At 40.7% G+C, this 72089-nt stretch overlaps 1 protein-coding gene across 1 annotated transcript; it reads left to right on the top strand.

The window, feature by feature from the left end:
- Positions 1–44804: 44804 nt before the first annotated feature.
- LPAR4 (lysophosphatidic acid receptor 4) lies at positions 44805–59017 on the top strand. Its single transcript, XM_063313564.1, has 2 exons — positions 44805–45164; positions 57620–59017. The coding sequence occupies exon 2, from the start codon at positions 57754–57756 to the stop codon at positions 58798–58800; it is 1047 nt and encodes a 348-aa protein (XP_063169634.1). The 5' UTR covers positions 44805–45164; positions 57620–57753; the 3' UTR covers positions 58801–59017.
- Positions 59018–72089: the final 13072 nt, after the last annotated feature.

Genomic DNA, 72089 nt, shown 5'->3' with positions numbered 1-72089 from the left:
CATCCAAAATGAATGATGGTCTGGTTTCTGCTCATTTGGGGGTGGGGGAGAGAGAGAGACCTGGAACATGAGCCTTAAAGTAGGCTTTATACATTCTAAAACCAAAGGGGAAAAAAAATCCAGAAAATAAATGCAAGAACAAGTCAAACAAATTGCCCACCCCAGTCCTTTCCCCATTCAGGGTAAGTGGGGGACTCTGGACAGCGTAAGAATGTATCCTGCTGCTTTGGGGAAATATCAGCAGACTTGACTCTAGGCCTCTTGCAGAATGAGGCCTTGCTTGTGATGCTGCCCAATGGAAACCCCTCAGGAGCTTGTCATGACCACCTACTTATGGAAATTGCCACTTTTGGATTTTGTTTCATTCAACTGTTTAAGATGCACACTCTCACCTATACTTTGGCAACCATCCAATGTGTCAGCTGTTGCAGCTTGCAAATGCGGAGTGATTCTAAATGGTTTTAAAGGCATGGAAGTAGTACCTTTTGAATTCTGAGTCATTGGGAACTACTCTGGGATCTTCAGAGAAACAGTCGCTATAAATTAAATAAATAAAATAATAACGGATAGTCTTCCCCACCCAATACACCCAGGTTTTTCTACTGATGGTGTGATGTTCCTCCAGCATACATATTCTATCCAACAGTGATGATGTTAAATGTGGATGAGCAAACCCACCAAGTTAATTTCAATCTAGGGTTCTCAGCCTGAAGTACCTCCCTTCCTGTTTTGTCCTGGTCTCCAAATATCTTTTGAAAAGTCTACATGAAAATTTGCACTCGGTTTTCTATGCCTTTTCTGCCAGCGCACACATATTTGTATTGCTTTGGTTAATGAATATATTTTTGCATTTTTTTTTACCATTTTCGTATATACTGTCTCCCAACATATGCATCTTTTAATACATTCTATGCAGCTGCAAACAGAAAATGGGGATTTTGGCCTATAATTACACCCAGCTTTGCATTTTGGTTTGGACAGTTTGAATTACATACATTTTCATTAAAATCCAAATTAACCTCTTTCTAATTCCTACGCTAACAATTGCTTCATGAAATTCCTAGCCACCGTGTCTAATGGGGAGAGATACTAGAGGATGTAATTTAGGAACAGCTGGAAATTCAAAAGCTGGCTATTCCTATACTGTACTAATCTAGCTTTCTGTATTGTTTAAGCATTTTTACGTGCAGTACAGTAGGATTTAAAGATGACCTATCCCCTATACTCCCATCCACACACAAGTAAATTAGGGCATCATTTAATAATTTGAAGGCACCAACAGAGGAGGTTATTTGAAAATCAGCTGGACAAAACTTGAAAGCCCCCTTAGAAAAAGAAGAGAGAAGAAGGAGGCTGAAGCATGGCGAGAGTAATATTTGTGATACCTCTGGGTGGATACAGTAATGGGATGAGATGAAAAACAGATGCTGGATGCAGCTGTGAAAAGCAAACATTAGTTGAGTGAAAGGGGGGATGATAAAAAAATGCCACATGCTTTCCATTTTCACAGGGCTGTTTAAGGTGTTCCCTTAATGTCAAAATTATGGGCAAGGCAACGCATGCTCTTGCACGTTAAGGAACGCCAAATAAAAATAACGAGTCAAGAATTCAAGAATGCTGCACGTAGGTAGCCGAGATCATACCGATTATGCACAGATGAAACAGATTTACTGTTGCTGGATTGCTGAGGATGTGCTTGTCTTGGAAAAGGAAGGAAAGAAGAGAAATGGCAGCCTTACACTTTGCTATTTTCCTAATGATACTTGGACTAGGAAGACGGGGAAAAAGAACAGCCAGGTTTCTTTCCTTAAGTGCATGGATTTTGGCTATACCTTTGTGAACATTTTACAGCAGGAGCAATGACTTGGAGAAGGATAAAGGCTGCTGGACATAGCTCAAATGGTTATGGGAAGCTCACAGAACCCAGGAATGAACAAGTTGCTCCTGCTTCCAGGAAAAGCCAATTGTGAAGTTCCTTCTGCTGATTAGTTAGGCCTTGTTATGATAGAAGAGCTATGATTTCCTCACTTGCTCACCCAGCAATGCAGAGATTTGGCCTTCCTTGCAAGAACAAGGACACCCTTAGCTTTGCTCAGATCAAAGGCTAGGTCACATGTTGATTTTATACAGGTAGTCCTCGCTTAATAACCACAATTGGGATCAGAATTTTGATTGCTAAGCAAAGCGGTCATTAAATGAATCTGACCCAATTTTATGACCTTTTTTGCAGTAGTCATTAAGCAAACTACATGCTTATTAAGTTAATCATTCAGTTCCCCATTGATTTTGCTTGCCAGAAGCCAGGTGGGAAGGTCGAAAATTTATTTATTTATTTATTATTTAAATTTACATCACCGCCCATCTCCACCAAAATGGCGATCATGTGACTGTGTGATGCTGCAATAGTCATAAATGTGAAATGGTTGCCAAGTCCCCAAATTGTGATCATGTGACCATGGGGAGGCTCAACAGTCAGAAATGTGAGGACGGGTCGCAAGTCAGTTTTTTCAGCACCATCTTAAGTCCAAACCATCACTAAATGAATGGTTTTCAACCAAGGACTACCTGTAAAAAGAAGATTCCAAATGAACATTTGTTTGGGAAGGGGTGACAAATTGGACCATGGCTAAGGAGAGCAACCCATTTTGATAGGGAAGACTCTAAAAGCCAAATTATCAAAATCATATTTGCCTGGCTAAGACCAAGCCCCCATGGGGACTGCTACCATTCATTTTAAGGAACAAAGTGGAGATTGAATATTACAAACAGATAAATTATGCTCATGTAGTCAGTCACCTCCATTTCTGTAACTTTTTAGGGCTGGACTAAATTAAGGATGCCATCAGAAAACAGATAGAGGATATCAGGTTTAAGAATGAGTTGAGCCAAACTCTAATTCATCCAGAAGTCACAGAGCCTCTCCCTTGGAAAATATTTATTCTCATTTACATATTCAAAGAATTGGTAGGCTGCCCATTTTAATGTCTTACCCTCAGCAAGTTTAGAGGGCAGATTTCATACAGAAACCAATATTACAAAGATTATGCCCATGTGGGGTAGGTGAAATTGAGTCTACTGAACATTTTTTCATTGATTATCTGCCATCAAATCATCGCTGACTCTTAGCAACCACACAGATAGGTATTCTCCATGACGATCTGTCCCTAGCCTGGCCTCCATTGAACTTACTCCCTTTTAACTCTGAATTTCATTCTAGTAAAGAGCAATTGCTATGGGTGTTCAAATAGAGTTTATGTAAATTATCTGCCAGCAGATAGAGATCAGAAAGTCACATACGTACCAGGTGGCAAAGTTTTGAGTGCTATCTATAAAGGGACATCACAAAATCATCACTGTGGGATGGAACTGATTAACTTTGATATACATAAGTCAAATTATACAGATGTCTATCATTTTATGTAATGAGTATTTTATCTGATTCTGGTCTTAGACCACAGTAAAAAATTGTATTGTACAAGTTGCCTGAAGAATAGTTGAAAGAAGTGAATATACTTGGCCAGAAGAAGAGATTAATGATAGCCCCATTCTAGTAACTGAAGGGCCGTAACACAGAAGATGGTAGATTTGAAGGAGCTGTAGCCACAAATGGGTGGAAATTGCATATAAGAAGACTTTTGCTGAATGTTAAAAAGGGCAAGAACTAGTTGAAAACACTACCTTGAAAAGTTTCTTCTTTTCTGTAACAGACTTGTGATTTCCAAGTTGATTCTTGGGACATTTTCAAGTTTTTTTATTCACTCATTACAAAGTGGAGGCTATTGGTGCGTGTGTGTTTTCTTACTGGTGTTACAAATTGATCCTTCACTCTACAACCTCCTTGGCTGGCCATGAGGCTGAGAAAGCCTCATGGGAATATTTATCTCTGAAACTGTTTCTCCTAAATTGTTCCTCTGGAATTTAACGTAAGCATGAAGAAGCCAGGGAGTATGTGGATTGTGGAAGATCACGCAGCGAAAAATAAATGGCACCAATAAAAACCGCAAGGGTGATTCCTTTCTGACTTCAGGAAATGCAAGAACTTTGCATCGCAGCCAAGACGTTTGCACCAGAATGTGGTTCTCATTTGAAGAAATGATTTTTAAATGATTTAACCATCTCTATCGAATTGAATTAGTGTGATTAAAACAAATATGCAAAAGCTTTTTAGTATGTCACATCTTGTGCACACAAAGAATCCAACTCCAAATTTGGTGGCAGAGCTCATTAAACTGCAGAAGTTGCCTTGACAAGGGGTACATCTGTCTTCATTCAAAATGTTCATAGCATTCTTTTTCTGACCAATGCACTCCTCTATAGGTTGGGGGATGAATCATCCAGAAGTATGACTACCAGGATGTGGTCTTGAATTGATAAACACGTTGCTGTTTTGTAATTATGGGTCCACCAGCTTCTAATATGACTCGTTATTCAATTCTGAGAAGATAAATTTAATGTTCTTTTCAGAAAGGAAAAAAAAAATCTGTTTCATGTTTTGACTGTTCTTGGTATCAGCTTCATAGATCTTCCTTGCTACTTATCCATAACTAGACAATGGCCTGGCTTGTACAACATACGCAGCTTAAACCATGATGTGGTTTGGTTGAGTCTGAAGTACTGTACGAGCCATTGGGTTGGTAAGTAAGATGTATAACATAATGTTTAATGTAAACTCCACTAATTGTTGCCAAGAAAATTACATGGATGTGTCCTGTAATCTACAGGAGTTGGGTTTGATGTGAAAGAATCTTTATCTTTAGCTATAATAAACTATTGTTAAGCAAACCATGGCTCCATGCAACATAGGACTCCAGCCACAGTTGGTTGCTGAAGATCTAGAATGTTTCTTAATGCCACCCATTTTGTTTTCAAGTGTTTTTTCAAAAGGGAGAGAGGAAAAAAACATGCAATTTGCTTGTAGGACTGTAGGAAGCCTTTTAGATCAGCCAGGTGGTTCCTATGAAAGGAAAGAAAAAGCTCACCCCAGACCAATGGTGAGATGAGAAGAGGACAGTTGAGGAAGCTCCCAGCAGCCCAGAGAGATGAGGTCTTTAACTTTCAGTCTGAAAACCACCAGCCAACCTTGCACTAGGGAATCTGTGTGCTGTGACTCTAATTATATTATTATAGACTAGGTTCCAGGGATGGGGGAAAAAAGCTTCCATTCAGAAGATCTTGGACTGGAACTGAAACATGACAGAGGCTTGCAATCAGAAATGGAATGAATAAGCCTGTGAGCACCACAGTAGTTGCTTTTACTTCTCTAAACTGAACAGCAAAAATAACCCAAAGTGACATCACTGGTTTTACTGAACTCATTCCTTCCCTGATGCCTCCATGTTCTTCAACAGAGAGGTTTTGTGATGCCAGTGGGTTCTGCTCAGCTCAATTTAGCCTTTGCAAGAGGTGCATGGAACTTTTCAGCAGCTCAGGCCCACATCTGGTGGGCTTCCTTTTAACTGTCAATCTCAAGTTTTCAAGAATACAAGAGATGAAACTCCACCCATTTCCTACGCTGGCAGATTTGGCTTTCCTGCAGGCCTAGCCTATCAATGAGCATTTTAAAATCCTATTTTTCCTCCAGGAGCTCCCTACAATTATTAGCCTAGCAATGGTTGAGAGACTGTTGATTGGCTCACCTACAGCACTGTGCCATAGCTGGATTTTCTATGCTTTATTTAATAAACCACAACTGGATAGTTTATGCAGCACACTAAGCCAGGATGCAGCACACTAAGCCATCTGCTGCTGTTGCTGCTTTTGGTGGGTGGGCCAGGCTCCATGGATCTATTCTGCATCTGTTAAAATTGCAAAGCAAGTAGAACATGGAGGTGCTAAAAACTGGAGGGTTTGTCACCCAGTTGTGGTAGCACAATCTGGAAATGCCATGGTGGCTACTAAATGGGGCTGTAGTACCTCATACATCCTGTAGAGTCTGGGCTTCCCATCCCTGAAGAGCTGTAAACTAAGTTTTACAAACACAAGGGTTCAGAAAACCCAAACACATTATGAATTATCCTGGTCCCTGGATCAGTGACCAGTCCCCAGTCATCCACTGAACCTCATGGCTGGTGGGGATAGAAATGTAGATTTCTCTTAATTCAGTTTAATTACATCTCAAGAGTTCTTCTTGTTGCCCACCATTTCTGATATGCCTTTGAAGCTACAGCTTCTGTTTGATTCATTCGGTATTCTTTTTCTCCTGAGCATTATTGTGCTAGATATGTATTTCCCCTTTTACATGTAAGGGGAACAAAAATACATTTAAAAAAATCTTCAGATTAGGAACAGGGACCCATACAACTGAAAGAGAGCAAGCAAAGTGCTTGCCAAAGAAAAAAATCTGAACATTTTCTTTCCACCCAATTAAATGATACCTGCTCATTGACATTTGATTGACATATTATGGCTTAAGGTGTAGGCCAGGTTCATTCAGCATGTTAAAGCAATGACTGGATTCCTACAGCGTGCTAAACCTCAAACTATCCAACCACCTTTTTGGGCTAACGTGTTGTATGAACCCAGCTATGGAGTGACAAGCAAATTTACCTTCTTTCAGCCTCCTTTACTGTGCAAATTCAGCCCATGTGGTTAGCTTAGACTTTGCTTTGTCATGCAGACCCAGAAAATTGGATTATTAAGTCAACCATGGGTTTGTGATCCAAATACAGCCACTGTGGTCCTAAGAACAATGTGCAGCAACACATATCACATTCCAACCAATCTTTGGTGAACAGCTACAATTAGAAATGCTTGCAGATCATTTAATCGGAAGTGGCAGCGATCTTGCAATTTGAGATAATGAAGTCTAAATGAAGAAGCTTTCCTGTGAGGGAAGGGAAGGACTATTTCTGTTAGAGCATCAAGCCATCTGAAAGCAACAACATAGCTATATATAAAGATTTGAATCTATAGCATGCAATTTCCAGCTAATTTGAGCCAGAAGTACAGAGAATAGCAGGTTCACTGTTCATGAGCAGAAGTTCCAGGGATCAGATATGGCCTCAGAATTCCTGGAATTTGTGCACCCAGACCATGCAAAAAAGCTCTTCTCAGCAACAGGAGAGATTCTGTTGATTTCACCCCAGAACAAAACAGAAATGGCATGTCAACCACTCAGTAACAGAATGAAGCGTTCTGGAGAAGGACTCAGCCAGAGGGCATCCCAAAGAGCTTTGTCTACTGCAAACTTTTCTTGCAGGTTGCACTTCCAGGGTTCCAATCAATGAAGTCAAAATGATTGATGAAGATGGCCTAATATTAGACCTTTGGGGGGGAAAAAACAATTCAAGGTATTTCCACTGTGCAATTGAAAACACTTCCTCACTCCAGGGCCAGCCCAGAAGGGTAATGCACCAAGACAATGACATTTTCCCAGCTATTGTTTTGTATCATCTTCTAGCTCAAAAACATATAAAGGACATCATATTGTGGTATGTTGTAATGCAAAAGGATTTCTTGGGCCTAGAACTGTCCAAAGAGAAGAAGTTGTATAAACAGTTCTCCCTGGTGCCTTAGGGGGAAAAATAGCCTGTATTTCTTCTGCTAAGTGACAATCTCATTCAGTGAAAGGTATTTTATTTTAGAATCCTTTCAAGAGAAGAATTTTAGAGGAACTGGCCCTGGTGGAATGTCATGTCCTTTCATGATGGAGTGTGTGAAAGTCCTTTCTCTGTCTGCCCTCTCTTCCATGAAATCCTAAAAGAAAACCTTGGGAGGAGCAACGTCTCCCCAGGGCTCTTCAAGAATGGTGCTACAAGGTGGCTCCACATGGGGGTAGTGGTGGTGGTCAAAGAAGTCAAAATGGTAGCTGCAACCACATGATAGAAGCCCAACCCTAAGGTTTTTGCAGTTGTGGCCACCTCTTGACTTTTTTTTAATGCTCCCCCATGGATGCCCCTGTCACAGGGATGATAATATCTTACCCAAGTGAAATGATTAGAGAACGAACTTCTCCTTCCTTTGCGGAAACGGAGACTTACCCATCAATTTGTCTGACTGCAAAGTAGGTGGAGAATTTCAAAAGACCATTATGGAGTCTAGCTTATAGCTCAGGAACATCTAGTGCTCCAGCCCTGCTTAGGGTTTTTTTTTAAAAACAGTCAAGTTTAGCAAAGAAAAAAATGGGTACTTTCCTCCTTACTATATGAGGGTTGAGTAATGCTTCAACAAGAACAAATTGTGATTTTTTTTATCATGAGAATTTAATTCCTTTTAAAAGGTGGGAGGGGATGTAAACCATCACACTATTGATGCAATCCTGAAATTGTCTGTGGTGTTCTTTCTCCCTAACCCAAATGATGGTCTGTATAGACTTTCAGTCAGGATTAATGGTCTAGACTTCCCTTTGACATAAATGGGGAAGTATGTTGCAATTTGCCATGGAAGCAGTTGATTAGGAATTCCCCCCAAATGTTTAGTGACACTGGACCCTATTCATGTTTTACCCTTTTCTCTGGCTGCTATTATTATTATTATTATTATTATTATTATTATTATTATTATTATTATCATCATCATCATCATCATTATTATTATTATTATTATTATTATTATTTACACATCAGTGTGAAATCCCAGCTGCCAGTTCTTTAGCTGGTGTTGGCCTTCATTCACATCGAGTTCTTCCCAGGAACCTAAGAGGTTGTAATGTATCAGCGCAGTATATGTGCAGACCCAAGCAGTGTGGCCTTTTGTAATTGACATATGGAAATTTTGTTAATATTCAGATTTCAAAGTGTCATCCAAGGCTTTTTGGTATGGCACCCACTGTGTTTATGCCATAGTCTTTCAACTTTGATGTTCAGATCTTGATACTTTGTGATCTCCAATTCTTTGTCTTCCATTCTACTATCCCCTGGTATTGCCACATCAATTATCCACACTTCCCTCTTGGCAACCACAGTTAAATCTGGTGTGTTATGCACCAAGACTTTATCTGTCTGCATCTGGAAATCCCACAATATTTTAGCCTGCTCATTTTTGACTACTTTTTCAACTATATATTCCCACCCATTTTTCATTACTGGCACATGATAATTTTAACAGATGTTTCAGTGGATCATGCCATACCTTATAATCAGCTTGTGCAATCTTCTTGCACAAGCTCAGTATATGATTTACTGTTTCTTCTGCTTCTTTGCACAATCTGCACTTCGAATCATTTGGTGATTTTTCAATTCTGGCCTTGATTGCATTAGTTCAAATAGCTTGCTCTTGAGCAGCCAAAATCAAGCCTTCTGTTTCTTTTCTTTTAATGTTCCAGTTGTACACCATTGCCAGGTTTTATCTTCATCCACTTTCCCCTCGCTCTTTTGTAGAAATTGACTATGTGGTGGTGGTGGTGGTGGTGGTGGTGATTTTTAAACTTATATGAGACCCGACTCCCAACAAGAAAGAAATTACAATAAAATCAATAAATGATAAAAGATGGCAAGCGTGCTAAACCAAATGGAATGAAGCAAGGGGTCTCACTTTCCCTCGCCAAAGGCCTGGGTGAAGAGCCAGGTCTAAACTGCTCTCCTGAATGACAGCAGAGCGGGGGCCATCCTGATCTCTGGAGAACCTCATTCCAGAGGACAGACACTGCTACAGAGAAGGCGCACTTCCAGGGTCCCAATTTTAATCAAAGGAACGGGAGCGTATCAACCCTGCAAGATTGAATCAGCCAGGCAGGTACTATGGGAGACAAGCTGTCCTTCAAGTAACCAGGCCTATGCCATGTAGGGCATTATAGGTAACCACCAATACCTTGAATTGCATCTGGAAGCAAACTGGCAATTGTAGCTTGTGAAGCAGAGATGTTACATGGACATATACAGCCACGTCCATAGATAGATAGATAGATAAATCCTGTAGATAGGTAGATAGACAGACAGACTTATAGTGTGTGGCACATCTAACCAATCTTGACTGATTCCCAGAAAGCTAAGCAGAATCATACTTTGTTAGTACTTAGACTGAAGACCACCAAAGAATGCCAAGGTTATAGATTTGATTGGGAAGTCAGTTTTAAAAAGCCCCAGAGAAAGGCAATGGCAAACCCATTTCTATATTGTTACCAAGCATATTATACAGACAGATCAATATAATCAGCAGGAGTTAAGCTCAGTTTGAGCTTCTACAAATAGAGATATGGGAGGACCTCAATCTATACGAGGAGTTTGATCCACGGAGATGAAGAGGGAACAATCCATTGCTGATCATGGCCTTCTAATTTCATTTTCTCTCCAATGCTTTTGGTTTTCATTGGAGCCAAAGTGCAAGTGGGTGAAGTGCTGTGCAGATATGGAGCAGGGTGGGGATAAAAGTTACGGTCCCCTTCTACGGGGCTATAATCCTAACCTTGCCAGAGCTGTAGGCTAGACTAGGACACCTCCAACCATGCTGGAAGAAGGCAATGGCAAGCTACTTCCTTTCCATATCTTTTCCAAGTAGATGACATAGATGTGTCTGTGAAGGAATCACATCAGACTCCTTCTCCTTCTCCTTCTCGTCATTTCAAAAATTTCTGATGGATCATGATCATGATCATGGCCCAGGAATGAACATAAAAATAAAACAAATCTTCAGTCCAAAATCAGTAACTATAATTGATGCCTCTGAACTTCCTAAAACCTCTGTTGAAATGGAGCTCAAATCAGATTGGTGGGCAAAGAAAAGATGGGAGGATAATTTTAGAGATAAGAAGAAAACCTTTTCAAATATGATTTGAAAAATATCCCTTCTTTTTCATAGGTCTTAAACTATGGAATATTGGTACCTAACATCTTGCAAGATTCTTTTGTTGTTTATTCGTTTAGTCGCTTCCGACTCTTCATGACCTCATGGACCAGCCCATGCCAGAGCTTCCTGTTGGTCGTCAACACCCCCAGCTCCCCCAGGGACGAGTCCGTCACCTCTAGAATACCATCCATCCACCTTGTCCTTGGTCGGCCCCTCTTCCTTTTGCCCTCCACTCTCCCTAGCATCAGCATCTTCTCCAGGGTGTCCTGTCTTCTCATGATGTGGCCAAAGTATTTCAGTTTTGCCTTTAATATCATTCCCTCAAGTGAGCAGTCTGGCTTTATTTCCTGGAGGATGGACTGGTTTGATCTTCTTGCAGTCCAAGGCACTCTCAGAATTTTCCTCCAACACCACAGCTCCAAAGCATCGATCTTCCTTCTCTCAGCCTTCCTTATGGTCCAGCTCTCGCAGCCATATGTTACTACAGGGAACACCATTGCTTTAACTATGCGGACCTTTGTTGTCAGTGTGATGTCTCTGCTCTTAATTATTTTATCGAGATTTGTCATTGCTCTTCTCCCAAGGATTAAGCATCTTCTGATTTCCTGACTGCAGTCAGCATCTGCAGTAAGCTTCGCACCTAGAAATACAAAGTCTTTCACTGCCTCTACATTTTCTCCCTCTATTTGCCAGTTATCAATCAAGCTGGTTGCCATAATCTTGGTTTTTTTGAGGTTTACCTGCAAGCCAGCTCTTGCACTTTCTTCTTTCACCTTCATCATAAGGCTCCTGAGTTCCTCTTTGCTTTCAGCCATCAAAGTGGTATCATCTGCATATCTGAGATTGTTAATGTTTCTTCCAGCAATTTTAACCCCAGCCTTGGATTCCTCAAGTCCAGCATGTCGCATGATGTGTTCTGAGTACAAGTTGAATAGGTAGGGTGAGAGGATACAGCCCTGCCGTACTCCTTTCCCAATCTTAAACCAGTCCGTTGTTCCGTGGTCTGTTCTTACTGTTGCTACTTGGTCTTTATACAGATTCTTCAGGAGGCAGACAAGATGACTTGGTATCCCCATACTGCTAAGTAAGATTCTTTATCACTTACTATTTCCTTTGTATCATGTCTTTTCTCTAAGCAAGTCAGACTGGCCTACAGGAATTCTCCTCAGCCCACATTTCAGTCTCACAACAACACTGAATGGTAGATTAGGCTGTGAAATGGTGACCTCCTTAAGGTTGGCTACTGAGATTCTCTTCAACATGGATTCTGACTCTGACACTCATACCTACATCCATATATCACCTTTCAAGTGGAATAACAGCAAATGTTTTCTCTGCCAAATAGCACCATCCAAGCTCCTGAGAGAAGAATCACTAGGATTTCAAGAAATCTAAGGTTTATTGAAGGAAGAAAAACATGGTGGTAGTGGTGCAGAAATAAGGTTTCAGGGTTGCTCAATAAGCACTAAGTACGACAGGATATTGGGTATCAATGGAGATGTGGAATGGAGTGGAGCAAGCTCTAGTCATCAGCACATAACCTTGGATGAATGTACCCAGAAGTCAAAATATTAAAAAGTCGAAATATCACATGGCCATACCTGAGTCCACCAAAAACCCATGAATGTTCATCTCAGAATACTAAAATTGCATGAGATTTCATTCCTACCATTTTGGGTATCTCTGGCTAGATATGTCACAGGGCAGTTATACACTTTGGAATGAAGTATTCTGGAACACCCAATGGAAGTACTCCACCTCACAAAATTTTGTACCAGTCCTACTTTTAGGTATTCCGTCTGTCCTACCACTTGACCAGAGCTTTTCTAGGATCCTGTCCTCAAACTGCTACAGGAGCGATTTTCTCATTTCCTGTCACCTTTTCTTGGTTATTTCATTAACCTGAGAGAAAATGGGCTTTCCTTTCTGTGCATTAAATTTTTAGAGTCAATAGCTGATGCTTAGTCTTCCCTACTACAAAAAAACTGATGATAAAATAACAGGGACAGCCCTAACATTAGGCAGAATGAGGTGACTGCTTCAGGAAACTGATCTAAAAAGTAAGGAAGCAAATTTATAGTTAATTCATTAAACAGGATTAGCATGGCCACAGATTCTCAGAAAGAGTAACTATTGGGTTCTTATCACATTGCTTAGTATCAAGTATTTTAGCATCTTGTCTAACAGACAAAATACTTCTTTTCCTCAGCCTGACATTTATTAACGGAAAGAAACAAATGAAATGGAAAAAGTTAAAGGGGAACACTTTTCTTGTCAGTCAAACCAGCCAGATAAAAAGATGCATTAAAAAAAAGATGTTCATTGGGTTGCTTTATCATAAATATCAATAGAGAGAGAGAGAGAGAGAGACAGAAAGAGAAACATTGCCTGCAATGCTCTGAAAACAAGACACATGTTGATGAGTCCAGAAAGAATGGATTACCATATATTTTAATTTTGCTATCCAGTATCATGTGCTTGCTATTATGTTGCAGAAGAACTGAAAGGCCAAAGACTCAGCAGTCAGAAACCAATCCACATAAATGCATCCACACCTATTTAGAAATAAGACATATTCTGAATATGCCAGTGGGTTAGTGCCACCCGTAAGCTTCTCAAATTAATATAGAAGGGAGGTACCAAGGCACCCCATTTAAATTCTTCCTTACCCATGTGGTGAAGGAGTCATTGAAACCACCAAACATGATTTATTTTATACCTAATGTAAATTAAATTAAATGTAGTTTTTAGACTGGCCTCAGCCCAATCTTTGTCATGTTCTAGTTTCTTGCAGATGTTCCTTAGTGTTCCACGCCAAGGCCAAGTGTGAAAAATGTATGTTTCGATATGTGTGTGTGTGTTTCACACTGTCTCTATCTCTATCTCTATCTCTATCTCTCTACCTCTATTCCAAATTACACACAAACAAGAATGCAACAAAGTTGATTCGAAGTAAAGATTTTAAGAAATCCATGTAGCTATGCGGCCCATTTTCTAAAATGAAAAATAGCATCCCAAAGGATTTCTACAGCTGAAAATCTTCCAGGAATGCAGCTGTATGTTTGGCTACCCAGCAGTATCTAAACATTTGTGCTTCCATTCTCTTGCAAAAGGACTCAGAGTAAGAACCTGGAGATACACATTGCAGCTTTTAACATGATCATTGACTGCCATTTGAAATCTGCAACAGATCTGGAATGTCCAAGAGTGTTAAATCCAGAAATGTTTAGAACACAATGCAAAAATCATTTCTGCCAATTCAGACCCTTTTCTGAGAGACAATTTCATACATTACTCTCTTTTTCTTTCAGGTTACAACATTCCAGATGGATAATTTGAAGGAACCAGGAAGTGTACCTTCTCTGTAGTAGCTCTTGCCCTCTGGAATGAGGTCTCACTGAGAACCATATGGTTTCCACCCTGATGGTCTTCCAGAAGACCTTGAAAACTTGGCTGTTCTCCCAGGCCTTGGGATAAAGTGGATGGGACTCCCCTGTCTGTTATGTTTTCAAAATTTTGATGTGTCGTCTGGATTGCCATCTTGTAATTATTTTGTCATTTGTTTTGGTCCAATTTATTGTATTTTGTTATTTTATGTTATTCTTTACTCTGTGAGCCTCCCAGAGTCAGTTGAAGTAGGATAGCATGAAAACCAACCAACCAAACAAACAAACAAATTAATAAATATTGTAGGCTTAAAACCAGAGAATTGCTAGGCACAATTATTCTGTGTTGGGTTTGTTAGCAGATTGCTAGGAAAGCCTTTGGCCCAGGAGAGATCAGAAAAGTCACACACCAGGCATTTCTATAAAAATTTTATTTACAGAAAGCAACCATATTTACAGGCTCTCAGTGAGAGCTGCTTAACTCTCTACATGCCTACACAGAAGGGAAACTGAAACTAAAACAAGTCCAGGCAAGTTCTTCTCCCCAGGTGCAAAAATTAACATCCGAAAAGAGGACAATTAAATTCAACCTCTTCACCCGGCCAAAATGATTAGTTACCATAGTAACCTTAATCTGTAGTAGAAAACATATTAACAGGGTTTGCCCTTGAGAAGAACACCTCAGAACCCACAAGCACAAAACAAAATATAGTGAGTAGAACATTGCAACTGAGCCAATGACAGGTCAAATAGGCAATCACAGTCCTAAGCCTCAGAAGATCGAGTCACAGTGTTTGACTTCACAAGTAGATATACAGCTTTAGGTCTACCAATGAGATTAAAGTCTACCAATGGACCCCATAATAAGTTACTATAGCATACAATGTTCCCATTCAGGACTCCAGGAAACCAGCTAGCTATGACCTCTTCCATGATACTGTTTCTGAGTGTAGTTGGACTGGAACCATGGCTTATGGAATTAAACCAATTTTCTGGATTCTCATGATGTCAGTCATAAACAAACCATATAGTGTAGCTAGCACACCACTTTAAGTAAAAATGGAGCTAGCTAGTTTATACAGTAACATACAGGGGTGTGATAAGCCGGCCAAAGTTCAGGAAGAGGAGAAGAATGAGGGTATTAACCCTATCTTCAGCCCAACTTTTCCAGAAAAAGACCTTACCACCATTTTACCCACAATTTTAAAATAGGGATTCTTCCAAAGGCTCCATCTCGCCAGAGAACAAGAGGCAAATTTAAATGTCTTTCTCAATAACACCCAATTAAATCTGGCTGCCTTTAATCCTGGAAATACAATAAGATTCCAACCCTAATTAGAACAAAGCATTGCCAAGGTTTCAGGAATTCCAAATAGTTGTGTCCATTCTATCCTGTTCTAATGGTTTCCTTTCCATTCCAGGTACTAGCTAACACCATTATAGGCTTTCATGGCACAGAGACTGATTATCTGTGGGACCACGTGTCTTTGATGATCTCTGTCCATCTGATAAGATCCAACAGTGTTGGCATGCTCCAGATCCCATTGCATAATGGGACCCAAGAGATGTGCCTTCTGTGATGCTGTGCCTAACCTATTGAATAGCATTCCCCTGGAGATCCAGGTGACCCTGATCCTGCCTACCTTTCATAAGACTTTGAAGATTGATTTTTTTCCACCAGGCACTGGATCCAAAGGATTTGTGAACCTATCCACCATGATTGTTCCTATTGCTAAATTGCCTTTGGCAGAATGTGTTTTATGTTTTATTATATTTTATGCTTGTTTATTTTTTAGTGTGTTCTTGTTTTAGTTGTGTGCTGCTAAGTTGTTCTTGAGAATTCAGCAATTGACCATATAAATAAAAATTCTATACCCTCCCCCAGGTTAGTAGGTAAATTCAATGATATTGACCATCTGGAAAAGTAAAGTCCCCGGGTTCATAAAGGAGCTTGGAGAGAAAGAAGTTGGAGTTTGACTATTACATAAAAAATTTACTCACTAACTTGTCAATGGGTCTAAAGTATCCAAGTGGAATTAACATAGAGATCCTTAAAATATATGCTAATCATGAAATTATACTCATTCTGACATTTATTCTATGGCATTGACATTGATATTTTCAATCTTCTACTTAGATCATTTTTAGCTGGGGAAGGCTCAGCTTCCTTCTGTAGATCAGCTTCCCCATTTCAGAAGACATTCCCATGCCTTCTACATCTTAGCAGGAAATGGCCACATTTTCTCCTTTAAGTTTTGGGCTTTGTAAAGAAAAGGCTGGATGTGTTTATAAAAGTGCTTATAAGAAAGTCCTCATCTGGGACATCCAAGATTTTGCATCTTCATAGAGGGACATGTCTTCCCTCCAGAAATGAAAGCTTTATTGGAGAATTGAAGTGTTTCCCAGAATGGGACAATATCCGAGTACATTTGTAACATTCTGTAAATAAATAAAGCAAACAACAGCTGTAGAGAAGGGATGGAATCTGTGGGTTGCAAGAAAACTTACCTTTCCTTTAGGAGTAAGAAATGGTTCCACTTCTCCCTATTTCCAGTTAGAACATTCTGTAATTCTTTGCTGTGTTTATTGACTATTCTAAAGCCTCTGACTGTGTGGACCATAACAAATTGTGGCACGTTCTTAGTGGTATGGGGATACCAAGTCATCTTGTCTGCCTCCTGAAGAATCTGTATAATGACCAAGTAGCGACAGTAAGAACAGACCACGGAACAACGGACTGGTTTAAGATTGGGAAAGAAGTGTGGCAGGGCTGTATACTCTCACCCTACCTATTCAACTTGTATGCAGAACACATCATGCGACAAGCTGGCCTTGAGGAATCCAAGGCTGGAGTTAAAATTGCTGGAAGAAACATTAACAATCTCAGATATGCAGATGATACCACTTTGATGGCTGAAAGCAAAGAGGAACTGAGGAGCCTTATGATGAAGGTGAAAGAAGAAAGTGCAAAAGCTGGTTTGCAGCTAAACCTCAAAAAAACCAAGATTATGGCAACCAGCTTGATTGATAACTGGCAAATAGAGGGAGAAAATGTAGAAGCAGTGAAAGACTTTGTATTTCTAGGTGCAAAGATTACTGCAGATGCTGACTGCAGTCAGGAAATCAGAAGATGCTTAATCCTTGGGAGAAGAGCAATGACAAATCTCGATAAAATAATTAAGAGCAGAGACATCACACTGACAACAAAGGTCCACATAGTTAAAGCAATGGTGTTCCCCGTAGTAACATATGGCTGCGAGAGCTGGACCATAAGGAAGGCGGAGAGAAGGAAGATCGATGCTTTGGAACTGTGGTGTTGGAGGAAAATTCTGAGAGTGCCTTGGACTGCAAGAAGATCCAACCAGTCCATCCTCCAGGAAATAAAGCCAGACTGCTCACTTGAGGGAATGATATTAAAGGCAAAACTGAAATACTTTGGCCACATCATGAGAAGACAGGACACCCTGGAGAAGATGCTGATGCTAGGGAGAGTGGAGGGCAAAAGGAAGAGGGGCCGACCAAGGGCAAGGTGGATGGATGATATTCTAGAGGTGATGGACTCGTCCCTGGGGGAGCTGGGGGTGTTGACGACCGACAGGAAGCTCTGGCGTGGGCTGGTCCATGAAGTCACAAAGAGTCGGAAGTGACTGAACGAATAAACAACAACAATGTCTTCCCCCACACTATGATGTTAGAGAGAGAGAGATGATAAATAGCACGCAAGATGTATTTGTACAAAGGCCATCCAAGCAACAGCTGTGACCTGCTCTTTAAGTAGGAGCCTGGAGTCTAGTAGGACCTCCAAATTGTGCAACCCCTTCCAGAACCAATGATGGGGAAATCTCCAGATCTGGAGAGTCCCAAGTGCACAACCATTTGTTCTTGCTAGGGTTGAGCCTAAGCTTGTTTGTTCACATCCAGACCCCCCACAGCCTCCAGACCCTGAGAAATAATCTTGATGGCATTACTTGTTTGGCCAGAGGTTGAGATATACGGCTCAGTATCATCAGTGTACTGGTGATACCTGACCCTTTGCTGTTAGGTGACATCACCCAGAAGTTTCATGTAGATGTTAAATGAGGATGGAGGAGAGACAGTAGAGCCCACCAGAGACCTTGCAAAGCAGGGACTTCGGGCTGGACCTCTTTTCCCCAACATCAACTGGAATCGATCTTGAAGGGAGGAAGAGAGCCCCACACCATGCCCCCTACTTTCTGACCCCCCTAAACAGGATCAGAAGGAAGCCATGATTTACGGTATCAAAAGCTGCTGAGAGGAGGACCAAGTTAAGTGGACCACACCCATTCCAAACCTGCTAGGGATCATCCACAAGTGTGATCAATGCCATCTCAGTACAATACCTAGGTCTGAAACATGACTCAAAAGGGTCCACTTCCTCCTATGCTCTCTCAAGCTGTAGCCTGACTACCTTCTCAACAACCTTCTCCAACAAGGGAAGGTTGGAGTCAGGATTAAAAGTACTGCTGGGTAGTGACAGACCATGTCACTACCCAACAGTACTTTGGGGTAGTGGTCACCATGAGGAGAAGTTTGGCTTGCTGTCAGCCAAGGGAAGACACAGGGCAGGAAAAGCAGGGAAGATAGGAAGTCTAGGCCAGGGTTCGGTCAAATCAAGGGTGTATTTGTTGTGGTCCTCCATGCCTGACCTGAGCTGCATCTTCTAATCAGCCTCAAGTGGGTACATCTCTTGGACATGATTTGAATGGATAAACTCACACAAGTTAATCCCCCTTCTAGATCTTTGTAATGAATGCACATGAATTATTTTCTTAACCCTTTAACTGTACCAGGTCAAGGACAGCAATTACACAATAAGATTATCAATTAATTGTCTTATTTGTACACAAAGGGTGCTCTTCAAATGGTACCAGCTTTAAATGCTGTCGTATACACCTCTCTCTTGAAATCATGTTTTAAATAGCCTCTGGTAATGTGACTTACTTCCAGGGGTGACTAGCCAACTTTCCAGCTCATTTTACTGAGTTTTTGCTAACTTTCAATCTCAGGAACATAAAGTGATGCCTGCAAAAAAGACAGTGATATACAAATCTGGGTTACTCTTTCCCCAAATTCTGCACAAAGCAAGCCTAGTTGTTCATGGTGAATTCATTAGGATCTCAGATTCACTTGAGTTTCTCTTCCTTCTCCAAGACAATTTCTGTGTACTGTTGAGCTTTAAGCTAGGAAAGCTGGTCTCACCCAGACCCGAAGCTCTAATTTTTGAAATTTCATGAGGCAAGCACACATACTTTTCAAACCAGTTTTTATAGCCTTTAGGCAAGAGACTTCCTTCCCCTTCCTCCTTCACTGAAAACTGAAATGGTCACAATGCAGTATAATCTGCTTTTCCCAGAATCTGTTGCTGTGTTTTTGTTATATTTAGAGCTAGAAAATGCAAGTGGATTAAAACAAAATTCTGTCTATTCTATTGTTTTACTTAGTAGAGCAGGACTGAAGCCTAGTATATTTTTTTTTCCTACAGTGTTTTTTTTTTAATGTGGAAATGTTAGTAACTTTACATTTCTGCCATCTGATAACATATGGACATCTTCCCTTAATTTACATAACTATTAGCATACATTCCCTCACATTTTTAATGCAATCACCCTGTTTCTATTCTCTGGCACATAAAACTCAGTGCAGAAACACAAATTCTCCCACAGTAAGCTTGGTGTTTTGTTTTGCTTTGTTTTAAAGAAAACTACTAGTGTTTGCATGCAATCTTCAGGATCATACTTCCTTTTCAATATATTTGGGGAGAATCGGGGGAAGATGAATGGCAGTGAGCTTTGTTTAACCAGAGTACTTGCCTCACTGCAGAGTCTGATGGGACGATCCGGTTCACACTAAAAGCCTCTTTCAAGCAGAACTTCTAGTGTCTTCATAGAAATTCTCTTGACATCACTACTGAAGTGGTTTATCATTGTGTTACTCCAAGATCTTTTTCTTTCTTCTCTTTTGGGACTTTCCAATCTAGCCTATGGTCCTAAACTATCTTTCCTTTTACAAGCTGAGTCTGGTGGGAAGAGAAGGAAGGGGGTGTGGGGACAAGGCAGGAAACATGGGTTTTTGGTGTTTGTGCTCAAAAGAGATCTTTCATTGCAAGACGTTTTCTCATGAAGTGATTCACTCACAGCAAGGTAATTGGCACAGCTGTTTCCAGGCCAAATGATGTATTAATAGACAACCAAGTCCTTTTCATCTTTTACAAATGCTGCTTCCGCATAAGTTCCTTCTCTGCAAGTTGCTGGCATGTTTCTGGCTCCATCTTTCAAAATCATATGAAATGCTGCCATTGGTGAAATGTCCTACCTAGTTAGTTTACTCTACTCAAATGGGGGACTGTTGACATTGAGTCAACATACAGATGTAGGGCCAAATGGACCTGAAGTGACTCTCAGTTCTTAATATGGTAACTTCCATCTGGAATACCTCGTGTGCAAAGTAAATTCTGTTCAGGAAGAAACTTCCATACATATTATGAAGAACATGAACCCATACAAGGGCCAAAATGAATATCCCTGATAATTCTATTGGCCAGAAAAGTGAGGCAGTAGGTTTGTACTGCTGTTGGCTGGATTGATTGAGAAGAAAGGAAGATGGGGTGCATCAGGGCCACAACTGGGGGGGCAACCGGGACATGTGCCCTGGGTGCCGCGCTGGTGGGGCGCCAAAGTGAGTGCTGGGGGGGCGCCAAAATGAGTGCTGGGGGGGTGCCAAAATGGGCGTGGAATCCACGTTTGCCCCGGGTGACACAGACCCTAGTTGCGGCCCTGATGTGCATCTACTTGAATCCTAAATCTCAGTCCAATGCATTTTGAGGGAAAACCTCTTCTTCAGGAGCATTCTAGATGGAGGTATTAAAATGTCCTTCCTTTCCAGGGCTTTGGAGGAATCAATAAGGGGCTCCATTTAGGACAGTTAAATCTACTAGTTAAATTACAATCCGGAAAGCCATTTCAATATTTTGGGTTTCTTCATTTTCCATTTTGTCTCTCACTGGGTCAAAACCAACAGACAGCAGAACTGCATCAACCCGAGATGCAGGTTTCCATTTACATTTTGGCTTGAAGGAAATCCAGTCTAGATTTGTTGAATTTTTCTCTTAGGACTTACTACCAAATTGTAACCTTTAGATGGAATCCTATCCAGACCTACAGTACCTTGGCATAAAGCCATATTAACTTAGTTGGTTTACTTCTGAGCAGGGCTACATTAGCTTATACTGCTAAATTAATCTGCAATTCTACTGTTATTCCATTTCTCTTCCCAGTTTTTCATTCTTACCCTTTCAATACCCAGTCCTTATTGTTTTGGTTTTGAAGAGAGAGGGGGTTGATTTCCTTCTTCCCAAATATTGGCTATTTCTTTTCTAGCGAGGGTATGAAAAATTGTAATGGCTGCACAAGGATTCATACTGAAAGGATGAATTTGTTATCTGATTACTGCAAAACCAGAAAACACTTTTTGATTGCTTGGAACATGTGGAAACTTGAGAACAATAGCAGCTGCTCACCCAAAATGACTGCCATGTATGGTGTGATTGTTCCTCAAAGAGCTAGTATAATTACATGATGGGTACAGTGGGTGGTAATGTATTTATCTACCAGAAGGTGAACTCTGAACTTGTTCTTTGCTATTCCTTCTAGTCCCCTCAAATCTTCCCTATCATTCCATCCATTTTTAGTAAACATGACATTGGAAGCTGGCATTTTGCCAGCTTCTACTTGCTTGTTTAAAAAGAATCCTTAATAATTTTCAAGTCAGATATGTCAGGAAGATGGTAGACATCGAAGGAAGTGCCCATATTTTGGGATGGCTTTAGGCTAAGGCCAAGGAGGCACTGGCCTAGGGAGCCAAAGCTTAGGGTGCACCAATGCCACCCCTCCTTCTGATTATTCTAAAAATGAAAATACTTGCATTGGCAGGAGATGGCACCATCAGTCAACGTGGGCTAGGGAAGTCATATATCCTTGAGCCGGCACGGATGGTATGCAACTGGTGCCCATGGATGCCAGGTGGACTTCTTCTGGAAGACAGCGTGCTGTTCATTTAGAAGACTCCAAATTCGTTGGAGCAGCCAGATTGTTCTTTTCTTCTCTCCCCCCTCCTCAAACAATGGGTAGAAGTTGGTGGGAAAGATCTCTCTCCGAAACCCTAAGAAATTAACTCTGTCAAAAATACTGAGCTAGATAGCCAAACAATCTGGTTTAACTTAGCTTCCAATGTTTCTTTGGATAGCAAACTTAAACAAGAGAGAGGATCAATTTAAAAATGGGTGCTGACTCCATAAATTTGTGCTACTTCTATCCTCTGAATTAGTATCTTAGCTTGCACATGGCTAAATTCTTCCTTTTTAGAGTGGACCAGTCTAAATTGCAGCAACTATTTTTCAAACAACTGTTCCATTTGGCTAAGGCATTGCTATTTAGTATATAAGGTCAACAATTCCTGGCTATTCAAGCTTAATGCTGCATGATCTTCCCCCTTCCTCAAACTGATCTGGCCTCATATGTTTCCCAGAGGTCATTTGAATGAATGAGATTTCAGCATAAAGATCACTTTCCTTCTGGATGATCCAGTAGCAGTGCAACAGTTTGACAGTCAGATTATTTTTTGCCTGAATATTTAATCTTTCTTGTGAAGCTCCTGCCAACAAACTACAACTGTAATGTTAATATTTTATTACAGAAAACATTTAACATTCTTAAGTGTAGGGTTTATAGAAACTCCTTGTTATGAGTCATAAACAGCCCCAATTCCTTCCAGCTGTTCTACTTCCACATGTCCAAATTCCCAGTATTGATAAAAGTCAGAAGCAATCATAGTAGAATAGTAAAACTATTGTGGAAAGTTTAGGAATCAGGAAGCACAACATTAAATTTTGCTGTCTGTCTTTCTCCTAAGTAAGACAGAGAGAACAGGCAATTCCTCATACAATCCAGATACAATAAAGTTCATTGCCACCTATTGACCAAAGCATATTATGTTAATACCCGCTCCACAAAATATAGTTGCTCAACTTCCTAGAAGACCAAGGTGTGTCTGGGAAATGCGCAAATGATACTGGGTCTAAAGATGAAGAGCTTCAAAAAATGAGTGCAGGTGTGCATCCACAATGAATGGAACAGCAGGTAGAGCTCATGGTCAGAAGAGCCTTTGTGCAATTACATGTTGTGCAACAACTGCAATAATTTCTGGATCAAGAACCTGTGTTGATGGTCATTCATGCCCTTGGCACCTCGCGTCTGGACTACTGCCAATTCCCTCAATGTGGGCTGCCCCTTTGAAAGTTTCAGATAGCACAACATGCAGTTGTCCAAGTAAACATGGCACAGCAACATTTCCTCATGTAACCCTGATTCTTTGACAGATGCAGTGACTGCCATTTTAAGGTGCTGGTTGTCACCTTTAAACCTAGCATGGCTCGAGGTCTGGATACCTATGAAACTATTTTCAGCAGACTGAATCTCCTGCTAAGTGAGATCAAGGAGAAAGGGCTTGTTGAAGGGCCCTTCTTTGAGGGAATGCCCTCTACAGGGACCCTGAGGTGAGCCTTCTCAGTGATGGCCCCCCTTTTATGAAGCAGCTTAATGGGCTTCTGATGGGCCATGAAAACTTGGCTTTATAGGAAAGCCTTGAGGGCTGTGGAGGTTTACCCTGCCCCCATAAATAATATTACTATGGCATGTCAGTTGGAAGCATATGCATCGGTGTTTGAAACAAAATCTGATGTTTTGTAAGCTGCTCAGAGCTACATGTCCCTCTTCTGGGGGAGATGGGCGGTGGCTAAATTTGAGTAATGAGTAATAAATAAATACATGAATTGACCGGATTAAAAACACAATTTTGTGTTTTTAAGGGAGGGTGTGCCTGGAGATTTTAACATAATGCTTCATGCTTCGAAAAGACAGAGAATAAACCATGGCAAACTACTGAGTCCATGTTCAATTCATGAGCTAGTTGTTTGTGAAGCAGGTGATAAAAGAAGGGGAATGGGTGGTGGGAGGAAATCAAAAGGAAACCAGCCTGTGTGGTTGGGTCCCAGAACTTTCCAAAACCTAGCCCTGGTTTAATTAAAGACCATGTCTATATCGTATGACCTGCTGTGTCCAAATAAATAAATAATAATGGCCCAACCCTGTATCTTAAATGTGCCCTCCTGATTCTTAACAGCAGTTACAATATATATATATATATATATATATATATATATATATATATATATATATTTTCCTTCTCTCTATAAGGTTACATCGTAATTTCCTTCTTTCCATAATCTACCCTTTCTAATCATCAAATCCATAAATCACATTTTTTTCTTTTTTTCAGCAAAAAAGTCCATAAGGGGTTTCCAGTCACTAATAAATATAACCATTGATCTTTCTCTAGGCAAACAAGTCAATTTTGCCATCTCTGCTAGTTCCATCATCTTCACCAACCATCCCTCCACTCTGGGTATTAAAGTCTTTCCATTTCTGTGCACATTCTGAACCCATTTCTAAGGTTGAAATCAAGAAACTCCTGGGAACAGTGGAGAGATAAGTACCCTAAACCTAATGGTGGTGTTGCACCAGATGTGACACTAGAATTGGGCACTGAGTCTGGATTTCCAGGGTCACTTGTGAAGGCCTAACTTGTGCTCCAAGACCAGAATTTTAAGTACAGGGTTTCAGATCTATAAACATGACATCAGGAGAACAATATATGGCAAGCTTGATAGTAGAGGGACCATACAGTAGTTTCTGTGTGGCAAATATAATGAGCTTACCTGGATCCAAAGCCAAGAATTCAAATATGGTAAGGAAAAGGACACTTTCTAATACTGGTTGATTGCCATGGGTGTCCTGATACTTTTGCCATGACCCATCAAGTACAGTGTGAAAATAGTTATCAATTGGAATAACATAGAGTCAGCCCTCCCAGCAGAGGAGCAGAACGACAGGTTAAACAAGGCAATAATTTCTTAATTATCGGAGAGGAAACATCAACACTGGAAACCAGCGGCTGGAAAACTGATGCTCAGGAAAACAAACAGAATTGTGGGCTTTGAGTGTTAATATTCACAGCAGAGGTTACTTATTCTGGCAGGCATAAATGCAAGCCTTACCACTTGCAATTCCTTTAGCCAATGTTAAGTAAAACCATGTGTCACTTGCAAATATGGAGAAGTTTAACCTGGGGAAAAAGAGGAGGGACAGCAAAGGAGCTAGATTGTAGGAAAGATTAGATAGAATATGCAAAGGGGTGGGGGGGGGGAATTGAGTAGTGAATTTGAGTAGTGCTTTAGCTTTTCTCGACCACCTCTCTGCTCTAAACGTCCTCCTCTGAGTGGAATTCACCCCAGGTTTTAGCCATGGGTTAATTTTTGCAAATACGTGTTCACTTCTACAACAAGCTAGGTAGGCTAAAATGAAGTAATTAGAAGAAATCTAGCCATTTTCTTAATATGTTGTGTGGACTTGGTCATCACTAGCATGCTGTGAAGAACACAACAACTGTGTTCTTAATCCCACTGTAATCCCTTAATCTCAGTTTAGGGTTTAGCACGTGCAATAAATCCAGCTATGGACTCCAGTAAACTGAATAACCATTAGGATGAACTGTATGATTCAGAACAAAGGAGTAACAAAAGATAAGAGGGTGTAATTTAGCAGTAGAGCTGGGGTAGACGAGACAATCCCTATTAGTTTTATATGGATTACTTCAGATATCTATTCCATCCCATTTCAATATTAATCTCTATTTTAAAACAAAATCTGCAAGAAAAGTAGCATTTAAACACAAAATTCCTTTGACTTACTATATTTCTTATCCCTTTTCTGAGTTTTGCTTCATGTTCTTTATCTTGAAAGGGAATAGCGTCAAGGATATGAATACATCTATTCAAAATATGTCACACACCCCCACATAACTTCTACATGTATTTTCTCCTAAAGTACATATATCTAATTGTTTATCCTAAAAATAAACAATGCTCTACAGGTAGTCCTTGCTTAATGACTCTAATTGGGACCAGCAACTCCATCGTTAAGCGAAGTGGTTGTTAAGCAAAATATCACATGACCACCCCACTTAGCAACAGCAGTTCCGGCAGTCCTGGTTCCAGCTGTTAAGTGAATCACCCACAGTTGTTAAGCAAGACATTGTGTGACTGCGACTTGCAACCTCCGGCCAGCTTCCCCATTGACTTTGCCTGTCAGAAGCTGGCTGGGAAAGTCGCAAATGGCGATCATGTGACTGTGGAGATGCTGCAATGGTCCTAAGTCCAAGGACCAGTCATAAGTCACTTTTTTCAGTGCCTTTGTAACTTTGACAGTCGCTAAACGAATGGTTGTTAAGCAAGGAATACATGTATATATTTTTAAGCAGAATAATACTTTGCAAAATTCAAAGAAGGGCTGATTTTGATGAAAAATTGCATTCTGATGTGCTCATGAGTAAAGCTACCATATTTGGGCTGGAACCATCTGGATAACCATCAGATGGCACCAAAGATGCATAAAACTCTAACTCTTTGCTCCCATCTAGTGGTCATCTGGCATTCCTAAGGTTACTGTGTAGAATAAAGATTAGATTGGTTTTCTTTGAAATGCATACCAAACACCAGTAAATATACCATGTGATATACAATATATTCCAAAAGTTCTAGATCTGAATTTGGCATCTCTCTTTAAAAGGATCAAGGCCACTAACTTTGATGGCTTTAAAAGGGGACTGGATAAATTCATAGAGGACAGGTCCAGCAAGGACTCTTGGCCTTGAAGACACAATGTCCCATCTCTGTGACATGCCTTCAAATAGCAGTTGCAGAGGAACTATGGCGATAGAAGGGCCTCCTGTCTGGTAGTACCCAGAGGCCTCTGGTTGGCCACTGCTGGATGAAGATGGAATTTGGCTGATCCCACATGGTTGTTCTTATGTTCTTAAGGAATGAGTGATGGGAAAGACATTTGCCAGCCAGCATCAGTCAGGATCACCAACTTATATGCTGCAAAAATCCAAGCAAATGAAGGACCAGCAAAAAAAGTCTGAATTTCTATATCTCTTTGCTGCCATCGGGAGATCATCCATAGTTTGGTGCCCATATCTGGCTCCCCAAACTGGTGACCTCCAACATTCCACACATAATTCTGGGAGTTAAGCTACTAACACATCTGGAGAGCCTCAAGTTAGTGAAGGTCGGAGTGGGCAAGATTGGAGTAGACAAGATTGAGTTAAAAGGGGAAATACTTTGACCTGGAGAAATATTCTTTTATTGAGGAAAAGCAGCATTTGGGCTATTGTTGTGCACTTGTACTTAGAACGAAAATTCGGCCAAATGAAACAAACAAGCTTGAAGGAAGGGGAGGGAAAGAAATGTACAGAACTGGATACACAAGGGACGTTAGTAATTTGAAAGCTGAGTGAGAAACAATTTTCTGTTTGGAATGCTTATCTGCAACTGGATCAATAGGCAGGAGGTCAAGAGCAGGACTGTTGATCTCCCTTGTTTATTGTGACACTGGGTCAGACACACTGGAGGAAAGGCTAGAAGGATAGGCTGGGGTGGTAATGAAAGATAGTAAACTACAATACCTAAATGCAATCTTTAAATTCTCAAGCAGTAAATTCCAGTTTTAAGCTAGTTGGGGGAGGACAGTAGGGTAGAATTCAGCATGGGAACAAATCCTGGGCAGGTCCAGGCAATCTAGTTATTGCCATAAATTCTCCATAATTGTCCTCATGTCTTGTGTTAATTTCTCTGTATTTTATCTTTTCCTTATGTAAGGGTAATAGAAAACAAGCAAAATCGTTAGTAATTAAATTTCTCTAGTGAACACCCAGTTATAAAATGGATCTTTTTTTCTCCACTGTGTCAACCATTATTTATTTCCTTCCAAGGCCCACCAAATGCTATGGAAAGCCTGTGGAAGGCTCATAACTTCATTTTCTGGACATCTATTCCCAGGGGCCATCTTCTAGCTAACTTTTGATGGACTCACTGTAACCCCATAATAGCCAAAGCTGTAAAGTGGACTGGATCAACACCAGCCCAAACCTTCTGGTCTATGATTGCGAAGGATTTCTAGGGGACTTTGGTGAGGGTCTGTTTCCAAAAAGCCCTTTGGAAAGCCATGCCACTGAGACTTCTGCTGATTTTTCTATCTGTGTATTCCTGCAAGCTGATGGCAAAGATTGAGGGATGAATCACGCCCACAACTGAAGGACAAAAAAAGAAAAAAGAAAAGGGAGAAATAGGTCCTTTCATTTAAGAACTGCAGTGACTGTAGCTGTGCAGATCATCAAAGGGATCATCTTTCCTTTGTGGATGGTTTGACTGAAGAGTCTCATTGAAGCTATGCTGCAAAATGGCTTCCTGCTCTGTTCAGAGTGACCATGCCATTCTGCTTTGATCACCAACAAGGACAGCCATACAGGCAGATTGAAGTTGTCACCTGATGTGGATTGGCCCTGCATCAATGTTCCTTCAAGATGGACTGATTTGCTTTCACAAGGTTCTTCACTGGACTGCATAAGAACTATTTACCTCCATGAGACAAAGCTACTCAACAAGGCAGATTAAGGCCAACAATAGCTGTAGTAGTAATTTTTCTTCTTATTCCTCTTCCCATTATTTTCACTGGAAAAGTCATTAAAGTTATGGGAAACTAAGTGGTTGCTACCGTTATCAGGTAGGTCTCTCCTTACATCTGGTGGATGTCTTTTGCAAGTCCTTGGAGAGCTGTCAGATTGAGAACTTTTTCTTTAGCATTCTCATGAAGGCCACAACAGCTTTCTATTAGAGTTACAGCAAGGTTTTCAATTCCACTGGAATTTCAGCAAGGCTGCCATTTTAATTTTCCACATACTGTAGCCCCAAGTATCAAGAAAAGGATCAAGAGAGAATATTCCAAGATAATGAACTTTATGGATAGAGTTTTCTCAGCCCTGGTCTCAAACATGACCATTGAGCTCCCCAAAATTGGAGATCTCTCCTTTAATGAGTATACCACACACTGGTTATGGAAGATTTTTAACAAGAAAAAGTGAGTGGGGCTGGCCAAGCCTGGATAGCATAAATTGTCCCTTAGTGGTTTCCCCACCTCAGCTGATGGGTAAACACACATTCTGAACAACCAGGTGGGTTGTGGGGCAAGTCAGTTGGGCGTGACAGGGAGGGTGTAATGGAGGGCAGGGTTCAAATTGGTTTGGAAGCCCTTCTGCCTGTTGGTGGGAATGGCGTCAGAAAAAGCTTGGCAACCAGCAGTCTATGCATAACTGAAAAGCAACCAAGGTGCCAAAGAGAGGCTGAGGGGATGGAGAAAAAGAGTTGTCAAAAGCTCAACTCTTTAGTCACATTTTTGTTCCAGAAAGCTTTCAGTGGGATCAAATAACCATTTCAGAAGGGCTTTGGACATTTCTTTTTCCCAACTGGGTTACAATGCAGCCTCCTCCAGGAGAGGTTTTTAATTAAAACCACGGCTGTGAAAGCTATGCCACAGAAAACATGTATTGCTTTAGCAAATTTAGCGTCTGCTAGCAAAAATACTATAGCATGTCTTAAAACCACAAGTACTTTTAAAAGGGTTTTTTTTTAAATACCCTCCCCATAGCTCCATATAACACGTTTGTGTAGTGGCTTGTAAGTTGAATTTAAGTCAAGAGCAAAACATAGCTGGAAACAATACTATTTTAGGTTGCATCAATAAATGTACAGTTTCCAAATCATGGGAAGCATTTGATTTATTCTGTATTGGTCAGAATAACCCCTCTTCACGTACAGGGATCTGTGCACCATTCTCAAAGTTTAGAATAGAACCAGAAGAAGGATTGGGGAACTGGAAATGAATAGGGCTCCCAGTCTAGACACTGGGGTGTCATGACCCTCCCACCAATCTTGTGATATTATCACTGCAGTCTTGATAGGCATGAGTCAGTACCATGTCATCCCTGAATGTGGAGACTCTGTTAAAACCCCATAAAAACTGCTTCAAATATGGTGGCATCTTCTCTTGAGCGCCCAGGGGTGATCTGGGTTTCCATTGGAGGAGAATCTGGCCTACCCCACTTCCCGGATCCTGAATTCATTAATTAGCAGCTTCTTCTTTCATATTCCCCACTCTCAATTCACCTGTCCAATTCTAGTATTTGATGATTCAGTATTACAAGACCATGGGTAGTATTCCCATTATGGGCCAACTGTTTTGTACTTGCTTGTTATGTTCAGAAGCTGTTAAAGACAAGGACCCCATCAGAGGTGGGGGAAAAAGAGATGGTTGTCTTAAGCTGGCACTATAAACATATTCAAAACCATAGAGATTGCAACTCACAATTCTATATGCTCCAAAACACCTACCTAAATGGATTAATCTCTTGGCTTCTCTTTCTTCCTGCATTCATGTTCCTTATATCCGGAGTTTCCAGTTTACAAAAATATTTGTAACATCTGGTAAGTTCTGATCAAATGACTCACCCATCCCTCCCTTATAAAACAACTTCCTATCATGAGAATTCTAAATTTGCTTAAATTACTATCATTAAGCCAGTCACTTCCCATGATTACTTGAGTGGCCTTGCTTGGCAGCTGCAGCATTTTGCAACTGTCCTGATAGGACTTTGCATTTCCCTGCCTTCCACTATATTTGATCAAGGAAATAATGAATTACCCGCAACATGTTTAACTTGAAATCTATTTCTGCATGTGAGGGAAGGCTAATAGGGAAACAGTGGATTTTGATAGATCAGGAGACTTCATTACTTGACCTCAATTTATTCCAACAAAACCATATTAAGTTTAACAAATAAATAAATGAGACATGAAAGGCTTTCAAAAACATGGGTCATGTTATAAATTGTTTAATGATGATTTCTTGGATGAGCCTGGTTAAGACATGTCACTATACCATAAACCATGGTTTCTAAATAATCATTTATTTGCCTTTTTTGCTTGTTGGTTTATAACATGTTACACTTGCTTTTCCATGTTACAAAAATAGTTCCCAAAGCAGGCAACAAGTAAAAACACATTGTAATACATGAATAAATTAAAAGTTTAAGTGCCAGCTGGATTTAGAGTGAATTCCACCAACGGTATGAAGAATGCCTTACCTTGCTTAGCAAATTGCTAGCAAATGCAGCAGTTTCGGGGGGAAGAATCCTAATTTGACCTTAACTGAAAGGCAGGTACAATGGCTGGATCTGTATTTCCATGTCAAACTAAATTAGTCACGTTACAGTACAATTTAGAAGAATGTGACAAATGAACCCCACCAATAAATGTCAAATAAGAATAAAGCTTATTGAAATACTTGTTATGGTTCAATTGAACTCCTGTAGTTCAATTCTGCTGCAGGAGATACTACCGTCAATTCCTGTCAACCTGGCCATGGACTGTCCACATTCAGCACATTGTACAACTTGGATTGATTATATCCTGGTAACCTACTTTCTTTAGGGTACATTTATGCTCCATCTTGGGCTTAGAAATTTCACCACTACCAACCGAACTCAAGTTTTGAAGACCGAACATCCCCTCAAAGTGATACAGACCAGAGAGTCACACTCAAAACAGCTAAGATGGTTAACCTCAGCACCAAGTGGATCTGCGGCTTGGTTCAAGATGCAGACATTTCAAATAGTATGGCAAGGTTCTGCTCAGCAGCTGGCAGGATGCAAAAAGAAATCACTGAAAAGGATGAGCAATTAAATACCTAAGATATAGGCAACTAGCAAAGAAGGTAAAAAGAATAAGTGAAATAGTAACATTTTAATATTGTATACTCTATACAAAATTGTATTAGGTTTTTTTCCCCTTTCCTCTTGCTTTTGACATTGTAATTTTTTAAACATACATTATAAAACCTAGTGTTTTTTTTAAATACTTTCCATTGAAAAATTTTACAGTATTAAAAGGTAATACAAACCAAAATCAGAAATAAAGAAATACAAAGTGCAAAGAAAAAAAGAGAATGAAAAGAACAGAAAAAAGAGAAAGGATAGAAAAAAGAATATTTAAAGAAGTGACTCCTGATCTTCCTTGCAACAGGTACAAATTAATATTTTCCCACCGTCTATGCAGTTAGATACATAATTCACTTCTTCCCATAACCCCCCCCCCCACCTTTATCCAATCACAAATCCAAAAATCGTTGTCATTTCTGTCCAAATATTGGCAAAAAGTACGTAAGGGGTTTCCAGAATTTTATAAAGATCGCTCTTATTTTTACGTTGATCAAATAAATCAGCTCTGTATTCCTTCCTTTTGACTCTAACAGTCTTAGTCTTTAATTCATCAAGTTGCTGTCATAGAGGTGAATCTCCATTCAAACTTTCCTTCTCCCATCTCAAAAATGTCTTCAGGGCCTGAGAAACCTTCTTTTGTAGATCCAATAATAAGTCCTTGTCCAGGTCTTTTTTCATAAAAACTAGTGGCTTTTTAATCGTATGACTGCTTTTTAAAAAAAGTTTTATCCCGCCTTTTATTATTTTTATAAATAACTCAAGGCGGCAAACGTACCTAATACTCCTTCCTCCTCCTATTTTCCCCACAACAACAACCCTGTGAGGTGGGTTGGGCTGAGAGAGAGGGACTGGCCCAAGGTCACCCAGCCGGCTTTCATGCCTAAGGTGGGACTAGAACTCTCATACCATGTCTGATTGGCTCTTGGGCTGAGAGAGAGGGACTGGTCCAAGGTCACCCAGCTGGCTTTCATGCCTAAGGTGGGACTAGAACTCTCATACCATGTCTGATTGGCTCTTGAGCTGAGAGAGAGGGACTGGCCCAAGGTCACCCAGCTGGCTTTCTTGCCTAAGGTGGGACTAGAACTCACAGCCTCCTGGTTTCTAGCCCATTCCCCTAACCACTAGACCAAACTGGCTCTCCATTTTTTTCATATGACTGGTCATGGATCTGTCACAAAGCCTAATATTTGCAAGAAGGAAGAGTTAGACAAGTGAAAGGAAGTAAAAGGGATCTAGGTGGATGGTTATGATACATCCAAGGGTTTATCCATTACTTCATATTGTTCTGCAAGATAGTGCCACATTTGCGTCCCACTCACCCCTACCTTGTTTTTATGGTTGTTAACACTGTATTGTTTTATTTTGAGAATATATAATCCCACCCACAGAACTTTGCTATTGGGTAATGTTAGATCACGTTAATTGTACCTAAACAGGGATAAGAATGACCTGGTTGTGGCTCTCCCCTTCTCCCACCTGAGATTATTTTACATACTTAAACTCATAAGATCTGTTCAGTACAATGACTGGTGATCCTGCAGATAACTGCATGTCTTTGGACGCTAAAATGGATGAAAAAAAAATGCCTTCCTGATTTCCTGAACTGCACCCCTACAGAAGATCATAAAGGGCTCATCCTGGGATCCATCTGTTTTAAATGAAATTGCATGGCAGGGATAAAATAGCCTTTCCAACAATCATTTGTTTTTTTTAAAATCCATTCAATCATGTCCGATTCTCAGAGACTGCCTGGCCAAGTCCTTGCAGTTTTCTTGGCAAGGTTTTTCGGAAGTGGTTTGCCATTGCCTCCTTCCTAGGGCTGAGAGTGACTGGCCCAAGGTCACCCAGCTGGCTTCATATCTAAGTGCCTAAGGAAGGCCTAGAACTCACAGCCTCCCAGTTTCTAGCCTGATGCTTTAAGCACTACACCAGACTGGCTCTCAATTTCTCTGTTATGAGATCTCTTTTGTCTTATGCTCTTGATAAGCACTTGCAATTAAGGCACCAAGTAGACCTAGGGGGCTTATCAGAAACAATTAGTGATCAATCCCCAGAAGTCCTCTTGGTGCACAATTAAATTCATCGACTGAGCAGAGTTCCTGTTAATGTGTAAGAAGTAGAGTGCAAATTCAACTCTGCCCATTGACCAAATGCTACAATACTGTAAATTGTAAGTTGAGGTTTCTAGAGTCTTCCTTCAAAGCACTGTGATGCCTTGGAGGACAGAGGGGTTTTGAGCAACCACTGGGCTTCCTATTATTAGACATATTGTAGGTATCAGGGGCCATATTGCCACCCATGGATTGGCAATTACTGTCTGAAACATATGGTCAATTACTCCGTCTAGTAATTGCTTAAGTTAATCCTATCTAATTGCTCCGAGGGGTCTTGCTTAAGTTCTAAAAAGCTCACTGCCACTAAAGATTTCCTAGTCCCTTAACTCCCTGCTTCCCATAGATGTTCACTTACAACACAAATGCCACTATGCAGCAGCGGATATTTTGCACCACTGCAATCTTTATTCCATGCATCAAGGTTGCTAATACTTCCTTCCTCTGATATGGTGTAATCAGACAGACTACGATTCCATTTCTCCAATGATGTATTTGTTTTCTTCATACTTTAGTATCAATATTCTTGCTGCTATGGGTTTTCTTTTCTTGCATAGCAACATCAGCAAGAAGGTATCTTGAAAGCCTTAATCTAGCTGCATCATGAACACCATTAGTGCTTCAAAAGACCCTCAGCTCTTCCTCAGTAGCATGTTGAATGCCATCTGACCTGAGGGGTCCATCATCCAGCACTATATAATCAATCACTTTATATTAACTATCCATTTGGCTTTATTGGTAAAATCCAGGAATGGTTTACCAATTGCCTTTGCCCATGCAGCATAAAATGCCTTCCTTCCTTCTGTAGCTCATTCGTCCTTCTGTAGATCAGCTTCCCCATTTCAGAAGACATTCCCATGCCTTCTACATCTTAGCAGGAAATGACCACATTTTCTCCTTTAAGTTTTGGGCTTTGTAAAGAAAAGGCTGGATGTGTTTATAAAAGTGCTTATAAGAAAGTCCTCATCTGGGACATCCAAGGTTTTGCATCTTCATAGAGGGACATGTCTTCCCTCTAGAAATGAAAGCTTTATTGGAGAATTGAAGTGCTTCCCAGAATGGGACAATATCCGAGTACATTTGTAACACTCTGTAAATAAATAAAGCAAACAACAGCTGTTGAGAAGGGATGGAATCTGTGGGTTGCAAGAAAACTTACCTTTCCTTTAGGAGTAAGAAATGGTTCCACTTCTCCCTATTTCCAGTTAGAACATTCTGTAATTCTTTGCTGTGTTTAGTTGTCTGGTTTTTTATAGCCTCAATATGATAGACCTAAACTTTGGTAAAAAGTATGTCTTCCCCCACACTATGATGTTAGAGAGAGAGAGGTGATAAATAGCACGCAAGATGTATTTGTACAAAGGCCATCCGAGCAACAGCTGTGACCTGCTCTTTAAGTAGGAGCCTGGAGTCTAGTAGGACCTCCAAATTGTGCAACCCCTTCCAGAACCAATGATGGGGAAATCTCCAGATCTGGAGAGTCCCAAGTGCACAACCATTTCTAAATTATGACTCTGCCCTTACAGTGTAAACAGTTAATGGAGATTGCACCTGTCCCTGTCCCCAAATTATTTTCATAACCATCTTTCATGACAGATTTGGTTAAAAGCCAGGGGCTGATCAAGGTCAGCCAGGAGTCAGATGAAGAGAAAAATCTGAAGCTAAATCTCTCCCAACCAAGTCCAAGACCATAATTGTCACATCATCTGGTGTGAGGCTCATGGAAGGAACACATGATTCTTCCAGAAAAGACATGAGAGAAGATTTACCCACCTCTACTTATGCTACAGGCCTGATTTAAATAGTCCTTCCCCCTCCATTCAGATGCTTTCCCTCACTTGCCATAACCAAAGCAGAAACATGCTGTGACAACTTCAAAGGTCTGCTCTGTCCTCATGACGTTGTCTGCATATTGTCCCCAGTTCCTGAATGGGGCAGGCTTACACATCCCTGAGCTATACAGGTAGTCTTCACTTAATGACCATTTGTTTAGTGACAGTTCAGATTTATGACGGTGCTGAAAAAACTGACTTACAACCGGTGCTCACACTTAACAATTGTTGCAGCGTCCTCGTGGTCATGTGATCATGATTTGGGCGCTTGGCGACCAGTTCGTATTTATGACTGTTGCAGCATCCTATGGTCACATGATCACTATTTTCAAACTTCCTGGCCAGCTTCTGGCAAGCAAAGTCAATGGGGAACCGCATGATTTGCTTGACGACCATGTGCTTTGCTTAATGGCTGTGGTGATTTGCTTAATGACTGCTGCAAAAAGGTAATAAAATCGGGTCAGATTTGCTTAATGACCACTTTGCTTAGCAACCAAAATTCTGGTCTCAACTGTGGTCGTTAAGCAAGGATTACCTGTACCAGTTTTAAAGTAGAATTTTCCAAAGGCAGCTTCAAGTATATGCTGGGGAATTCTGGAAGTTGAAGACCACACATCTTAAAGGTGTCAAGTTTAAAGACACTGCAGTAGAGGAAGAAAAAGGATCAGCAACGGGGATCATGAATGTCACACTGGCCTAGTTTTCTGTTAACTCAAGAAAGGATTTAGATTTCTTCAACTCAGCAGTAGAAGGCCACAGACTGCATCCAGACAATATGCTTTTCCTGGTATCTAAGCCAACCCTTTTCTGGGTTTGGAATATACATGGAGTCAGAAACTAATTAAAAGGGCTCAGTTCATATGACACACAAACCAACAAAAAGTTAACCATGGTTAGAACTAAATCCCAGTTTCAGGACTTCATCTGACCTGGTTAACTGTGCTTTGCCGTAACAGTATAACTTTATTGATTAGTCAATTGACCATATCAAAAAGCTATGCAGCCAATAATCTGTGTTTACTCCCTTAAAAAAGAAATTTAGGAGATTAATAAGCATACAGTCTCAAAGTTTAATCTTTTGAAGGATAATGTTAAACTCAATTGTTTTGCCCCAAATTAAAAAACAACAACAACCAACTGCAGGCTCTCTGGAAAACACAGAGACAAAGAAGGGGTGTGTGTGTGTTTTCCTCTTCTTGAAAATGAATTCCCTGTTATAATTCGAAGCAACTCTCCTTCCTTAAAAGGAACAGAAAGGCATTAAGAAATGTTAACTCATTTTGTAGAATATATTATGAGTAAGCTTGGCGCAAATACGCAGTCAACATCTCTTTGGGACCTGGCATGTCTTTAGTAAATGGGCTTCCTTCTCCTTTGCGCAGAACAATGGATGCTATTTTAGCATCTCCTAGGTGCACGGCGATTGTGTGTATACAAGCCAAATGCTGCATCTCCAGCAGTGAATGTTAAGATCAAACTGTGAATCTGCCAACATCGACAACAATCCCCAAACACACTTTGCAGGGAAACACCTGCTCCACTTATTCAGTGGGTTGGGTTCATTATATTATTATTATGTTAATCTGGGGGCTCTTTAAAACAAGAGAGGGGCAAGAACAGAATTCTGCGTTATAAGGCAACATTATGCTCTGCTTTAGGACAGCTTTTTCCTGGGGAAAGAGGCATTCTTGGGTAAGAAGGCATTCTTTTATATTTCATGTAAATAACAAAAATCACTGCACTATTCCATGGGGAAAAGAATCCAAAATCCATAGAGGCAGTACTTTTTTTGAAGCCAAGGAAAGCCAAGTGCTTGGGTGGACAAACCAGGGTTGTGAATCACATGCTGTTTCCAGACTTTATAGCTTCCTCACATCATCAGGAAAATCTGGCAGTGGAACTGTTGGCTGTTTTAAAAAGAAAAAAACATTGGAAAGAGGTTTGCAAAGTCTTCTGTTTCTTCAAACCATCTGTTCACACTCCCCACCTACTCCGCAGTGAAGAAAAAGGCTGAAAATGGTGCCCTTTCTAGTGACATCACAACATGATAAGCACATCCTCTCAGACACCAGAAAGTAAAAAATAAAGGCACAGGCTGGAAAAAAGTCAACTGTGTCTAATTTATACCATGGTTGTAACATTTGAGGGCACCTTCCTGGCCTTTATTAAGTAAACCTATCTAATTTGTTTTTGAGTAACACTTGCTATTTAGTACGATATGAATTAGCCCCACATATATTAACAATAATATAAACCGAAGCATCTATATTGGGGAATAAAGAAAGTCAACATGACTTGCTGTGAGTGATCGATTGAAGCCCCACCACTCCTGCACACCAAGCAGTTCGAAAACATGCAAATGTGAGTAGATCAATAGGTACCGCTTCGGTGGGAAGGTAACGGCATTCCGAGTCGTCATGCCGGCCACATGACCCGGAAGTGTCTATGACAACGCTGGCTCCAAGGCTTAGAAACGGAGATGAGCACCGCCCCCTAGAGTCGGACACGACTGGACTTTATGTCAAGGGAAACCTTTACCTTTACCTAAACAAGGGAGGGGTTTCAATTGTGTAGTGTTAGCCGCCATCTTCAGTTTGTTGAGCAGATGTCTTCAAATATAAAGCATGCCAGCCTAGCTGATTTTTCATACATACACAAAGAATAGAAGTGATTTTGATTCTAACAGCTGGAATATGCATATTTACAGACAGAGAAGTCCAATAATCATTTGCTTGTTTATTTTTCTCAACGAACTTCAGATGCAACTTCTATTCTATTCTGATCACATACCCTTCATTCCCTACAGCTAAGAACATAACCTAGTGTAGACAAGGGTTAAACATGGGCTCCATTCTTTCCCTCTCTCCCCCCTCACTTTGATTTCCTAGCTTCTAGCCATCTTCTACTGGCTCTAATAGCAGCATTATCTATAAATGTGTTCAACAAACCACCGAAAATGGTCTTTCTATGGAAAAAGTAGTTTGGAATGAGACGCAGAACAGCACTAAGGCTAAGCTTGCCATCTGACTAAATCTACAGTAGCTTTCAAGGAGTTCCACCCATCCTAAAATGAACTCGCTGATGTAGTGTTTATACAGCAATTAAACTAAAGCTATCAGTTTGCAGGATACTTTTCCACAAACAAGGGGAGATACTTTGCCCTCCCCCTGGCAAAGAGTTAACTTTTTTGAAACTGAGTCCTCAAGAGGGGGAAGGAGAACTATGATGGCAGCAGAGGTAAAAGAAGAAAAGAAGAAATATATTATGACAGAAGGGGTAAGGAATCTGGGGCAAAACTGCCAAAACTTAGTGGTGTGATCTTTTGTGGGGATTTGCTTCCAAGAAGTGCAAAATAGGCACTCCTGTTACTCTAGTTCCAGATGGAAAAGCCTTGCAATGCCCTACTTCCAGACTGAGGTTGGCCAAAAGTTTCATGTGGGTAGGTCTATTTGAGGGCTCGAGAAATGAAATCCTGAAGCTGTTCTGGGAGAGGACTGTGTATCATCTATAGACTTTCTAGGAATAAGAGAACTTTGGAGATTAAAGATTGTAGGAAGAACAGCCAATATGGGACCATTTTATGAAACTGAAATGGGATTTTCAATGGTACAATTTTCAGTAGACTTTTTCAATGAATTACTCTCCGAAAATACTGTAGAGAGCCATTTTTGGTCCCTCCAAATAAAGCATCTGAAAATCCCAATCCCACCCACTCCATTGATATTGGTGGAGCATTTATGGTCATGCCTCCTTTGGACCTTAACATTCGAGAATAATAATTCTTAAAAGTGTGTTTCAGCTACCACCTCCCCATTCTTGGATACCAGCATTAGCCATGACTTCTGGACCTTTTTTCTAAGTTGTTATCTTGTGAGGGGTTTAAAAAGCAGTTGTTGATTTTCTGCAGCTGCTGAGCCTAGTGGCAGATATGTTAGTTGACCAGCCATCATCCTCTTTTGTTTACAATAGACAGTAGGTCTACAGGATTACCTTGCTTGAGAATATCTCTGCTTAAAAAACAAATTAGGAAATCATTACTCTATTGGCATTTTATCTTATTAGAAATGGCAAAATGAATACTCCTTAAGAGGTATGGAAAACTTAAATGGCATCATATAACAATATAAATTCTACTGTATGTAGTGCATTACAATATAATGTTAAGAAATGATGATGATGATGATGATCATCATCATCATCATCATCATCATCCAGCCATCACAACTGACTTAACATTTTCTGCACAGCTATGAGTTACGTTGACTACTGATTCAGTCTGGAATCTGATTCAAGCTCCTGGCTTTTCTCTATGACACTTTAAATTATTTGGGAGCAAAACATTTCTGTTTGCAGAAAAGAATCAGCTGAAGTCTAGCCGAGATTGAAATCACTGTGGGAAGAACAAGATGGGGGCAAGGGATCCTTGGTCTTTTGACCCAGAAAGAGTGATTGGCTCCACTCCTGGTTTGTTCTGGGGAAGGAAAAGTAAACACTTCTAAGGCGGGTCTGCTCTTTGCCCATCACTGAGTCTGAGGGATCCACAAGATGAGCATGAAGACACCAGGTGAACAGGACAATCTCTTTGTTTTCTCATGGAAATTGTATCTGGGCAACTGTCCATTCTGAAGCTGTAAGCATCTTTATTCAAACACATGGGTGTGTTTGCTTTTTAAAGATATTTCTAGGCCAGCTTTTTCCAAACAATTTATCAAACAATTCAAACAAATGAAATCGGTACACAAGTTTTAGCACAAGGAAAGGCAGCAGCATAATAATTTGGCCCCATCGAAGGACAGGTAGATCCCTACCACCAGGGATGGAAGTTGGGGGGAAAGGATTTCACAATCAGTGCTGCCACAGAAAAGGTCCTGGCTCACACTTCCCCACCAAATGGGGAATACGGAGAAGGCCAGAAAAAAAAAAATTCACATATTGGCCACAAGCCTTTGAGAACCGCTGATAGCTCAGTGAACTCAATCTTGACTGAAGGGAAATTCTTTGGTCCGCTAACTCCCCTGGTATCTATGATCAAGACAAAGTCCTAGAGCACCTCATGAAAATTCAATTTATTTCCCATTTTCATTTCATACCACCTGCAGTCATAGGAATGGGCAGAAATGTTTGGGGTAGCTGCAAAGCTGTCTTGGGGTGGACAACTCCAGCTCTGCCTCTATGCATTGTTTAAAATTCATCTCCAAGTAATTTAAAAGGCAACAAATGGGGAAGGATGTGGAGGACCTAAATTCTGGCCATTGGCTGCCTGACTTGGTCAGTTTGGGCTGTATCCTGCAGACTCTTGAACGGATTAACTACAGCAGGAAATAGCTGGCTCAGCTTGGTTGTGTGCATAGGGCCAGAGAATATATGCTGTTGGATTTGTCTTTTCTAAGAAGAGACGCAGCTAATACACTAGTCTTATTTGGGCTTAGTCACTCCTCACCACAACAATCACCTGGCATTTTAGGAACAATGTTGGATCCAGAAGCCCTCCATCTGTTTCCTTAGAGGGAATGCAACCCTATGTAGAACACACTGCATATTCAATCCCTATTAACTTGTTTGCTGAGCATCAGTGTCCCTGCCTTGCCATTGTTTTCAAACAAGGAACATTTACAGTTTCCTTGGTATCATTTAAAAGAAAAGATAATGTTGGATGCCATCAGTATATTGACAGCAATCACTCCTAGAATGCTAGATGAGTTCTCTCAATGATTTCAGGAAAATGCTAAAAAGAAGTGGGAACTCCTTTAAACCACTTAAAAGTTTCTTTGAATTGGCTTCTGTTCCTGGTGAATTCACAGACAGAGCCATGGAATTTTCTTAGCAACAATACAGAAGTGGGCTGAATCGCCTTCTTCTAGAATTATTTTCAATTTCCCAGGTTAGCCTCCAGTGCTGAGGTTTCTTGATCTCCCTTTCTAGTACTAACCACATCTTGATCCTGGCTGATTTTTCAAAATCAAGTTTAGGTTGGGTTTCGTATACAGATTATGTGGGGTCCCACTTTACTGCTCAGACAGTCTGGAACAGAACAGGATAAAACTCTTAATAATAAATAATGCATAACAAAACAACAGGAAACTGCCTGTAGTTTGGGGCAATCACATTGCCAAATTCCAGCAAAGTGGTAGGAAGCTGCATGTGTCATTTGCAACTATGTTCACAAACTATTCAACCTGGAAGCTGTTCCAGTCAAAAAAACATTCCTGACCCATAAGGATCCACATTCCTGGTATAATTCAAGAAATTTTGGAATTGGGGTTGCCATCACAGGCTGTAGCACCTTAAAAAAATTGGGACTGCAGCTTCATACTGTATTCTTGGCCCTGAAAACTTCCTGGCTAAGCAAATTTAGTCTCATGTTTTTTCTCCTTGTTTTCTGAAGAAGTACAACTAACATTTGAAGAACGAATGAGGTCCACAAGTTTCCAGTTTTGCCCAACACTGTGACAAAGGTCCCAGATGAAAGCTACAGAGAGAGGTAGGGAACAATGGGGGAAAATTCTGCCATTTGTTTGTCCATTTTTAAAGAAAACCCTTTTTTTCCCCATTACAAAGCAAGGAGCTTGCAACATCTCTGTTGAGCGCCATGTTTAATAAATGCAACTGTGCTGGAGACATATTTTTTTTGACTGACACCCTCCTGGTTGTATCAGTAGGACCAGCGATTTCACACAAAACGTCTCTGCCAGGGCTGTTTATGGAAAACATCTGAAGTGTCTAAAATAAACCATATAAAAATGTATGATCAATAAAACAAAGGGTTATTGCCACCCAGCATAGTATCCTGGCAAACTGTGTTTTCAGGAGGCATGCCGAAAGCAAAACCATTTTGAACTGAAATCAGCTGCCAGCTGTTTCTTGCATAAAAAGAAATACTCACAAAGGTCAAGCAGTACTAATATTTGCAATGGGAGTGACCCATCATCAGAAATACACGGCTGCCCTGTTGTGACGGGCATGGAATAATTAAAGGATTATGCAACCTGTTACCTTTTAGCACCCAGGTTAAATGTGCTGTGTGAATATCAGCTCAGACTTGGCATAAGGCAGCTTTTTCATGTTCTTAGGAACAAGAAGTCCAACAAGACCCTTCCATATTACATTTTTGCGGGGGCTCTAATTAATCTACTGTGCAGAAAATCATACTCCTCTGCAACCTTCCTGTCTGGGTTTGTAGAAGTTGGAAAGAAGCAACCATGCTTTCTGTCCCACTCTGACTCTTCCATGCAAAGTATCTGAGTGGCTTTTATTGGGTCTTCCTACTTGAGCTGGTTAACAGAGACCTGTGATTGCATGCCCAGAAAGAATCAACAAATAAAGCAAATGGTCTCTCTCTCGCGCGGGTCATCCGTGATACACTCTGACTTTGAACTTGTTCTGTATAGGTAGATTCATACCCCCTTAGTGTGAACAAGACTAGTTTATTCACTAATCTGAAAAAGAAGTGAGTGTGTGATGGCTGATCCCAACTCAGCAAGTCTTTATTTCTGTAGCATAGATCCCACCCAATTCCACCAAGATCAGAACAGCTTACAAATGATGCCAATGCTAAATAGAAAGGGTGAAAAGAAAAATGATCATGCGGTTAGGAGATCTTTTCATGGCAAGGCCTACACTGAGAAAATATGCACTAACCCAGGTCTCCCTATGTGCCTGATGTCACCCCACTGGTCCAATGTCCTTCATAAGTCTCTTAAAACTCTCAGGCTTGAGGGACCTTTCTCTACAATCGGTCAACAATTTACCCCCATTTACAAAGCTGGCCATACAGGACGGGGAGGTGCAGGAAAGAGCAAAGCTATTCCTGTAAACCAGGATCAGGAAATTACTTGAGGCTGTTGGTGAACAGCCTAGTGAGGCAGCTTGAAGCCTCCTGAGGAAAGGACACACAAAGGCTGCAGAGGACAAGCAGAAAGGAGTGTTTGTTTGCTACTCTGGAGTCTTTTGCTCTCCCTCCCAGACACACACGCACACACACACACACAGAGCTCCAGTAGGTTGTTTACAGCTGAAGGGAATGGAGAAAAGAAAAAGGGTCCCTTTTCAACTGAACATTAACACTGCCGGTCAAAATTTCCTCCTTTTGGTTACTCAACGGAAACTCTTCTTTAGAGCCAAGGGCATTAGTAGATTAATCAAGAAAGCTATGGTTGATTAATCTACCGATGCCACTGACTCTAGAGAAGATCCAGTTTTGGATTAGAATGATTTATGAGCTTGGGATTAGAATGTGATGCCCGAACCCAGCCAACATGGATTTTAAACCGTGGTTTAGAGCTTAGTATGTTGTGATGCAAACTCAACCAAAAGACTAGTAGGAGAGGGGGCTCTGCATGGAATTGGGCAAGCCGAAAATTGTCTGTGGAATCGGGCAGCTCTTCTGCACCCCCAACACTCCTGAGATGGGTGGGACAGACTCTTCCGGGGAGGGGGAGGGAAAATACACCCTTCACCACCATCTGAATGTTTAGGGGGGAGAGTTAAATGGCCATTCTGCCATGAAAGCCCTGGGCCATGCCAGGCACCCCAACCCACCCGTGGCTTCTAACCCACTTCTCAGCCAGAAGGGTACTTGCTTTGTGGGTTCAGATGATGGTTTTCACTGAAGGAATGAAGTTCATGGAAGGAAGGAAGGGAATATATATAAACCTGCCCCAGAGGATAGACTGATCATCCATAATTGACCTGTCTTAATAAAGCAATCGGAGCACAATCAATCTGCAACACACACACACACCACGGTTTTACTCTCTCGCACTCGCCCTTTTGTCTGCCCTTTGCCTTATTTAAGTTCCCAAATGAACCGGCACTTCTTCCCAGCTACATCTCGGAGTAAATTACCCGGGTGGGGGGGGGAGCCGATCTGCCTCCTCCCGCGTCCGCGAAGCCTCCCCCGCTCAGCCATTCAAGGGAAAATCCGAGGTCCTGGGCAGTCCTCCGGATCCGCCACCCGCTCGCCAGCCAATCAGGGCCCGCCCCCGCCGGCAGCCCCTCGTCCTCCGCGCCCGCGCCCCCGCGCGGCGCCCAGGCGACTCCAGCGCGGAGGTGGGGAGGGGGCGCTACCGGCGGCGCTTTCGGAGGCTCCCGGGCGGCGCCTTCCACCTGGTCGGAACAAAGGAGCCGAGCGCGGACTGGCTTCGCCCCGGCCGGCGAGAGGGATGAAGTTCGGCCCTTCCTAGCCCCCGCAGCAGGCGCGCTCCCGGGCCTGGGCGGAGAGCCGACTGCGTGGCCGGAGTTGCGAGCGGGGCAGCCGGGGAGGATCTATGGGGCGCGCTGCCCGGCGTGCGGCATCTTTGGAGCGGATCCGGAGCGCCTGGCTACCGCGGTGGCCGGTAATCCCGTCTTGAGCGGCTTCCCTTTGTTGGGTAAGGGGATCGAGCGACCTGCTGTACGCGCCCCCGGCTGGAAGCGATGTCGTGGGCGCGTCGGTGGCCTGGCGCGCAGCCTTAGCGTCCTTCCCCGCGAGTCGAGAAGCCTCCTGAATGCGGTGGGGCTTCCTTCTAGAAGTCCCCTTATTTCGAAGACATGGAGGGGGGGGGATCTTTTTGCCTCCCCGCCTCTTGTGGAGACTTCTCCATAAATCGCAGCTGCGCTCTGCTAACCCCGCGTCCTCTGATGGACTACAGTATCCCTGTGCCCACCCTGCTGGAGACGGGCGAGTGGTCCGAACGCGTTTGCAGACCGGGGGGGGGGGGGGGAGAGGGACTGTGTTTGTCGCCAAAGTAAGCAGCCGAGCAGAACTGATGTCGCTCTTCTGTGCTTTCAGTCCCCAGAGTGTCCTGCAAGGCAGTTTTTTTCTCCCCCAGGGAAATATATTCCAATATATTTCTGAACCTGGTTAGCTCGCAGGGTAGAACGGGGGCCATCACACCTCCTTACTGTCTTGCTCTTTAAATCCATTTAAATAATGATTAGTGGTCATCTAACATTGCTATTGTCCTTTTTCCTATTTACCACTGGAAGTCCAAGTGGTGGCATGATCACCTATTTGCATAAGGCCTTGCACTGGCCATCCTCACCCCAGCTGAAATGCCCCCCTCCCAAAGTTTTTAAATGCTTAATTTTAAATCCGTAGCTCCATAAGAAGACTATGGGGTTTTTGCAGCATAGAAGTGATGTGCAATATAATGTACTGCTTGTGTTTTATAAAAGTACAGTAAAACAGTATTTTTAAAAAAGAAAACTGAAAAAAGAAACATAATTGTGCAAAAGTATTTTTGTTTTTCTTAAGTAGCTCCTTTGTGTATTCATGAGTCTGTGTTTCAGTTGGCTGAAACAAATGAAACATTTCTTGGTTATTATTCCTCCCTTCCCCCAATGAGCTATGTATATGTAAAAGCTACCAATCTTCTGTCATTTTTAATGGTCAAATAAAACGAGCATGGGGTAAAATCAGATCCAGGTTCCAGATGTTTTCAAATGTAATACTGGCCCACAATCTAGTTAAAACTAAGCACTGTTCATTTCAGTCTATTTTCCCATTGAGATATAGAAGGTAGGCCATGGATTTAAAAGGTGTGTGTGTGTATTTCAGCTGGAGAAAATGAATATTTATTAAAGGTTTACTATTTATTTATTTTTGATTTGATTTGACTGTTAATTCCTGTTAAGCTGTGGGACTTGGTTCCTAATGACTGTTTAGGATTACACTCTTAAATGCTTCAGTCTAGCCAGATCCTGACTATTTTGATTTATTTACTGATTTTTGGCATTTGTCTTTCAAGAAACTGGTATTCATGTAAATGTTTTTAGGGGACCACACTCTCTTTCGATTGTTATTGATATTACTATCATTAGCCTCTTCAGCAAAGGATTGTTACCTTGTCATGGTGCTGGAGCTTGAGCACCTCAATGATGCCATGAGCTAAACCGTGAAGGGCCACCCAAGACGGGAAGGTCATGACAGAGAGGTCAGACTAAATGCGATCCCTGGGGAAGGTAATGGCAACCCACCCCAGTATTCTTGCCGTGAAAACTCAATGGATCAGTACAACCAGAGATATGTTGGTATACCATCGGAAGATGAGACCCCCAGGTCGGAAGATGGTCAAAATGCTACTGGGGAGGAACAGAGGATGAGTTCAACTAGCCCCAGACGTGATGACGCAGCTAGCTCAAAGCCGAAAGGACGGCTAGTGGCCGACAGTGCTGGTGGTGAATGGCGAATCTGATGTTCTAAGGATCAACACACCGTTGGAACCTGGAATGTAAGATCTATGAGCCAGGGCAAATTGGATGTGGTTATTGGTGAGATGTCAAGACTAAAGATAGACATTTTGGGCGTCAGTGAACTGAAATGGACTGGAATGGGCCACTTCACATCAAATGACCACCAGATCTACTACTGTGGACAAGAGGACCACAGAAGAAATGGAATAGCCTTCATAATTAATAGTAAAGTGGCTAAAGCAGTGCTTGGATACAATCCAAAAAATGATAGAATGATCTCGATTCGAATTCAGGGCAAGCCATCTAACATCACAGTGATCCAAATATACGCCCCAACCACAGATGCTGAAGAAGCTGAAGTAGAGCAGTTCTATGAGGATCTGCAAACCTACTGGACAACACGCCTAAAAGAGATGTTATTTTCATCACGGGAGACTGGAATGCTAAGGTGGGCAGTCAAATGACACCTGGAATTACAGGTAAGCATGGCCTGGGAGAACAAAACGAAGCAGGATATAGGCTGATAGAATTTTGCCAAGACAACTCACTCTGCATAACAAACACTCTCTTCCAACAACCTAAGAGACGGCTTTATACATGGACTTCACCAGATGGACAACACCAAAATCAGATTGACTACATCCTTTGCAGCCAAAGGTGGCGGACATCTGTACAGTCGGTAACAAGAAGACCTGGAGCTGACTGTAGTTCAGATCACGAACTTCTTATTGCACAATTTAGGATCAGTCTAAAGAGATTAGGGAAGACCCACAGATCAACTAGATATGAGCTCACTAATATTCCTAAGGAATATGCGGTGGAGGTGAAGAATAGATTTAAGGGACTGGACTTAGTAGATAGGGTCCTGAAAGAACTATGGACAGAAGTTCGCAACAAAGTTCAGGAGGCGGAAACAAAATACATCCCAAAGAAAAAGAAAACCAAGAAGGCAAAATGGCTGTCTGCTGAGACACTAGAAGTAGCCCAAGAAAGAAGGAAAGCAAAAGGCAACAGTGATAGGGGGAGATATGCCCAATTCAATGCAAAATTCCAGAGGTTAGCCGGAAGAGATAAGGAATTATTTTAAACAAGCAGTGCGTGGAAGTGGAAGAAGACAATAGAATAGGAAGGACAAGAGACCTCTTCCAGAAAATTAGAAATATTGGAGGTAAATTCCAGGCCAAAATGGGTATGATCAAAACCAAAGATGGCAAGGACCTAACAGAAGAAGAAGAGATCAAGAAAAGGTGGCAAGAATATACAGAAGACCTGTATAGGAAGGATAACAATATCGGGGATAGCTTTGGCGGTGTGGTCAGTGAACTAGAGCCAGACATCCTGAAGAGTGAGATTGAGTGGGCCTTAAGAAGCATTGCTAATAACAAGGCAGCAGGAGACGATGGCGTCCCAGCTGAACTGTTCAAAATCTTGCAAGATGATGCTGTCAAGGTAATGCATGCTATATGCCAGCAAATTTGGAAAACACAAGAATGGCCATCAGACTGGAAAAAATCAACTTATATCCCCATACCAAAAAAGGGGAACACTAAAGAATGTTCAAACTATCGAACAGTGGCACTCATTTCACATGCAAGTAAGGTAATGCTCAAGATCCTGCAAGGTAGACTTCAGCAGTTCATGGAGCGAGAATCCAATCTTGGCTGATCTCAAAAAGCTAAGCCGGATTGGACCTGATTAGCACTTGGGTGGGAGGTTAACAGGAAATCCCAGGGCTGTAGGCTAAACTTAGAAGTCGGAAAGATATTCTGAAAGAAAGCAATAGCAAATCATTTCTGTATTTTTCCCAGGAAAACTGTGGACATGTCCGTGAAGTCGCTGGTCCTTCTAGCTCAGTGTTGTTGATTCCGATTAGTGGAATTCATGAGTTTCATGCCCTGGGTTTTCCAGCTATGTCAGAAAGCATCAGCCTTACCAGACAGGAAACATGACCAGATCAGCTACTTCTACTTTATTGTAAGGTTATATTAACAGAATCTTTCAAGTCTGAAAGTACAATTCTCCTGCCAACTCCTTTACCCCTGAGAAATTAGGGAGGGTCCCTTCTGTGCCTCTTGCCCCATCCACTATCCGGCTGCAGGCTATGTCCTCTGTTATCTGACTGTTCCCTAGGCAGCGTCTCTGGCCCAGTCTTCCAAGGTCATTCCCACATACCATTACAGAAAGCCAGGGAATGAATCTGGGATCATCTGCACACAGAGACTGACTTTTGCTAGGGATTCGTAGCCCCACCAAGTTCCCTTTCTTCTGCATCTCCCTTGTTGCTCTCCTTGTCCTTCAAAACAAACCAGATGCCGGCCTGTGACCTTAATCAGTTTTAACTCAAAACAGACCATGTATTTTAATTTTCAACAGTTCTCTTTAAGGAAAAAAATAACCCTTTGCCACTGTTTTACCACTTTCAGTATTTTAATAAAGAAGAAATTGTTAATCACCTTGCATGATGGAGAAGGGGCATGTTGATGATGGTTTAGGCATACAGTAAGCATATGCAATCAAGCGTATGCAAAACTCTCTCCTGTTGCAAAGGGAGTAGACTCATTTGCACAAACTTTGTCTCTGGAGAGAAATTGGCACTAACAAAAGAAGTATCCAGCCTGACATCTTGATTATTCAAGCTAATGTATGTGAGCTCTTACATTATGTAAATGAGAAGGTTGGTCTTTTCACATTTCAGCCTGCTTGTTTCAACAGCATGTAAAACACCTTTTACAAAGTTACTTATCTATCTATCTGCCTGGCTATCTATTACAAGTAGTCCTTGACTTATAACCACAATCGGGACCAGAATTTCCATTGTAAGTCATTGCGGTCGTAAGTCGAGTCACCACGTGACTGGACCCAATTCTATGGCAGTCATTAAGCAAATCCAGCTTCCTCAATGGGCTTTTTTGCCAGAAAATGTCAAAATATGTGGCAAATCACAATCATGTGACCATGGGACACTGTAACTGGTCATAAATGTGAGTCGGGTGCAAAGCACCCGAAATGCAATCATGTGACTTGGGGGGATAGTAGTGCGACATTTTGTGACACTTGGAAGTGTTTTACTGGCTGTAAAGCACCCACTCCAAGGCCATCGTAACTTCGGACCATCGTTAAATGAATGGTTATAAGTCGAGGACTATCTGTCTTTTCCTTCTTTAGATAGGACAGTAAATTGTATAAATCCAACCCATATTATATTATTTGTACAATGCATCTAAACACAGATTAAAATTAATAGAACCTTTATAATATTGTTATGATAGTTATGGAATCCATTCCATAATGCCCAAATTAAGTGTTTTAATACCATGTTTAATGCACAATCTATTTATCTATGTGGCCGCTTGGAGTCGAAAACGACTTGATGGCACGTAATCAATTAATGCACAGATGGGGAGGCAGAAACTCAAATGTCTACATATGCAAGTCATTTGACAATTAGTCCCATCTTTTAATGATTTTTTAAAATTTGAAATTAACGTGTATCAGAAAGTGCTTAACTTTTTCTACTCAGTTTCAGTTCTGTTGATTTCTGTGGAAGGTAGAGAAGAATCCGATACTAAAATAGAACCGGTAAAAGTTCCTTTTCCAGAACAGTTTGCAGTGATATCTCTTGCAAATAAATCCCTTCTGTTCAGGAAAAATACAGACGTGGATGTGTTCGTTACGTTAATGTCATTTGTGTTTGTTTTTGACTTAACATTTTGCAAACAAATTAGAACTGGCCCAGTTGCGCAGCACATGAAGCCATATTTATGGTTTGGGTGATTCAGCCAATTCTAATGTTTTGAACAAACCTTGCCTCAGCATATGTGAATCCAGCCAACATGGAAAGCAAACTTTATCTATAACAACCATTTTCTCAATCCCAAAACATTTCATGTTTAGGATCAGGGTTCCTGGACCAGAACTGGCAGTAAATCTTCATTCTCAGTTTCACACAGCATGACCTGGCTATGGCTGAAGTCTCTTAAGCCCTGAATACAGCATAGCTAGACACGACTCTGTTGCAAACTAGACTCAACCATGTTTAAGAGTTGATTGTTCTTGGTCAGGAGGAGAGTACAGTGCTCTCTTATACACATGGTGGTTTAAACCCATTGCTTCTTCCCCTTTCCTGTTTCAACAGACACTTTGCCCTATGCTTCAGTGGCCTTCAAGCTGAGTAGTTTTGGATTATCGCCATAACTGACATCTCATTTTTAAAAACCTCTGACACAATGCTTCCCTCTCGCATTTAGGGTACATATATTTGATATACGTGTCAGCCCTTAATGAAAAAGGTGCAAGGAATGTAATGCAGCCTACTGGATTTTTTCTTATTTCTATTCCTTTGTGAAATGTTTTGACTTTTAATATGTCTGCCATCACACAGGCTGGGAACAGGTACATCTACAGTTTCTGGTGGCTTAGAAATGATTTACTCTTTGGAAGATGTAAAGTTCCAGCTTCTTCAGTTGTTGATTTCTGGGGGGAAAATCTGTGAAAGTATGGGCTTACATTGCGATGTCCCAACACATTTTTTCATTTGCTCTCACTCCCCACAGAGCAGAGTGTGTCAAAGTTCCAGAAATTCAACTGCTGAATTTCTGAAAAGTTACAAATGGTTCCAAGACTAAAAGCTAACTAAATTTGATTTAATTACATTTCTATTGAATTAAAATTAAACATTGTTAATATGATTATTCTCAAGTGATACAGTTAATAATTTCCTGGTTCAGTTGCATGAAAATTGTATTTTTCTAGGTATCTGGGGACCACTCCCAAGGCTTTTCAGGAGCACATGGAGGTCAGAATCCTGTGCACCTTTGATTTAATATGAAACATATATGCTAGAAACATCTATGCGTTGCAATGGATGTATGTGTTATAGCTGGATGACAATGCAAAAACTGTCTTGTTGGATCAGAAAGAAGCCAGTGTTACCTGTGGCCACTGGGTTCACACATTACATTAAACCATCATGTAGTTTGGGCTTGGTTTAGTGTGGAGATAGGTAACCCTTTCTCATACAGCAGATCTTTGGAGAAATGGCCATTTACTGTAAGCCGAGAGATACATGATTATGGAGACCATCTCTGTCTTTGGTAAAATATCCAAATCAGTTTATGAGAAAATGAGCAACAATAACAGTACAGAAGCATTGACAACAAGGACTTGAAATTAAATTTAAAATTAGATTTAAAATCAGAGCAGTAAATGCAGCAGTTGCTTTATAAAAACTTTAGAGAATAGCAAAGTCATCAACTCTATAAAAATGCTGCATGGGCAAGCTTTTGAGTTCAGTAATGGGACAACCACTTCCAAAATACTTTCTTTGGTCAGCCCCCCAAGACATGGGCAATTGGAAGAGAAAGGAAAAGTCTTCAAGGCAACTCAACTCTTGGTGGCTTCATGCATGTGTCCATGGCAATTGGAAGAAGCTATCTGAAAAAGATTTTCAATTCTGGAAAGTCCTGGACAATAGGTCCACTTTTGCGCATCAAAAAAATAGAATTGTGGATGCATGGTCAGCAAACCAAAAATATTTTGTATATATGTTCTTTTCCTGAGATTAAATACAAAGCACCAACCATGTCAAGACCTCAGAAAGCCACCAAACCGAACTATATGTGGAGTGGGTGAATTTAGTTCTGATAGGCTGCACGTTCTGCTTTAACATATCCGCTAAATTTCTTTGTCAGTGTTTTCAGTTGCTGGGGCAACAGAGAAAAATGGACTCACACACAAAGGATAGTTATTCTGGTAGCTCTTAACAAAAGGAACAGAAATGAAATAATAGGTCTTTGTATGTCTTTAGGTGGCAAATATAAAGGTGATTTGTAAACAGTAAGGCAGTATTTGCTAACTAGCATTCTTATTTGGACCCCTCTGGTTCTGAATGTATGGAAACTAGAAAGATCAGCCCTGTGGGTTCAACTTGGTGTGCTATATGCAATGAAGGCACATATTTATTTACTGGGATACATGTAAAGTTGATTTGAAAGAAGTGTGTTACTGCTCAACAAGAATCATCATAATTTAATGAGATACATGCTTACAGCAGCAAGAATAAATTTTGCTCAACCCTGCAAGAAAGACACAATCCTGACAATATCTGATTGGGAACTTAAACTTGGAGAATCTGCAGCAGTGGCAAAACTAACAGTATAGTTACCCAATAGAAGTTTAATTAAATTTAAGCAAGGCCAGTTCCCGTATATACAACACATCACGCAGCATGGTAAATGTAATCACTTATAGACTGGTTTTTGAGAGGGCCTGAATGCCCACAATTGTCACAAATTAGCAAATGTATAAAAAGGGGGGAGTCAGAAACCAATATTCTCAATTCTCCCTGCCTTTTTTTCCTTGTTCTTATTTTTAAACTTTTTAGGTATTTTAACTTTTGTAAATTTTGCTTCATGTATCTTCTTTTTCTATATCTATCTATCTATCTATCTATCTATCTATCTATCAATCATAACAATACAATGGAGAATTTAATATTAAGTAATTAGCTTAAGATCGAAACCATTATCATATAACCAGTACTTGGATGTGAATTGTAGCAGTTCTTTTTTTAATGTTATATTTAACTTAGGATGAAAAGGCCAAGTAATTTTAGGTTTGTAATACTGACATCTTAAATTGTAATTAATATTGATAGAATTTTTACTTTCTCTATTTTCAATACTTTACGCTATCTAAATAAAAGAATGTTAATAATTTCTAATCATACAAAAATCACTGTATTGAAACAATGTAATGTATCAAGATTTATAATGATATAATAAAAGGGGAAAAAAGAAGAAGAAACAGCATTAATCCCAGCAACCTTAAGAGTCAGCCCAGATTTAGATGTATAGCCAGCCAAGTTGAAAAGCATTTTTTAAAACCTGACCTAACATAAAAAGTACGGGGCTATATTGGACCATTGCAAATTTCTCTGCTTTTACAGGGACTATCTAAAAGTGATTTTAGTTGCATTTTATCATTGCTTTCATATTTTGTTTTTGTGAGCTGCTTTGAGTAATTGTATAAGTAAAAAGCTGAGAGATAAATTTAATAACCACCACAACAATAGATTGCAAAAAAGCATGAGCAAGCTTTTGAGCTCATGATTATTTGTTATTAATGTTTTTACAGTGCATTTTGGCATTCTAAAAAAATACGACAGTAAGCTATGAACATTTACACTGCTCAAATAATAAAATAATGCAACACAGAAAATAGTTTCAAAGACAAGTTAAAAATATTTGTCTCTTGTTCAGAGGCCAAGAGGGGGGGTGAGATGTACTAAAGAGGAAAAGAAAATTTCAGCGACGTTCTCCTTGGTTCTTGCCCGAGCAAGAATTACATTAAGCCGACTTCCAGCATACACAATATTTTTTTAATGTTTCTCTGGAGACTCAGTGCTGCCATTACAGCCAGAGGACATGCTTTGCTTTACAGAAAAGAGTTTTGGACCCCTGTATGATTTGGGGTCAAAATGGCTCACCTTGCTCTAGAGCAGTGTTTCTCGACCTTGACAGCTTGAAGATGTGTGGACTTCAACTCCCAGAATTCCCTAGCCAGCATGAATTCTGAGAGTTGAAGTCCACACATCTTCAAGTTGCCAAATTTGAGAAACACTGCTCTAGAATCTACCAAGTCTTTCCTTTTTGTCATGGTGATTATAGATACAAGATAGAGTAAGACTCACCCCTATAATTTTGTACAACCCTAAAGGCATACAAACTAAAAATTCTCATTTTTAAAACACAATACCCATAAAAATCAAAATGCTATGATCTTTAAGAGAATCATAGACTTATAAAAGGAAATGATTGAAGACAACAAAGGGTTTTAAAAAAATCTTGCCTTTGAGACTCACTCATTCTAATAAGACTTTTAAGAAAAGTTAAAATGATGCCCTGCAGATCAAATTTAACTGAATACATGTTAGCTTTGGTCATTTGCTTCCTCCTGGGCTTAAATACGACAAACAAGCTCTTTGTGGTTCATATTCTTTTAGAGAAGTTGTGTGCCCTGCATTGTCTAACATTTGCTACTCAAATCCCACCAGATGGCAACTGATGTGGTTCCAGTTTTCCTTCTGCTGGGTCAGATGTTAGATCATGTATTACAACAGGAAACAAGCAGCTGGAATGTCTGTTCTTCTGTCGCACTGCAGATGTTTATTTCAATTCTGCCGTTCCCACAAGTCCTCCGCTAGCATTGCCTTCATATGCTTTAAGCATCTTTGTCATGGACATGAGGAGGTAACTTACATGGTGGTTATCCCCCCCCCACTCCAAGAACAGATTTTGCAATCTTTGGGGTGGGGTGGGGGAACGGGGTCTGTTTCCCCAGAAGAAATGCGGCTGCTTTCTTCAGTTATGATCCAGATTATTATCTAGCAATATGATAACATGGGAAGCTATCTTATCCTAATTGAGATTGTTCATCTATATAGGCAGAAAGATTCATCAGTGGCTCCCGTTGTTTTCTGGATGAAAGGCCAAAGCTTGCTTGCTTGCTTATTTATCTATTTATTTATTAAATGTATATAGCCACCCATCTCACCGCCATAACTCTACATCAGCCTTTCTCAACCTTTTGACCCTGGAGGAACCCTTGAAATATTTTTCAGGCCTCAGGGAACCCCTGCACATTCAGGTTCAAATATAGGCCAGAAGATACAAAATGATTATATTTCTTTCATGTGTAGGCCTGTATACATGCATTAACAGTGTTCGTAAACTGAAAATAAAGAATGAAGTTTACTTCTTTAATGTGAAGTTGCCCAAATTTGAAATAATTTTTTAAATAAATAAATGATCTCCCAGAAACCCCAGGTGACCTCTCAAGGAACCCTAGGGTGCCACAGAACCCTGGTGGAGAAACCCTGCTTTTCATACATATATACACATACCAAGTAATAACATGATGGAGACTCTAGTATCAAGTAATTTAGATTAAAACCGAAACCCTTATTATAAAACAAATACCTCGATGTATGTTCTTCCTTTATTTTTTTCATTTCATTTCCAATGTTATATTTAATTTTGAAGAAAAAGTCAAAAAATTGTAATGTTTGTAACACTAATATCTGAAACTATAACATTGATAGAATATCCACTTTTTTCTCTTACCTATATTCATTACTCTAAGGCACCTGAATATTAAGAATCTATGTATATTACATAAATATCATTGTTTTGAAATAATATATTGTATTAAAACTAAGAAGCTGGAACAAAAGATGGTCTATATGGCTAGATTTAATAATATGTTACAGGATTGAGCTACTTCAGTATTAGTACTTTATGGATATATCTTTAGTTTCTTCAAATGTCACTCATTTAACTACTATGTTGTATATTATTTTCTTATTATATTAGCAACATAATAAGCAATGTTATATTTTTGGTTGTACTCCATCATATCTTCTGGTTGTTATATTTCACCATTAAAATATTTAAATGTAAAAAAAAAAAAAGTTAAAAATCCAGAAAGTAATGCAAAAACAACCAAAAAATAACTGCAAAAATAATTGAAAACATTAAAAACCTTAAAACCATTAAAAAAGCAATCAGCAGGAGAGCACCATTCATTTTCCTGAAAGTACAACCACTTAGCAGGATCTCCACTACCATCACTGAATCCCCAGGCCAAAGCCATGTCTTCAGACTCTTCTGGAAGGCCAATGAGGTCAGAGCCAATCTCATCTTGGAAGGATGATGTTTCAAAAAGCAGGTTCAACAGCAGAAAAGATTGGCCTCCTGGGTCCCATCAGATAACATTCCTTCATGGATGGGACTTGCAACATGCCCTTTCTTCCAGATCTGATAGGACAGGACGATGTGATTGGGGTGAGGCGGTCCCTCAAATAACCCAGTCCCATGCCATATAGAGCTTTGTAGATCATCACCGGCACCTTGAATTGAACCTGGAAACAAACTGGTAGCCAGTGTTCTCTGCCATCAAGATAGAGCTGTTCCCTTGTAGCTAGATATCTCTCTTATCCTATCGTTATAAGTCTGAAGGGCTTATAACAAATAAAATTGCAACAAGAAACTGAGCCCACTGTGCAAAAGTGTGGGGTGGATCTATTCAAATATTTTCAAGGTCTCCTTGTACATTCTGTGTAGCAAACATGAACAGACTTCAGACTGGGTACAGTTGAGGGATAGGCCAACCTTGATGCTCTGGCTGAGTTCACACAACAAACTAGATCTGGGCTAATACAACACAGTTGCTCTGTTCACAGAACCAGTAAACCATACAGTGGGTTAATGGGATGGTCTGATTCACACACCATGCTAAGGCCGTAGCTGGGTTCCCATATCAATTGAACCAACACATTTTAGTCAGCCACTTTTTAACCTACAGTAGCTTATTATGTTAAGTGAACATAGTTTTAGCTTAAGAAACATGTCTGAAAGAAGTCTAACTGAGAGTTACCCTCACAGCAGAAAGAAAATGTGAATGGGGATTTGGATTCTCTTACTGTATCAACTCAAAAGTCCTTGGATGCAGAAAGAGATAGGAGAAAAAAATATTTTTCACTTAATCTGAGCATTGTAAATGGCCACCATACAGCGTGTTTTCTTTCAGTAGCGTAGGACTAAACAGAGTCTCTGAGATCTAATTGCTTCCCCAACCTTCTTGTTTTCTTCAGGAGAAAGGCTCACATCATGACTCTGTGGCTGCAAGCTTTCAACCAGCAGAACGTGCTTCTTGAGCCAGTTGGAGCTCCCTGAATGTCAGTGCATGGATGCCACTTAATTTTGCTTCACAAAGTGCAGTGCTGGAATGGGAAATCACAGCAACAACCATACCTGTATAACCGATGATTCCTTCAAGTACAACCTCTATGGAGCTGTCTACAGTGTGGTGTTCATCCTTGGCTTAATCACCAACTGTGCCTCTCTGTTTGTCTTCTGGTTCCGCATCAAAATGCGGAGCGAGACCACCATTTTTATGACCAACCTGGCAGTCTCAGACTTGCTCTTTGTGTTCACACTCCCATTCAAGATCTTCTACAACTTCAACAGGAACTGGCCATTTGGAGACCCTTTGTGCAAGATCTCAGGAACCGCCTTCCTGACCAATATCTACGGAAGTATGCTATTCCTCACCTGCATCAGTGTGGACCGCTTCCTCGCTATTGTCTACCCTTTCCGGTCTCGTTTGGTTAGGACAAGACGTAATTCAGCAATCGTCTGTGCAGGAGTATGGATTTTAGTTCTCAGTGGAGGGATCCTGGCATCCTTGTTTTCCACGACTAATACCACCAGTGACATAACAACATGTTTCGAAGGGTTTCCCAAAGATGTATGGAAGACCTACTTATCCAAGATTACAATATTTATTGAAGTGGTTGGCTTCATCATTCCCCTTATGCTCAACCTAACATGTTCATCACTGCTTCTGAGGACTCTCAGGAAGCCGGCCACCCTCTCCCAGATTGGCACAAACAAAGAAAAAGTGCTCAAGATGATAGTGGTTCATGTCACCATCTTTGTGGTGTGCTTTGTCCCCTACAATTCCATCCTTTTCCTTTATGCCCTTGTACGTTCTCAGGCTGTAGCCAACTGTTCTCTGGAGAAGTTCGCAAAGACCTTCTACCCAATCACACTGTGCATTGCCACTCTCAACTGTTGCTTTGATCCTTTTGTCTACTACTTCACATCAGAATCTTTCCAGAAATCTTTCTATGTAATTCCTCATCTCAAAACTGATTCCCTTTTCAAAACTGAAAGCCGTCTAACAAAAGTTCCTCTGCCACCAATACAGGAGGAGATGAGTGACCAGACCATTACAAATGGGGGAGACTTGACCTGTGAATCCAATTTTTAATTTTGAAGCTTTCTGCACTAACAGTAGGATAGGCATTGGACTGCAGAGAATGTGGTATTATCCCAGTAGATGGGAAGTATGTAGAATATATAGTAATGAAAAGTCAAGCAGATGCTCTTCCTTCTGAAAACTCATCCTCATGTTTTCACTTGAGTAATGTTGCCCACGTGTACATTTTGCTTTTGAAGCTACAGAATAATAAAATATTTCATCTTTATTTCTTCCCTCCAGTGCTGATTATTGCGCAGTGCCCTATTTCCCCAAATCTGATGGAGTAGAAGTAATTTTGTTGTCCCAATTCTCTTCCTTCAAGGTGGAGGGTGTGGTTCCTCTCTCCGGTTTCCCCTCTGAAATGAACAATGAAAGTGATACAACATAGGACTTCCTTTGTGGGTGGAATTAACGAATTTATAAATATCTGAATGAGGAGGAGAATGCTAGTCATATCAGGGATACTCGTCAAACTAGCTTAGCATCAACATGTACTTAGAAAGGTCTAAGAAGCAGGATATGCTATCATTTTTGCTTAACATGTGCAGTAGTCATCCTTCTCCCACTTACCTCTATTTCTGGTTCTGAATACAAGGGAACAATTGTAGCCGACAACAATGAGTAGATATTTCCATTGCAAATGCGGGCAGGATGAATTTCCGCTCACATTTGCAAGTAACTCTGAAATGTTAAGCCTTCAAGCCTGACAGCCCAGCATAAGGGATTGTCTCTTGAAATGTTTGCAGAGGAATTAAAAGGATGGGGAAAAGAAATTCAAGGGCTTTGCTGAGAAAAACGAGGAAAAGGTGGTTCTGAATAAAGGAATGTTCTCCTGAACATTGCAGTTATGGGGTCAAAATACACTGTTGTTAATCATGATGGGAGATCTGCATTAATGCTTTCACTCATGGGGAGAAAACAAGAGTATTCATGCAGCATTTTCATGGGTGTCATTTAGCTTATTCTAGTTAGGTTGGTCATTAATATTTTATCCCTAGATTGGTGATACCATGAAAGCCAAGATGAAAGAGGCCTGCTAAAACATCAGCTAGTGAGTGTAGGAGGATTTGAACTGGGTGTGAAATTGTTCTTCATAAGGATCAGGGATTGAATGACATCTTTGAATTTGAATTCTCAAATTCTTCATGGTTGTACAAATTTATATTGAACACATTCCTTAGATTTATATCCAAATTTTCCTGAAGAAGCTTGAGGTGGAATACAAAGTATACCTTCCAGTTTCTTCCGGTGGGGAGGGGGGGGGGTTGGGAGGACTCAAAGTACCAACATCACTCAATGTCTGTAGTCAGTGTTAAACTATCTGAAGTCCCATTCCTTTCAAAACTGGGAATGTATATAAATTTCTTCCAGCTGAATGATTCTGAATGTTCACTAGATTGTCTCCACTAGAGTCAAGCTACTTGAGCAGTCTTCTGGAAGAAGAAAAAAACAATGTATAATCCTGCTTGCATGTTTGACTAATCCCTCCCTCCCACTCCCCCCCACTTTCCATGGCATAATTATAATGTTTGTTTTTTTAAAAAAAAATGCAAGAACCAATTAAAAAAACATATCTTAAGGAAGCATTTCCATCTTCCTAAGTCATGAAACATATCTGTATCACTTTTGCTGAATACAGACATTGGTTCATCTGTCTTGTTGATCATCAAAGTTCTCCAGAACCACAAGTACCCACCTGTTCCAGTCCCTCTGTTGTCGATCTATAAACTGTAGGTGTATGTGTTTGAATTAATCAGTAATTGAAGTGTTTCTCTTCTAGCTCCCAGGGAAGTTTATAGAGAGATAAAATCAAATAATTCCAGTGTCCAGGGGCTGAATTTAAAAAGACTCAGCAAAGAAACAAAGAGGTGTGGATGGGGAAGAGAAAAGCATACGAACTCCAGAATCAGTTGGAGTTAGGTGGCATCAAAGAACTGAATAAAAGAAAAACTCAGGCACCGAGTCTTTTTGTTACTAGTCAGATGGACATGATTGTTTTATCATGTTCAACTGGAGTGGATTCTGTTAAAGATGACTCAGTCTTGCATCACACTAAGTCATAATATATTTGGTTTGGTTATAGTTCGAATGGGGCTGTTGGGAATGGGGCAAAGCCTAACAAAGATAGTTGATCTTTAATTGGCTGTAGGGTGGTGTTTCTCAACCTTAGCAATGTTGAGATGTGTGGACTTCAACTCCCAGAATTCTGAGAGTTTAAGTCCACACATCTTAAAGTTGTCAGGGTTGAGAAACACTGCTGTAGGGTGACAAGACTATGTGGGCTTATCTACTGAGTAATGTCTTTTGCATCAATGGCAAGACATTTGGAATTTGAATATCACATGATACTTCTTTCCTGAGCCAATTTTATTTGGCAGAAATGCACTCTTTCCCACTGCTCATGGCAGAAGAAAGAAAGCACTCTGTATTGTATGGTAATCTGCTACCCTAACTTCGGATTGTGGTGGCACTGCGGGTTAAACAGCTGAGCTGCTGAGCTTGCCGATCAGAAGGTCGGCGGTTCGAATCCACGTGACGGGGTAAGCTCCCGTTGCTAGTCCCAGCTCCTGCCAACCTAGCAGTTCGAAAACATGCAAATGTGAGTCAATTAATAGGTACCGCTTCAGCGGGCAGGTAACGGCATTCCGTGTAGTCATGCTTGTCATGAGTAAGGATGGCGAGCAGGGGGCTCCCATCCAGACTGTCAAGCGCATGCATAGCACTGATGAATTGTTCAGCCATTCAAAGAGACACAGATCGGGACCGCCTTAACCCTTGGGGGTTATATGTCTGGGTTTTTCCCACGCTTCTTCAGTTTGTTAGGATTCCTGTTAAGTACTAGCAATAAATATTAGAGACCAGTTCATTGTCTCAGTGTGTTTCCTGGTTGTTAGGACATCAATCCTAACAAACTCATACTCCCATCGAAAGAGGGAGGAACAAGCAATTAAGGAGATACGTTTAGAAATGTCTTCAGAAAACCAAGAAATGCTGCTCGCCATCCTTACTCATGACAATGCTGGCCACATGACCGTGGAAGTGTCTACGGACAAACGCCGGCTCTTCGGCTTTGAAACGGAGATGAGCACCGCCCCCTAGAGTCGGACACGACTGGACTTAATGTCAAGGGAAACCTTTACCTTTACTAACATTGGATCCTGCATAGTAATGAATGCAGTTTTTTTTCTTTTTTGCGTAATTATAGGGCACCCTGTAAATATTTTGAGATTAAGTATAACCTGAGCTGTTGCAAAAATCTTCACCTTCCTTTTGCATTTACTCTACAGAACTGATGCTGTAGATTGCCCTCCCGCTCTCTATCCCGTTGTTTGCTTCACAGAGGATTTGGAGCAGGGGGCGGGGAGGTCTGAGATAGGCCAAATTCACACAGTGCTTTAAGCCATACTTTTTTTTTTAAATGGAAGAAAATGCACTCGGTTGCGTTTGCACAGCATGGTGATGCAGAATCCAACAAACACACAAGTCTTATTCTGGCATGGTAGGTGATCCCATCCTGTGAGTTGGCCCTAAGTCTCAATAGCTTAATCAGGTCAGGATAAGACCCAATAGGTACATATATCTTAGACACTAAGCTTCTAAATTTGGCTAGTATTCATTTAGGGTGGGAGTGAAGGATTCACCTAACTAATTTAATTATTAATTTATTTAATTGATAATTTGTCTTTGGTTGGTTTATGCTTTAAGGCAATATTTCTTTTTGCTCTTAGCAGCCCTTCCTACTTTTAGAATTTATGGAGGAACCCGAAAGAACTTGTTTGTATGGGTTTATTTCTCAGTATTTACCAGATTAAAAATTAAAATCGATGCATTCATAGACTATTTACTGAATTATGTAAAAACAGTATTAAACCCATTAAATATTAACAAAAAATAAGCATGAGAAGAGTGACATTGCTTTAAATATTTGTAAATATCTTTAATATCTGGCAAATAATTTTGATTTCACGGCACTCTAAGAGGGTCTTGGGGGAACCCCAGGGGCCCTCGGACCACACTTTAAGAAACACTGCTTTATGGTATTGTGCAAATCTAGAGATGGGTTACATCAATACCAGATGGAGTGTTTTCAGATCAACATCTGGAAGAATTGATTGCTAAGCTGAAGGTTTATTGAAGAAGAAAATAATTCAGAGGTTACTAATGCTGTGTTTGCTTGAATCACCAGAAAATCCTGAATATATAATTTAAAAATTAAAGGGGGAGTAGACAAGAATAACACCCTCGCCCAGTCACATCTCATCATAACTTCCCTCTGTGAAAGCGGCTTTTTCCCTTCTCTTTCACACAGATGGGATTTAGAAGTTCCAACTTCCATGGTCACCATCTTCCCTGCCAAAACCTCATTCTGAGTTTAAATGAAAACACTAAAAGCTGTTCTCAATGTAAAAAGGAGAAGAGTATTTAGTGGGCCAAAGTTGAAAGCAGGGAAGAAGGAGGGGGCCCAGTGTCTCTCACGCAGTCTGGAGAGCTTTTAACATTGTTCCTTCTAAGAGAACTTTTGACAAGTTTATTTAATTTTTAATTGTGGGGGAGAAAAGGGGAGCTACTTCTTTCAAGACTTTGAGCTGACCACAGTCTAGTCTCCCTAATGGAAAGTTGAAAGCCAGAAAGGGAAAACTCAGCTAGGACTGGATTGACTCCAGGTTAACCCATACATAAAGGGAGTCTAATCCTAGTATAATGCCGGCTCTCTTATTTTGCTTTCTTTTTTAAATTCAGGGTTCTGCCAAAGCTTACAACGTTCCTTTTTTTTTTTTTCAGTTTTACAAGCCAAAGAGCTGTGGTCAGTTTTCTCATGTAAAATCCCAGGCTCTTGTCATCTGCCAAAAGTGTAACTGAACAGATTCATTATTTTTTCATTTAACGCCTTAAATAAATTTATCGGGAGATCCTACTGGGGTGCTGAGGATTGCAAATAGCAGGACAGGGTGGGTTCTTCTTTTTCTCTTTGTTTTATTATTAATAGAAATCAAGAAGAATGCCTATATAAATGTGTGTTTTATGTGCATGCACATAACCAATTAGCATTCATGGCAAGAGGGCTGTGTTGTTCCTTTCAGATGCCGCTCTCATTGCCTGAATAGAACTTTGCTCAGAAGTGGAGGAGAATGGATTTAGCAGAGCAACTGAGAGGTCTGTTCAGCTATCGATTCATGTGGGGAAGGCAATGGCAAACCACCCCGCTCTATAGTCTGCCAAGAAAATGTTGTGAAAGCAGCATCCCCCCAAAGGGTCAGACGTGACTCGGTACTTGCCCGGGGGACCTTTCACCTTTCACAATCTCCTGACAGGGTTTTTGGGAAAAGACGAAGGAGCACCACCACATAAAAGCTGACCCCAAGCTTCTTGGACAAAGTTTGTTGGGATGGAGAAACATTTCCTAGCAAACTCACTTTCCCCAAATTAGAAAAATTGCTAGCTTCAGAAGCTGAGGGATATAAGTGTGTGTGAGTATGCAAAAACAAAAAAGTCTAAATGGCGGCTTCAACTACATGAGAGAAGCTGTGTCTCTTTGAAGTGCATATAAAAAGGGTAGTTGTATGGTTGTGGCTGCCATCTTGACTTTTTTGAACTCCCTGCAGATGTCCCTGGAGAAATTGCAGAGAGAGGGAGGTCTTCTGATGTTGGAGTTCTTTCTCCTCCATGCCTGGAATCCTCCCTCTGAACTTGGAGGAGATCTGAAGTATCCTTGGACAACTTTCCAAGAGCCATAGCATTGTAGGCTTAGCTACTGAGATGTTAAACAAATGAGTTTTTAATGAAGCCCAGCACATCCTTGAAAAAAGAAATGTGGAAGTGTGATCGGTCACTATATTTTTTAGAAACATATTGAAATTGTTCTATTGATTGTTTCCAAAAACAGTAGCAGTACACATTCATGAATGGTCATGAAGAACATCTCCCCCAGTTTGGATGGCTTAATGTTTTCTGAAAAGCCAGAATTTGTTTTAACCAGCAGCTCTTAGCTTCCTTCTACCCTACCCTCCATTTCTTTCTTCCTTTTGCAAAGTATCATCAGCCTCCCAGGATCTCCTAATACTTTTATTTGAAGTTATTCTGATCTTGTAGGCAATTTCTGATCAACCTCTTGCATCATGAGACCATAACCGTCAGATAGTAGCTTTGACCCTCATCCAGCAAACCATCTGAAAACGTGTTTCAGACTGGTGGCAGCTTCCTTCATGCTCTGTGTGGTTTTCAGCAGAGTTTCCGCTGAAGTTTTAAAAACTGTACCCAAGTCTCAGGGTTGTTTAAAAAAAACAGTATTAGAAGTTCTCATCGGTCTTTAATTTGTCCTTAAACAGTGCTCTTTTTTATTGCTTTGCAAAGGGAAGAATAAATATAGCCTTTTTGTTTTGCGTAGGAGCATTAAAAAGAATCCAAACAAATAATAAGCCTGGTTATTGGGGCAAAAAACAAACAAACACTTAACTCCAAGTTGGACCAAATTCTTTTGCTCAAGGATGCCTATTCTCTCTCCACCAGATTGGTCTTGCATATTTATGGATCATCCTAACTACTGCTTGTTACAACATCACACCCAGCAAAATCTGGGTGCAAACCAACCTTCTCCAGCTTGATGTCCTTCAGGAATTGTAGTCCCAGCACAGCTGGGAAGGAATATTAGGGAATTAACATTAGAGAAATGGTGTGCCACTGAATTCTTCCATAATATCATTGTCCTTTCTGGTGACTACATGGATACATGTGATTTTCTTGGCAAATATTTGGGAGTGCTTTTCCATTGCCTTCCATTATGATTTTTTTTTTCAACTTTTCAACTTCTGAACTTCCTAATTAATTGACTAACCAGTTTCAATCCCACTTAGGTTCCGACAAAATTGGCTTTTGCTGCCATCTGTTGACACACAGAGATATACACATACATACACACTAAGACAGAGCTTTTGCGACAAAAGACAAAATGTGACAACGATGGAGAATTGTTAATGAAGATGCTCAAGAGATCAACAGAGGGTCATCTACAGCCATCCCTTGAAGTCTGGAAGAATGAATGAGTAACTGGCCATCTAACACCACAGATGAAATGACCCAATTGCTTGACACACCTGTGAAGTACAGTATTTGTCAGTGATCTTGTCACAGGTTCAATTCTTGTTCATCCAGAATACAGAATCAAGTTTAGGCAAATTAAAAAAATGTGTTTGCTCAAAACTGGTTCTAAGTTTGAGGGGGTCCTTGGGAAAGTGGCTCCCCATGGCTCTGTCCTCCTCCATTCATATCCTTCTGGTGAGCGTTCTTGAGAGCAAGCACAGATAAACTGTTAGTGTTTAAACTAGGAAGGAGTATTAAGTATGTTCGCTGCCTTGAGTTATTTATAAAAATAATAAAGGCAGGATAAAAATTAAATAAATAAACAAATAAACAAATAAACTGTAGCCTGAGAGTAAACTAAGAGTACATTTCCTGCAGTGGCTGACATTGCATCATGCCAGGGTACTGTAACAGATTGAAATGATGACTCTGGACCATGGGGATTGGAGTGCAAGTAAACAGGAGCCAGAGAAGCCCTCACAGTCCAATTGACCAAGGCCTTGGCTGATGCCCATAAATTCCAGATGTGGCACCTACTCATCCTTAGCAGTCCTCAATGCCCAAACTGACCATGCCGTTGACATTCTCCAGTATCTATGTCCTATCTATTCCTGGAAGCCCTGATTAAATGCACCCCGACTAGCAGATTGTAAACTCATGCAAAGACTTGCAACTTTTGTCTGGGCATACATCTGTGATTCTAATATTTTTAAAATTTATTTTTAATTTATTTTGTAATTTGGCTTGATTTGGTACTGAATGCAGAAATCTTCTTTGTAGCTAAGGAAGCCAGAAAATCCTGTTTGGGGAAGAAACATACATAGGGTGAATAGGGGACAAGAGGCAGACTTCTCCGGCACCAGTGGAGTCACTTCAGGGTAAATGTGTTTTAATTGCCATCTCCTTCCTTCCTTTGCTTTGCTTTTGTTTGTTTTTCAGTCTGCTGGAAATGCAGAGATTAATCAAGCAACGGGAAATACAAGCTTCTATGAAGCTATTGGAAGGCCGGAATGATAATATTCTGATACAGATATGAATGTCAGGAATCCTGGTGTAATTTCAACATTGTGTCATCTACACTTTTTGCAGAATCTCATGTCCAGAGCAAATAATAAGATGGCTTCCTCTCATGATCTCTCTCCATCAGCACTTAAAGAAAACTTTTCTTTTACTATATCTAGACTTTAGAAGCTACTGTTGGTTTGGGACCAAGATAGTCTGTTTTTGGTTCCCATTCCCCTTCTATGGAATTCTTAACCACTTGAGACACGTCTAGCTTGAAGTCCGCATTCCAGGCATAAGGTGAAGATGTGTTTGCCCAAACTTGTGTTTGGTTTTTTTAGATGGTTTTCTAATTGGACCTCATCTTTCGAATTAATGATTATTTTAAATGTGCACTTCATATTAATACAAAAGCAAAAAAAAAAAAAAAGTCTTGTAAAACCATTTAATTCTAAATTCAGATTGAGGCCATTTATATTCATATTCTTATTTATATTATTTCCAAACAGATTCCGTTCATCTATACCAGTGTATCTCAACCTTGGCAACTTTAAGATGTGTGGACTTCAACTCCTAGAATTCTGAGAATTGAAGCCCACACATCTTAAAGTTGCCAAGGTTGAGAAACCCTGATCTATACAAATGTCCATTTGGGTAGAAACACCAAGTAGAGATCTTTTTAGTTTTTAGATTTTTTTAAAGATTATTTGTCTGGGTGAGTATTTTTAATCCATTTTTAACAGTAATACTTTTATTATATTGTTGTGAAACTTACATAATACCTTATATTGCTTCGATACAGGGGCATTTGTATAGTATTGATTAACGATTATTAACACTCTAATAATTTAATCCTATTTTTCATTATCTTTGTTAGATGCTTAGATGGCTTTTCCAGTAGAAAAGTGGATGAAAAAAAATACTTTGAGTGAATAAATAATAGAGCAGACTTCATGGCAGGAGCATCAAGCCCAGCAGAGATGGCATCCCATCGTTCATTGCATGAAAGGAAATGCCTAAGTACAAATCACACCAGTGTAGATGCCAATAAATCTGTGCTAATCCATACCTTTGTCCCAAAGGGGAGTTCTGCACAAGAAGGATATCCATAGCACACACCTATGCACAAACCATTTCAGCATCCTTTGTCTACGAGCACTAAGTACCAAATTCTTCCTGGGGAAATGAATGTCTCCTTAATACAAATATTGTCTGACCTCCCTGGTGCTGTGCATGTTTGTGCCATTTGTTTACAGTAACTAGGAATGAGAGGAAGTTCCTACTCAATTGTTTGAAACAATTGTTTGCACTAAGGAAGTCAGTGGTAAGTCTGCAAGAAGACACGATGGTTGAAATCAGAATTGCATTTCTTTGGAAGCCTGAACAGAGGTGAACTTCTGAAAGAATGAATGCCTTGCTTTGCAGATGGAAGGGAAATGGACATCCCAATTGCTCATACAACATTTCAGACAGAGAGCAAATTACTGACCAGTTTAAGAATGGGGAACACCAGCTTGGCTTCCAGCCGCAAATTCAGCTTTATGTCTCCTATTCTGTACAGGACCCCTAAACGCCTTCCCTTATTACACTTTCTTACAGAAGCACAAGTGATGGAGGTGAGAAGATATTTCAAATGTCCCTTCCTTTATCTGGAAGAAGGTTCTAAGCAATAGAGGAGGATAAAGTTGTCCTGCTATTAGTTGGGATTTCTCCAGGCTGATGCTCTCAGATTCTGCATTGCTAACAGGTGGGACATGTCCTGGATTCAGACAGGGAAAGATCAACCTTTTGCTAAAGACCAACCATTGGCACTATGGAGAGAAGCAGTACTGCCCAGTAGAAATGAGAAGTGAGGGCAGACTTACTCTTCTAACTTCATATTGAGTCTTATTAGCCATCGTTTTCCTCCCACCCACTCCCAACAAGGGTGTCTGCAGAGTGTAACTTTAAAAAAAGGTCAAGATGATGACCACAACAGTGTGATTGAAGTTCCACCTCTTGTTTTATTTATAATGCACATAAGAAACAGGTAGAGCTACAATCACACTGCCACTGTCATCATCTTCACTTTGTGGATCGTACCCTGTGGTCACCCCTGCTCCTTCATCTTTTCCTCTCATGTTGGGCATTTTATATTGCAAATTTCTTTCATATACATAGACATGTATGTATACATGTACATATACATATACATATAATTTTATTGAAGGTTTTACAAGAGTGAAAGATAAACATGAAAACATATAAAGAAAAGTTAGGAATAAGAAAAAAGATAAAAAAAAGTGTGGGAGACAATACAGATAAAGAAAGAAAAAGAAAAAAGAAAAAGGTAATTAGGTTGCAAATTCCAAGGGCTTTCTTGTTTTTATTACTCTGGAATTAAGGGTAGAAACCTTCCAGGGTGTAGTATAGGGTATAAATGTTTTAAATATATCACAGCACTGTAAGTAAACGCTTTGTTCTGAAGACCATTCCCAAAGAAAATGGAATAAAGCAAGAACAATTCTCTGCACCTGAAAGTTCCGCAGCACATTGTCCTCTGTTCTTTCCCCTCGATTGAGATGGCTCTGATTTTCGTTTTGGGCGGGAGAAGAGAGGACAACTGTTGAAGGTGTACGCCATCTTGTGGGCAGACTTAGGAGGTACAGCGAAAATTTAGGTGAATTTGGTAAAATAATCTCCCGTGAACTTTCACACGCAGGGCTGGGCTACTACCCATGTGTTATAAAGGGACTTGTTTACAAAATGATGTAATGGTGTGTGGGTGTGTGTGGGTGTGTGGGTGTGGGTGTGTGGGTGTGGGTGTGGGTGTGTGGGTGTGTGTGGTTGGAGTGGATGGGTGGAGATCCAGTGTATACAAAATGGTGGGTGGATTTAACGGGATGGGACTGTGCAGGCTTCTAAATTTTTTTAAAAGGGAATGTGATGTCCAAACATTTGGGAATGTTCAAACTATCGAACAGTGGCACTCATTTCACATGCCAGTAAGGTAATGCTCAAGATCCTGCAAGGTAGACTTCAGCAGTTCATGGAGCGAGAATTGCCAGATGTACAAGCTGGGTTTAGAAAAGGCAGAGGAACTAGAGACCAAATTGCCAATATCCGATGGATAATGGAAAAAGCCAGGGAGTTTCAGAAAAACATCTATTTCTGTTTTATTGACTATTCTAAAGCCTTTGACTGTGTGGACCATAACAAATTGTGGCAAGTTCTTAGTGGTATGGGGATACCAAGTCATCTTGTATGCCTCCTGAAGAATCTGTATAACGACCAAGTAGCAACAGTAAGAACAGACCACGGAACAACGGACTGGTTTAAGATTGGGAAAGGAGTACGGCAGGGCTGTATACTCTCACCCTACCTATTCAACTTGTATGCAGAGCACATCATGCGACAAGCTGGCCTTGAAGAATCCAAGGCTGGAGTTAAAATCGCTGGAAGAAACATTAACAATCTCAGATATGCAGATGATACCACTTTGATGGCTGAAAGTGAAGAGGAACTGAGGAGCCTTATGATGAAGGTGAAAGAAGAAAGTGCAAAAGCTGGTTTGCAGCTAAACCTCAAAAAAACCAAGATTATGGCAACCAGCTTGATTGATAACTGGCAAATAGAGGGAGAAAATGTAGAAGCAGTGAAAGACTTTGTATTCCTAGGTGCAAAGATTACTGCAGATGCTGACTGCAGTCAGGAAATCAGAAGACGCTTAATCCTTGGAAGAAGAGCAATGACAAATCTCGATAAAATAGTTAAGAGCAGAGACATCACACTGACAACAAAGGCCCGCATAGTTAAAGCAATGGTGTTCCCTGTAGTAACATATGGCTGCGAGAGCTGGACCATAAGGAAGGCTGAGCGAAGGAAGATCGATGCTTTTGAACTGTGGTGTTGGAGGAAAATTCTGAGAGTGCCTTGGACTGCAAGAAGATCCAACCAGTCCATCCTCCAGGAAATAAAGCCAGACTGCTCACTTGAGGGAATGATATTAAAGGCAAAACTGAAATACTTTGGCCACATAATGAGAAGACAGGACACCCTGGAGAAGATGCTGATGCTAGGGAGAGTGGAAGGCAAAAGGAAGAGGGGCCGACCAAGGGCAAGATGGATGGATGATATTCTAGAGGTGACGGACTTGTCCCTGGGGGAGCTGGGGGTGTTGACGACAGACAGGAAGCTCTGGCGTGGGCTGGTCCATGAAGTCACGAAGAGTCGGAAGCGACTAAACGAATAAACAACAAACAAGGGGCTTGAATAATGACCCTTCCCAAGAAATTTCACATTGGGCTTGTGAAAGGTCCCTCCAGCACGCCTCACTGGGCATGTCCATATAACGGTCTTGGTAACAATATGAAAATGAGTAAATAATAATAATAATAATAAAATGAATAGTTACTGTTTTCTTCTGTGATCTTTCATAAGCACACCTGCCTCTACCACAGCAAGAATCCTATGTTTGCTTGCTAACCTGATTTCCAGATCAAAAATGGAATTGAATTTTGTATTTACTGATATTGCATTCATTTCAGGAACTTCAAACAAAAATAACGTCATTTGTTTTAATACACTGTTTTTAATTTGGCAAGAGGCAACCAGAGATGCATTATGTAACACCTGGTTCTTTCTGATAATCTTGGTCAAAACTTCCTGTTGTTGCTGACTTCTTAACAGAAATGGACACACTCACAAGCTTATGTCCTCAGATTTAGCTGTAGAGGGCCATGAGATGGCCTTAAGAGGCAATATTCAGAAGCCATTACCCCCCACCGCCCAAAAAAGGGTGGGGGGGCAGAAGTATTGCTTGAGCCTTGGGAAAGGAGATAGTCAGGCTGACCCCTCCCTGACTCAGTGGGGTATAAGAGGGCGGGGAGGCAAAACACAATCAGACTTGCAGGGTTCCTTAATCAAGCTTAGCCCTAGTCTCACTGTGAAGTCAGTGTCCTGGTCTGGACAGCCTCAAAAGGCTGGTATTACTGGATGGAAACTCATACACAGTCCTAACCAAAAGTTGATGAGACGCCTTAGATTTTGGAATAAAGCTAGATAAAAATTAAGATGCGTAGCTAGGCTGTTTATAAAAATGGATAGAACAAACAACATATCATAAGGAGCTCAGCAGGAAGGCCCCTTAGATTCTGATCTGAGCAAATCTGAATTCTGAACAAAATCTGATGAGGCTGTTTAGATTTAGGTGAACCCATCTTCTTTAATAGCTGGTATCA

Source organism: Candoia aspera, chromosome 12 (assembly GCF_035149785.1).
Source record: "Candoia aspera isolate rCanAsp1 chromosome 12, rCanAsp1.hap2, whole genome shotgun sequence".
NCBI lineage: Eukaryota > Metazoa > Chordata > Lepidosauria > Squamata > Boidae > Candoia > Candoia aspera.
This window is presented reverse-complemented; position numbering and strand designations above follow the sequence as displayed.

Bases quoted from the DNA above. Each gene is read 5' to 3' on its own strand.
- LPAR4 (XM_063313564.1), top strand. From the start codon at position 57,754: ATGGGAAATCACAGCAACAACCATACCTGTATAACCGATGATTCCTTC.